A 60,948-nucleotide genomic window follows, 5' to 3' on the forward strand; every position below is an offset into this window, starting at 1 on the left:
GAAGTGGTATCTGTGCCTTTAAAGTCCCCCACGATATGAACTGTACTGGAACAGTAACTGCAAAGGCCAGAAAAGCATCTAAAGAGCTACATGTGTTGGCAAAGACTGATCTCTTTTAAATCATTTGTCTACTTATTTTCATAGTGCAGAGCATGTTTATTTGCGTGTACAACAAAGAGGATTATGATACTAGGTAAAAAGGGAAGCAATCTTCAGGAAAATGGAAATTAAGACTTTGAAGTGTCTGATTCTGGAACCTACTACAGCCAGTGGGAAGACACGCTGTGCTGCCTTCAGGAGTGAAGTCACTTCACCTGATGCCTCAGCAGGCTTTTCAATAGGCCTCTTTCTGCTGCGGTAATCTAGATAGTCTATGTTTTGCATCTTTTATCCAGGAACTCCCAGGAAACCTGAGACCAGCTTCAGATCTCAGAAGCCAAGATCTCCGGGCCCTACCGAACGGCGCTTAACATGTTCTCCAACGGCAGAGCAGATTTTAGGACTCGCGTGCCCATTGCTTCGTTCTTCTCTATCCAGCCCCTTAATAAGTGGAAGGCAGACAGTACATTCGTGTTTTCTTTGATATCTAGTATTGTACACATTGCTCTGCATCTCACCTCTTCACAACGTAAAGGAGGTGCTTTACATTGTAGTAAAGGAGGTGCTTCTCTCTGTGCACTGTCAACAACACGCCATGGATAAATAAGCATCACTGCCATGCGGCTCATAAGGTCGACTTCTAGCAGCCTCCCGCTCTGCAGGGACAGGGTTCTGGACCAGGGATTCAGGTACTTGGTAATTGTACAAATACCTTAGCTCTTGCAATTACGTATGTTGGTCACATCTTTGATATCCTTACTAATATTTGTCTTTTTCCCTCTATTGATCTAATTCACAGAAATGCATTTGGTCATTGCATTTATCAACAAGTCCAAATGTTCTCTTCCTATAGATTCCAGGTTGGTTCAACTGTGTTTTAACATTTTATTACTAAATTTTTAGGCATATTGGAAAGTTGAAAGCATTTTACCTTGGATACTCATACATTCACCACCATGATTCCACAATTAACCCTCTAATCTACTGTATTTATGGAATACTTATCATATATAAACACTTCTAGCCACCCATCATCCATTTATTATTTGACACTTCTCAAAATAAATCGTGGATATCAGTATATTTCTTCCTAGATACTTCATTATGTAGAATTCAATATTTGCTTTGTTATTTTCTTTTTATTAAAAATTTAGATAAAATGGAATATGTAAAAATCCTTGAAGAGGGCACAGGTAGTAATCTTTCTGACATCAGCCATAGCAATGTTTTCCCAGAAATGTCTCCTGAGGCAAAGGAAATAAAGCAAAAAATAAACTATTGGGACTGTATCAAAATAATTTCTGCACAGCGAAGGAAACAATTAACAAAACCAAAAGGCAGCCCATAGAATGGGAGAAAATATTTGCAAATGAAATATCCAATAAAGGGTTAAGATCCCAAATACATGAAGAACTGATATAAATCAATACCCAAAAAACAAATAATCCCATTAAAAGATGGGAAGAAGGCATGAACAGACATTTCTCCAAAAAAGACATCCAGATGGCCAACAGACACATGAAAAGATGCTCAACATCATTCATCATCAGGGAAATGCAAATCAAAGCCACACAGAGATGCTACCTCACACCTATCAGAATGGCTAAAATCAAAAACATAAGAAACAACAAGTGTTGGTGAGGACGTGGAGAAAAAAGAACACTAGTGCTCTGTTAGTGACAATGCAAACTGGTGAAGCCACTGTGGAAAACAGTAGAGCTTCTTCAAAAAGTTAAAAATAGAACTATCCTATGATCCAGGGGTTGCCCTACCGAGTATTTACTTAAAAATACAAAAACATTAGTTAAAAGGGACGCATGCACCTCTGTGTTTATTGCAGCATTATTTGCAATAGCCAAATTATGGAAGCAGCCCAAGTGTCCATCAACTGATGAAAGGATAGAGAAGATGTATCCGGATATATATATATATATATAGGAATATATATATATATATTCCTATATATATATATATATATATATATATATATTCCTATATATATATATATATATATAGGAATATTATTCAGCCACAAAAATGAGTGAAATCTTGCCATTTACAATAACATGAATGGAGCTAGAGAATATAATGCTAAGCAAAATAAGTAAATCAGAGGAAGACAAATATGATATAATCTTACTCATATGTGGAATTTAAGAAACAAAACAAATGAGCAAAGGAAGAAAAAAAGGAGAGAAAAAAAATCAAGAAATAGACTCTTAGCCAAAGAGAACAAACTGATGGTTACTAGAGCAGATGGGGAGGGCATGGGGAAAATAGGGGATAGGGTTTAAAGAGTATACTTGACATGATGAAAAAAAATGAAAAGAAATATGTAAATGTTTAGTATTCATTTGCTGAGTTTCAACAAAGACAGTTATATCAAATTCTTACAAGGTATAGAACATCAATATCAGTCTGGAAAGTCAACTCTTAACCTCATCCTCCTGCAAACATCCACTGTTCTAATTTTTTCCATTATACTCATCTTCCCATTCTAGAATTTGATATAAAAGGAATCATAGAGTATGTATCCTTTGTATAAAGCTTCTTTCACTCAGAAAAGTTTTTAAATCCATCTATATCATACGTCTATCAATTGCCCATTTCTTTTAATTACTATGTAGTACTCTTTTCCTTTTTTACTATTTTGGTAACTTTTGCCTTTTTTTGTTTAGTTTATTAACATATAATGGAATTATTAATATTCATTGTCTAAGGCCTATCATTTTTGTATTTGTTTTCTGTTTATACTGTGTTTTCATCTTCTATTCCTTTTTTCCCCTTTTTTAAGAAAGTATTGTTATTGAAATATAATTCACATGTAACCTTCTGTAAGTTTAAGGTGTACAACATGTTTATTTGATATGTTTATATATTACAAAATGATTACCACCATAGCATTAGCTAACACTTCTATCATATCATATTATTAACATTTTTTAGTTGCTGTTGTTTCATTTTTTAAATATTTTTAATATTTATTTATTTTTGAGAGAGAGGGACAGAGCATGAGTGGGAAGGTGCAGAGAGAGAGAGAGACACAGAATCCGAAGCAGTCTCTAGGCTCCGAGCTGTCAACACAGAGCCGACATGGGGCTCGAACTCAGGAATTATGAGTTCATGACCTGAGCTAAAGTCGGACGCTTAACCAACTAAGCCACCCAGGTGTCCCGCTGTTGTTGTTTTAATTTAAGTATACTCTATGTACAATATTATATTAGTTTCAGGCATACAACACAATGAGTCAAAATTAATATGCCTTATGAAATGCTCGCCACAGTAAACATAGTAATCCTCTTTTCTGTTTTTTGTTTTTATCATTTGTCTTTTACAATTCTATTTTAACGTATATTTACTTGTTAGTTGTCTCTTATATGTCTCTTTTCGTTATATTTTTAGGGATCAGTCTAGGGATTAGATTAGAATAACTCCTGCTGGAGTTCTCTTTGTCTGTTTAGATTTTACACTGTAGCTCGTTTCATTTTGACAATTCGTGTTTGAATAAGATGATTTTTTCTGGCCTAATTATTTGGATGAGGTTTTCCTGACGGATGGGCCAGTGGTATACTTGAGGATGGTGAGAAATATTTTTATTCCCATCCCTGTGTTGATGTGTGTGAGAAGTTTATTAGCTCTTACTTATCCCCAAAATATTGAGGTTAGCAACTGGCAGGCAGCTCCCAATGGCATGAAGGACTTCTCTCCTCTCCTTGGACTGAACTACAGGTAGGTTGTCTGTGTAATTTTTCCTTCAAAACAGAGCCAGGCCCAAGGAAGCTCCCCCATCAGCCCAGACACCCTGTTGCCATTTTTGCAAACAAGAAACTTGCCTTTGAATCTCTAGACTGCAAAGAAGTGCTTATGGCCTTTGAATTGAGTTCTGCAGCCACAAAGATCCTCTCTCTATATCCCGTTGGTCTTCACTATTTGAACAGTCCTCTCTCTTATTTAATAATTCAGCGTTACTTACTATAACCTCCAGGATTTTATTCATTTATTTTTATTTATTATACAATGAACTTTATGTATCTGTTTTCTATCCTCTTTGTTGCCGCTGGATGATTGCCAAGAAAAAGGGCACCCTGATTATATTCAGCCACACACACACACACACACACACACACACACTTCACCCTCTGGGGGTGCCTGGGTAGTTCAGTCAATTAAGCGTCCAACTTTGGCTCAGGTCACAATCTCACAGTTTAGGAGTTCAAGCCTTGTGTCAGGCTCTGTGCTGACAGCTCAGAGCCTGGAGCCTGCTTCAGATTCCGTGTCTCCTTTCTCTCTGCCCATTCTCTGCTCACCCTCTGTCTCTGTCTGTCTCAAAAGTAAATAAACATCAAAAAAATAAATAAAACAAAAATAAATAAAAATAAGAATTCACCCTCTGAATAATTTTCTTTCCTCTTAACCTATTTTGTTGTCTTTGTAACATGTGTATTTATTTGTTTGTTTGTTTATTTATTCTTTTAGAGAGAGAGAAAGAGAGAGTGCATGAGAGGGGGAGAGAGAGAGAGAGATAGAGAGAGAGAGAGAGAGAGAATCTTAGGCAGGTTTTATGCTCAGCATGGAGCCCGACATGGGGCTTGATCCCACAGCCCTGGGATCATGACCTGAGCCAAAATCAAGAGCCAGAGGCTCGACCAACAGCCACACAGGAGTCCAAATACGTGTCATTATTTCAAATGTATCTTTTTCCTTTTTATTTGTCTGACACCCCCACTTGGAAGTAAATTCATTGAAAGCAGCAGTTTTGACAGCCTCAATTATTTCTGCATCTACAGTGCATAGAATAGCTCCTGACATTATAATTGATAAATATTTGTTGAAACAATAGGAGTTCAGGAAATATTTGTTGAAAACCTATATTTTCACCTGAATAAAACTAATTATTTTTGAAAGCATGATACACTTCCAAGTAAGTGGTTGTACGAGACACAGATTTCAGCAGTTTTACTTAGGTAATTTTAAATTTTATTTTTAATGTGATACACATGATAAAACAAAAACACTCATGATTTCTGTAAAATTTCTGTGACATTCTGAAGTTTCACAGAAATCATGAGATAATATGTTTAAACGAATCAAGTTGCATTTGATTTAATAAAAATATTAAGTAATGGAATGAGTTTATAAGGATATGACAAACCTCATCAAAGCAGCCTGGTAATAATGGAAGTTTGGAAAATACTGTATTGCTTCATATGTTTGAACAAGACAGTAATTACTAGGCTGTGCCAGCCTGGGGCTAGAAATCAGGTGACTTTTTCTTAACCATTCAAACTGCAATGACTTCAATCTCCTACCTGTCCAGACAGCCTCCTCCCAGGGCTTCTCTCTCCAAAGATCCCTGATAAGTGCCTGTCCTGCTTGTTGCTTACCCACTGCCCCCAGCATGGAGGATGGGAACTCACCTGGGCTCCTGAGGCATCTCCACACTGGTGACCTAAAAGGGATATGCCGGAGGAAGCTGGTCCCTATTGTGTTTGCTTGTATTGAGTTTAGTTTCTTCTTAAAGGAGTGGCAGATTTGAGAAAGGTCAGCAGAGTTGAGTTGGATTTTGCACGTTTCTAATTTTTTTCCACACTTTTCCTTCAGGCACAGATTCTTTCTCCTGATGAGACCCGCATTCAGATATCTCTGCTAAGGATGTGCATCTGACATTTTTCACACACTTTATTCCACACCTCCCTTTCCCCACAGGCGATCAGTTATCTAAATAGTCACATTTCAGGATGATGACTGAGATTACCTAAAAGGCTTACCAAAGAACTCTGCCTTAATACGTCAGGAAGAAGACTGGCTGAAAATAGAATTGGAGGTGCCTGGGTGGCTTAGTGGGTTAAGCATCAGACTTTGGCTCGGGTCATGATCTCACTGTTTGTGAGTTCAAGCCCCACATTGGGCTCTCTGCTGACAGCATGGAGCCTGCTTGGGATTTTCTCTCTTTTTCTCTCTCTCTGCGCCTCCCTGCTTGTGCGCAAGTGCTCTCTCTCTCTCTCTCTCTCTCTCAAAAACAAAATAAACATTATTTTTTTAAAGTGAAATTGTACTTAATTTTTTTTATGTCTTGAAATACTTTGTATGTGGAGGTCCCTTAAAAAATACTAGGAAGGGGCACCTGGGTGGCTCAGTCAGTTAAGAGTTTGACTTCAGCCAGGTCATGATCTCACAGTCTGTGAGTTCAAGCCCTGCATCTGGCTCTGTGCTGACAGCTCACTCACTCTCTGTCTGTCTGTCTCTCTCTCAAAAATAAATAAACATTAAAAAATAAAAAAAAAAGAAAATCTACTAGGAAGAGGAATAGTGGTCAAGGCAGAATGTCAGCATTCCTTGGTATCTAGCTAAGGAATCCAGAGAACAGCATTATTTCTAATAAAACCCATGGTGAATTATGAAATAATTACAATAGCTATCAAAGTAAACAAAAATTACTATATATGCCGAATGCTTCCTGTACATTGGAAATTTGCTATATGCATTTACATTCAATAGATCATTTAAATATACGATCCTCAAGTTAATCCTATAAGGGTTTTGCTTTTCTTGTTCTACAGAACAATAATCTGCAGTAAAGAAGGATTAAATGAGCTTTTCAAGGGTACATAGCCAGTAAACGCTGACTTTAGGAGCCATCTAACCCCAAAGCCAAGATTCTTCACACTGTGTGAGGAATGAAATGTTTTGAAACCTTCAAATGCATATCAGTTAAAAGGGGATGTGATAGTTCATTTTATGTGTCAACTTGATTAGGCTCTGGCACCCAGTTGTTTGGTCAAATACTAGTCTAGGTGTTGCTGTAAAGATATTTTGTAGATGTGATTAATATCTACAATTGGCTGACCTTAAGTAAAAGAGATTTACCATTGATAATGTGAGTGGGGCTCATCCAATCAGTTGAAGGTCTTTAGAGGAAAAACTGAGATTTCCAAGGGAGGAAGAAATTCAGTCTGAAGACTGAAATAGAGAAATCTAGCATGGGCTTTGTTTACCATCCTGCCCTACAACATTAACCACCACCTGAATTTCCAGCTTGATGGCTAGCCCTAGGAATGTTGTCCTTGCCACCACCCACCCCCCCAACAAACACACACGCAATGTGTGAGCTAAATTTCTATGGAATATGTGCACATAGTCTACTGGTTCTGTCTCTCTGGAGAACCCTAATACTCGGGTTACTGACACCAGCCCTAACTTACAGTGTGTGCACAGCTAACACTTCAGGTGAGGTGTGGGTCAACAACTTGCTTAAAATAGACTGCCATAGCAACACCTATACATGACATCTTATGTGATGACCATTGTAAACCAAAGAAAATTCTTCATGCATACTTTCAAAAATCCTAGCTCCACTTTGAAACTACATATGCCTTTAAGATTTCAGGGAGCTTCAAGATTATCACCTTAGATTTCAAAGGATAAATAAACCTACCCTGGTGCATTCACATTGGCCCAAGGCCCCACACACGCACTCCCAAGTTCTTCTTGAGTGAGGTAGATTCAGATGCCTTCAATGAAACCTCATCTGAATACCCCATGAGAGGTATTTAAGTATTGCACATTTTACTTTCCTTCATGACCTTTGAGTTACCTGCCATTCTACAGATTCTGAAGTTCGATGAGGAATCTTGGCAATGACTTGTAGGAATTTGAAGAGATCCATTCTTCCTTTTCACTGCTCAAATTCTAAACTAATTAGAGTTGACTATGAGATATGGAACACTCAGTTAATTCAAACCTTAGGCAAACAATGAGCAAGTTTTTAGTATAAAAACGTCCCAAGTATTACATGAGGCATACTTATATTTTAAAAATTGCCATTCATTTGAAATTCAAATTTCACTGTGTTGCTATATTTTTAGTTCCTAAATCTGACAACACTTGCTAGTAATCGAGAGATACAATTACAGAGTAAATCAAACAAAAGGGTAAAACATCACATTTGCTAATATAATGATAAATAATATTGATAAAATACTTCATAATTGCCAGCATTTTTACTTTAATGTTGATAAGAACACTCTAATAAATTATAATCATAAAAGCTGACTTAAAGGGCTTTGGTGTTTCCAGATAGCATAGTTCAAAAGACATTTTACTCAGGGATGGTGAGGATTGATGAGCGATAACACTTTTAACTTAAGAGATAATAATTCTGAAAAATAAAAAAAAAATTGTATACAAAATAAAGAAAAAAGATACAAACTTCCAGTTACAAAATAAATAAGTCACAAGGATGAAATGTACAGTATAGGGAATACAGTTAATAATAATGCACCAAACACCTTTGTATGGTGACAGATGATAGATTTATCAGGGTGATCATTTTGTAATGTATAGAATTGGAGAATCACTACATTGGATACCCGACACAAATATAATATTGTATGTCAACTACAATAAAAAATATGAACAAAAATAAAACAAACTTGCATACCTGAAAAAAAGAAAGAAAATATTGTATTATCTGTAATTTTAACACACAGAGATAAACATGAATAATATCTTGATGTATTTCCCTCCAGTCTTGGATGTGCATGTGCATGCACATGTATATGGTGTATAAATATGCACAAGCAGAGTGAGGAATTGGTATTCTCAAGAGGTCCATTCTGTCGACCTCTTCAGCTCTGAAGTTTGTCAGGTTTATTAATTTGTATTCCCTAATACTTACAGGTGACTGGCGTATCAGGACCGCATAAAGACTTCTTGAATGAAGGGAGAGCAGGCTTTTATAAAATGTGGAGTAAGAGGGAAGTCAGGAAAAATCAACAGCAATCACCCACTGAGTGGCTAGAACAGTATATCATACAACCAAGTGGTCACCAAGAGGCACCAGCTCAAAAGCTGACACAAGACATACTGAATAATGGCCAGTACCAACTACTGTTTCCACCAATAGACATTTTGACCTCATGAGGAAATAGTCTTCCAGATGGTCTTCTTGTATTTTACTTGGGTCTGACCTAGTTCTATACTAATTTGACTCAATGAAATCAAATGGCCACACGATACAAATTTTGAAGCTGTATTTTCTTTAGCCCTACATTTATTGGAGTCCTCCTTTGTTCCAGAGACAGAGCTAGACAGTGGATATCCAAAGACAGGAAAACAAAACGTGATTTTTGCCCCTATGGAAGCTTGCTTTGTGGGAATTAAAGAGGACAATAAATAAACACAAAATATTCAATAAGAAAAAATATGGAAAATGAAAGCAAGATTCTATAATAATAACAAGAATTTTGGTTTGGAGACATCATGAAGGCCTGTCTGAGACACAAATGATTGACAGGGGTGTTTTGAGAGAGGGAGGAAAGTACTTATGAGACAAAAGGAAATGATAGCGGTGAAGAAGTCGAAATAGAAAGAACTTGGTATTTTGGAGGCAGTGAAAGATTAATGTGACCGAATCTTTGGTGAGCAAGGAACATGACAGGATGAGGTTGGAAAGGTACCAAGCCTCTACAGAAAGCATATTTCAGCTACATCAATGATGTTTTATTTATTTCCAAGCACAAGAAAGTGTCATTGCTTTGTTGTAGATATAAACAATGTTGTCAGCGGATTTTTAAAAAGAACAACAGTATGAAAAGATGCATTATAGACAGTTTTAAAGAAACTGATTGTCTGTGTTTTCTCTTATAAAAGAGAAGCATTTCTGATTCCTAGAGGCATTTACTTAGTATTTTAAGTAATAATAAAAAGACTAGGAATACAAACCAAAACTGCAATGTGATATCACCTCACAACTGTCAAAACGGCTAAAAAAAAAAAAAAAAAACTCAAGAAACAACAGATGTTGGCGAGGATGTGGAGAAAAAGGAACACTTGTGCACTGTTGGTGGGAATGCAAACTGTGGAAACAATATGGACATTCCTCAAAAAGTTGAAAATAGAACTATCCTATGATCCAGCAATCACACTACTGAGTATTTACCCAAAATATACAAAAACACTAATGCAAAGGGATACACACACCCCCATTTTTATGGCAGCATTATTTACAATAGCCAAGATATGGAAGCATCCCAAGTGCCCATCAGCTGATGAATAGATAAAGAAGATGTGGTACATATATACAATGGACTATTATTCAGCCATAGAAAGAATGAAGTCTTGCCATTTGCAATGACATGGATAGAGCTAGAGAGTATAATGCTGAGCTAGGTAGACCAGTCTGAGAAAGACAAATACCGTATGATCTCACTCATATGTGGAACTTCAGAAACAAAGCAGAGGCACCTGGGTGGCTTAGTGGGTTGAACATCTGACTTGTGATTTCAGCTCAGGTTGTGACCCCGGGGTTGGGAACCCCTGCATTGGGATTCACGCTGAGCGTGGAGCCTGCCTAAGATTCTCTCTCTCTCTCTCTCTCTCTCTCTCTCTCTCTCTCTCTCTCTCCCTCTGCCCCTCTTCCTTGCTCACACTCTCTCTCTCTAAAATAAAAATTAAAAAAAAGAAAACAAACAAGCAAAGGGAAAAAGAGAGAGAGAAACTAAGAAACAGACTCTTAAGTATAGACAACAGACTGATGATTGTTAGAGGGGAAGTGTGTAGGAGGATATGTTAAATAGGAGATGGGGATTAAGAAGTACACTTGTGATGAGCCCTGGGCGATGCATGGAAGTGCTGAATCTCTATATTGTGCACCTGAAACTAATATCACACTGTATGTTAACTAACTGGAACTAAAATAAAATCTTTAAAAAATAATAAAAAAGACTAAATAGAATTAAATCTTTAGGTTTGGGATTCATATTACCAAATATACTGTATAGTTGCTTTTACAAATTGTTCACCAATTATTAATAAACTTATGAAAATTCCATTTTATCTTCTTTTTTAGATGTTTATTTACTTATCTTTGAGAGATAGAGAGAGCATCAGTGGGAGACAGGCAGAGACAGAGAGGGAGACACAGAATCCGAAGCAGGTCCCAGGTTCTGAGCTGTCAGCACAGAGCCTGATGTGGGGCTCACACTGACGAACCACAAGATCATGACCTGAGCTGAAGTCAAACACTCAACAGACTAAGCCACCCAGATGCCCCTAAAAATTCCATTTTAACTCTCTTTCTTAGGTATATATATTTCTCCTTTTATCATTTATCATTTTGTTAATGGCTTTGGCAATTATATATTAAAAAACTGAAGTCTAAAATATGATTATAACCGAAGGAAACTATAAGGAGAGAAAAATAGCAGCAACTTATAAAAGCTGTATCAAATGCTATCTCAAGCTGCAAACATCAGAGTGAAATTGTTTAAAGCACAGAAAGAGCAAAAGTTGCTTGATATTCTGGGATGAGAATCAAGTTTGGAGCAAAAAGCCATCTACACGAGCTGTGAAGGCCAAGACGAAAAACGTATCGTCGTGTAAACAAGTACATGAATTAACTTATTCATTTCGGAACGACTGATTTAACCAAGTTAGACAACATAAAGTCATTTCAGCCAAGCGAAGACTGGATGTTAACTGTAACAGAGCCAACAAACAGAAGAGTCAGAAAACTAGAGAGCAAAGTGTTAAGACTGCTGGCATTTATATCCGTGTGTAGACATAAACTTAGAAGCGAGGCTATATTCTGTAGTAAGAACACCATCAATGCACTGTGTGCAACAGTTCTCTGCTCTGAGAAAAGCCTCTTTTTATTTCAACGGTTTTCCTTTAGAGGAAAATATTTGCTAAAGGAGAAAAAATTTCTCATATATATGATATATGATATATATATACATACATATATATAATGTACACACTGTGTGGGTTATCCCTGCAGATTAATGCAGGAACCCATCCATAACCAGAGGTAGTAACGGTGGGAGTTGTAGTAGCACAGTAATAGTTACCACATTTTAAAATATGGTCTATCCTTAATCCAGTATAATACTGTATGTTTACTTTAGGTGCTCACTACATCAGGAGAATTCCATAAAGTTGTATGCCCAAGTACAGTACCTGGGTACACAGGCACACCTCATGTTCTTGCCCTTCACTTCATTGAACTTCGCAGCTATTGCATTTTCCTTTTCTTTCTTTCTTTCTTTCTTTCTTTCTTTCTTTCTTTCTTTACTGGGTAGTGTAAACATAATTTTGCATGCACTGGGAAGTAAAAAAAAAATCATTTAACTTGCCTTATTTGCAGTATACCTGCAAATACCTGCAGATACCTGCAGTATCTCTGAGGTATGTCTGTAGTAGGTACACCAAAAATAAGGCAAATTAGTGAGCCAATTAATATATTAATCGTGTGTGTGTGTGTGTGTGTGTGGTGAAATGAAAAGACTGAATTTTTTTTAAAGATTGAATTTTTGATTAATAGTTTTAGATTTGCAGGCAAATTGAGCAGCTGGTACAGAACTTCCCAGGTTCCCACCTCCCGTGCCCCATATACTATTCCTTTATAATTAATATCTTGCATTAGTATGGGACATTTCTTATAATTAATGAACCAATATTAATACACTGTTATTAACTAAAGTCCATAGTTGACATGAAGGGTTGCTACTTGTGTTGTACTGTTCTATGGGCTTTGACAGATGCATAATGTCATGTATCAATCATTACAGTATCATACAGAACAGTTTTCCTGCCCCCCAAATCCCCTGTGCTTCACCTGCTAACCCTTATCCACGCCCTCTAAATACTTGGCAAACACTGATCTTTTTACTGTTTCTATAGTTATGCCTTTTTCAGAATGCCACATGGTTGGAATCATACAATATGTTGACATTGAAGATTGGCTTCTTTCATTTAACAATATATATTCAATTTTAATCCAAGTCTTTTTATGGCTTGATAATTCATTTTTCAAAAATAATTTGAGGGGTGCCTGGGTGGCTCAGTCGGTTAAGTGGCCGACTTTGGCTCTGGTCATCATCTCGCGGTCCGTGAGTTCGAGCCCCGCATCGGGCTCTGTGCTGACAGCTCAGAGCCTGGAGCCTGTTTCAGATTCTGTGTCTTCCTCTCTCTGACCCTCCCCTGTTCATGCTCTGTCTCTCCCTGTCTCAAAAATAAATAAAACGTTAAAAAAAATTAAAAAAATAATTTGAATTATTTTCCATTGTATGGGTATACTGCAATTTCATTCACCTTTGAAGTATATCTTGAGTGCTTCCAGGTTTTATGAATAAAACTGCTATAAACAGAATGCTCTCAGTTCCTTCCTCCCATTCTTTATAGCGCTGCTGCCATTCATTTTACTTGTCCATTTACTACATTATCTGTTTGTCTTTGCACGTTGTCCACTTTTTCCAGTAGAGTCCTTCACATAGTAATCATATTTATTTTAGATTCTCTGTCTGGTCATTTCAAAATCTGTGTCATCTCTGGAAAACAGTGTGGAGGTTCCTCAAAAAGTTAAAAATAGATCTACCCTATGACCCAGCAATAGCACTGCTAGGAATTTACCCAAGGGATACAGGAGTACTGATGCATAGGGGCACTTGTACCCCAATGTTTATAGCAGCACTCTCAACAATAGCCAAATTATGGAAAGAGCCTAAATGGCCATCAACTGATGAATGGATAAAAAAATTGTGGTTTATATACACAATGGAATACTACTTGGCAATGAGAAAGAATGAAATATGGCCCTTTGTAGCAACATGGATGGAACTGGAGAGTGTGATGCTAAGTGAAATAAGCCATACAGAGAAAGACAGATACCATATGGTTTCACTGTTATGTGGATCCTGAGAAACGTAACAGAAACCCATGGGGGAGGGGAAGGAAAAAAAAAAAAGGTTAGAGTGGGAGAGAGCCAAAGCATAAGAGACTGTTAAAAACTGAGAACAAACTGAGGGTTGATGGGGGGTGGGAGGGAGGGGAGGGTGGGTGATGGGTATTGAGGAGGGCACCTTTTGGGATGAGAACTGGGTGTTGTATGGAAACCAATTTGACAATAAACTTCATAAAAAAAAAAACAAAAAACAAAATCTGTGTCATATATGAGTTGTGTTCTGATACCTGCTTTGTCTTGCCAGACTGTGTTTTTCTTGTCTTTTAGCATACCTTGTAATTTTTGGTTGAAAGCTGGGCATGATGCATTGGGTATTAGGCACTGGGGTAATTAGGCTTTTAGTGTGAGGTTTTATGTTAATCCGGCCAAGAGTTGGGTTGTGTTTAATGTTCACCATGGCTGTAGATGCTAGAAGCTTTAGTTTTCTCTAGTTTCCTTGTTGGACATTTACTCCCTCCCCTCATTGCCTATGGGTTTCCCCTAAGAACCCCTTCTTAAACAGATTCCACATCTTGAATATTTCTCAGTTCCAATCTGTTGTTTTTAAGTTGAAGCCCTGTTGATGTGCTGGTAAGATGTTGGGGAGGGTAAGCATTATATATTTTTATAGTTACAGCTCAGGTTTTGAGTAGAACTTAGTCCCTGGGAAGTATGCCTTAGTGCTTTTTTTTTCTCTCTCTCTCTCTCTTTATGTGGGACAAAGAGGCTAACAGGAGCTGGAGTTGGCTGGTTGCCCTTCCATCAAGTCAGAGAAGCCTCTGGTAAAGTAGCTTCCCATGGACAACAGGCCTTTGTTAATTTTCCTTTGGGCATAATTCAAAATATTTACTAAAGACAGTAAAAGAGTGGCCAGTTTAAGGACATATACAGGAAAAATAATAACTTTGACTAGAGTGAAAAGAGATGATGACAGAAAAAAACAAAATGTCTCAATATGATGTATTTGTTATTTGAGAAAAATGATTCCAATGAATTAAACAGAAATCAAAATTCAAAGGTAAGCTAGAAGAGATTTGTGCTAAAATTAAGAACAGTAACTAATCTGCAAGTAAAAAATGCACTTTCTTCTCTTGGAAAGATTACTACAGAACATAAATGTCAAGCCATCATTTGGTGATGTTACCAAGGCTCAAGGTGTAGAAAACATCTTATGAGCCTCCAGAGGAGAAAAGAAAATGACCTAAACAGTGGAAAATGATTAGGCTGGCTTCAGACTTTTCCACTGCAACCTTTAGAGCCAGAAGACAATGAAGCAATGTCTCAATGTCCCAAGAAAAATGTGACCTAAGAATATCCTACCAAACAATTTGTCCTCAGAGTAAAAAGTTCACAGACATTTTCAAACATGCAAGGCCTCAGGGAATTTGGCACATACGAGATGTTTTTTTGGGAAAAAAAATCTGGAAACAAATGTAGCTAAAAGCATTGTTATCTGTAGATACACAGAGATAACATTTTGGGCCCTGAGCATTTGGATGGTTATCTTCCCTTTTTCTCAAAATGTCCTTGAATTTTTATAATGACAAAAATATATAATTTATACCAAAATAATAAGCTTTTTATTTGCATTAAAAAAGCAAATAAAATGTAATACTTTAGAGTCCAAATTATGATAAAAAAGCCTCAACTGTGTCTATAATTGTTATTATAAGTATTACCGATTAGGCCTGAGCAATGTGAAAATGATACAGAAAACATGATCTACCATAAACTTTCCATGAAGCAGAGATTTAATGGTACTACTATCACATGTTGTTTGTCAATGATTTGTTGATACCTTACATCAATTTACTGGGAAGACATATAAAAATAATAAATTTAGCAGAAAACTCTCAGATCACACAAAATAGTTTTCAGAAAGTCCATGCATTAATGTTCAAAGACTGGCTCCACTCATGATTTATTCTCTCGTCTTTTACTAGTCCCTGCTGGGAACCCCTCCTTTCTCAGTTCATTGCAGGCTCAAGGGTAAAGCATTTGGCCAGAGGTCTAGGTTGGTTCATTAATTTATTCCACAAATATTTGTTGAACGCCTATTGTGTGATTATGGGCTAGAAATGCAGCGATAAAACGAATATATCGTGGTTTTGTGAAGATAACATTCTGGCAAAGAAAATAAAGAAAGTAATCATTTATGCAGTGATGTCAAATAGTTAGAAGCGTTCTGAAGAAGGTTGGCTCTCTTTTAGACAGAGTGGTCAGAAAAGGAGTGACCATAAAGGTAACATTTGAGCTGAGCCTCAAATGAGGCAAGGACTCAGCTGAATAGACACTAAATTCTCTCAACTCCATTTTTTTAAGTAATGTGCATTGATTTTATCAGAATTAATAGCGCAAAAAGTAATATTTTCTTAGGTTACTAGAGTAAAGAATCCCCCTTTCCCCCTGGATTTTCACCCGAAAAGATGTAAGATATGGAGCAGACGTAGTCGCCTCCTTTGCTAGGTGGCCCACTGAGAATGACGTCAACCAAAAGCAAATTCTCTGAAAAGAGAGAAATGTACTTTTCAGTTACTTGGGTCAATGAATTCCCTGTTTCCTAAGTCAGTTCGAGTTTTGGATTTCTATACCTCTATTCAGAAGGATTCCTAACCGGTATGGAAACTCTCTCAAATTCTCATCACAAGTCTGTACCATATGTCTTTGTATGTGACACAAGGAAGCATTAGCAGCAAATAAACATGAAACCTTGCTGCATGAGGCCCATGGGCAGTGGCTTGAAAAGTGTTAAGAGATAGCTAACAGTTAGCTAAGAGACAGTTAGCAGTTAGAAAGAGAGAGAGAGAGAGAGAGAAGAAAGGCCAAAACCCACTTATCATAAATGCGAGTAATCCTATGATATATATTTTAGAATAGCCCAAGCAAATCATAGTTTATTAAGTAATTATGTCTTACTTTGAATTACTGTGCATTTGATTCAGGCAGTCAATCATTAATTGGCTGATTCATTCAAATAACACTGAGCATGGATTTGGGCCAAGCAGTATTTTAGACACTAAGGATACAATTGTGAATGTGACCAATAAATTTTAGGCATCGTGGTGTTTATATTCACCCAGGGGAGATATATGTAAAAACAGAAAAATATAATAACAGATTGTGGCAAGTGCTATGAAAAAAATTGTAGTGAGGCATTAGAGTATGATGCAAAGGAAGAGGGTCTACTAGGATGGGGAGGAGGCCAGGCAGGAAAATAAAACCATAGTAAGATGAAAGTGTACTTTATTAAGTTAAGGCATAATTTCAGAAGTCAAAATCGAAAGATTTGTAGGGTGAATCAAGTCTGCAGATACAATTTTGGACTCTGCAGTGCTTTAAAATAAGTTGATTTTAAATTTCTTTAGCTTTACACATGTGTTCTCAAAGATGCTACTATACAGCCATCATTTTTTGACATTTATTCAGTTCGTTTGTGTTATAGGGAACCCCTGCCTAAACTTTGTTCAGAGCATGTGTGTCTGTATGCAGAACTGACCTAGTGGAAAGGGAGATACTGGGAGGGAGGAGAGAATTCAAGAAACACAGACCTTGAAAGGAGGAAAGGGTATAAGATTCTGGGCATCATTTGGGGGGTTTACTTTTTTTAGAAAAAAAAATTTTTTTAACGTTTATTTATTTTTGAGACAGAGAGACAAAGCATGAATGGGGGAGGGTCAGAGAGAGGGAGACACAGAATCTGAAACAGGCTCCAGGCTCTGAGCTGTCAGCACAGAGCCTGACACAGGGCTCGAACTCACAGACCGCGAGATGATGACCTGAGCTGAAGTCGGCCACCCAACCGACTGAGTCACCCAGGTGCCCCATGGGGGGTTTACTTTTAATGCCTTGGTCTGTCACAGAAGGGAAAACAGAGGGTGCCTATACGCACAAGAGGATTTGATGGCCGAAGTTAATTGAGCATTATTCTGATGACTTTTAAAACATCACTCTGTTTTAAAAAGAATATGGGATGTTTGACAACAGAGGAAATGTTATAAAGTAGTCATCTTAGAATGTCAGAAAGGGCATCATCATCATCATCATCAGAAACATAGTATGTTTGAAGATTAGTTTAAAGAATTTAAAGTGATGCCCATCATTGTGTGTGATATTCATTGGTAATAGACAGCTGCTCCAATACAAGAGAGAAGAAAGCTGGGAGTTGTGTTCAACTAAAGTTGAGGTTTTCCCAGGTGAGTATGATGGAAAGAAGAAGAAAAAAAAAAGATAGCAGAAAGTACTTGAAAAGGTATGCATATGATAATGGTGCATCCAACCTAAAGGTAAGGAGAGAAGTAAAACAGGAGATTTAATGAATTGTGGGAAAGTGATGGAAGCTATGGAAGAAGGCCTCATTAGGCAAAAAGAAAAATAATAATAGGGCCCCATTAGTAGGGTTAAGTAAAACCTGGTGATGATGAGCTAAAAGGCATGACAGTGGTGGCAAGTGGCTGGGTAGGAATGTGGTAACTTTCCTGTATCTGAGGAGATAAAGCAGCTGTCACACCACCATGATAGATGGATCGTGTACATGGAGGTTGGCATCACTGGAGATGATGACCGGGTATGAATAGAGGGTATGAGCGAGCCAGGAGCTGAAGTCATCAACAGCAAGGGGTTTGGCTAGGAGATCAAGCAGTTGATGACAAGGGAGACGTTACAGATAGTTAAACCAAATGCCATGAATTCCAGAATGGGCAAAATTTTTGCAAGAGTAAAGAGGACAAGTCATTTGAAAGAGAAAATCTAAAACAAGTAAAATCCCCCCATCTTTGAGTTATGTGAGTGAAGAATTAAAAAAATGAAAACATCAGTTTAAAGGACAGCAGCAGAAAACTTTGCCAGGAGGCAGCCAGATTCTATTATTATTATTATTATTATTATTATTATTATTTAATTTACTTATTTAAATTCAAGTTAGTTAACATACAGTATAGTATTGGTTTCAGGAGTAGAACTCGGTGATTCTTCACTTAAGTATAACACCCATTGCTCATCCCAACAAGTGCCCTCCTTAATGCCCATCACTATTTATCCCATCCTCCCATGTTCCTCCCCTCCAGCAACCCTCAGTTTATTCTTATAGTTAAGAATCTTTTACAGTTTGCCTTCTTCTCTGTTTTTGTCTGATTTTTCCTTCCCTTCCCTTCCCCTATGTTTATCTGTTTTATTTCTTAAATTCCACATATGAGTGGAATCACATGATATTTGTCTTTCTCTGACTGACTTCTTTTGCTTAGTTTAATACACTCTGGTTTAATCCATGTTGTAGCAAATGGCAAGATTTCATTCTTTTTGATCTTTGAGTATTGTTCCATTGTATATGTAGACCATTTCTTCTTTATCTATTCGTCAGTTGATGGACATTTGACTTCTTTCTGTTATTTGGCTATGGTTGATAGTGCTGCTATAAACTTTGGGATGCAGGTGCCCCTTAGAATCAGCATTTTTGTATCCTTTGGATAAATACCCAGCAGTGTAATTGCTGGATCATAAGGTAGAGGGTAGTTCTATTTTTAATTTTTTGAGGAACTTCCATACTATTTTCCAGAGTGGTTGCCACAGATTGCATTCCCACCAACAGTGCAAAAGAGATCCTCTTTCTCCGCATCCTCACAAACATCTGCTGCTTCCTGAGTTGTTCATTTTAGCTATTCTGACAGGTGTGAGGAGGTATCTCATTGTGATTTTGGTTTTTATTTCTCTGATGATGAGTAATGTTGAACATCTTTTCATGTGTCTATTAGCCACCTGGATGTCTTCTTTGGAAAAGTGTCTATTCATGTCTTCTGCCCATTTCTGTACTGGGTTATTTGTTTTTTGAGGTTGAGTTTATTAAGTTCTTCATAGATTTTGGATAATAACGCTTTATCCAATATGTCATTTGCAAATATCTTCCTTTCTGTTGATTGCCTTTTAATTTTGTTGATTGTTTCCTTCGCTGTGCAGAAGATTTTTATCTTGATGAGGTCCAAAAGTTCATTTTTGCTTTTGTTTCCCTTGCCTCTGGAGATATTTCTAATAAGAAGTTGTTGTGGCTGAGGTCAAAAAGGTTGCTTTTTATTTTCTCCTGTAGGATTTTGTTAGTTTCCTGCCTTACATTTAGGTCTTTCATCTATTTTGAATTTATTTTTGTGTATGGTGTAAGAAAGTGGTCCAGGTTCATTCCTGTGCATATCACTGTCCAATTTTCCCAGCACTATTTGCTGAAGATACTGTGTTTTTTTTCCATTGGATACTCTTTTCCTGCTTTGTCAAAGATTAGTTAGCGATACCTTTGTGGATCTCTGTCTGGGCTCTCTGTTCTGTTCCATTGACATCTGTGTCTGTTTTTGTGCCAGTACCACATCGTCTTGATGAGTACAGCTTTGTAACACCGCTTGAAGTCCAGCATTGTGATGCCTCCAGCTTTGGTTTTCTTTTTCGACATTACTTTGGCTATTCGAGGTCTTTTGTGATTCCATATAAATTTTAGGATTATTTGTTTCAGCTTTGTGAAGAATGTTGGTGTTATTTTGATAGGGATTGCATTGAACGTATAGATTGCTTTGAGTAGTATAGATATTTTAACAATGTTTGTTCTTCCAACCTGTGAGCATGGAATGTTTTTCCATTTCTTTGTGTCTTCCTCCATTTCTTTCATAAACTTTCCATGGTTTTCAGCGTACAGATCTTCTAACTCTTTGATTAGGTTTATTCCTAGGTATCTTATATTTTTGGTACAGTTGTGAATGGGATCCATTCCTTGATTTCTCTTTCTGCTGCTTCATTATTGGTGTATAGAAATGCCAATGGCTTTTGTACATTGATTTTATAACCTGCAACTGCTGAATCCATGTATCAGTTCTTGCAGTTTTTTGGTGGAGTCTTTCAGGGGGTGGATCCAACATGTTGGTGGAATCTTTTTTTTTTTCCTCATACAGTGTCTTGTATGTCATCTGTGAAGAGTGAAAGTTTGACTTCCTCTTTGCCAATTGGTTTGCCTTTTATTTCTTTGTGTTGTCTGATTGCTGAGGCCAGGACTTCCACCACTATATTAAACAATAGTGGTTAGAGTGGACATCTCTGTCGTGTTCCAGACTTTAGGGTGAAGGGGAATGCTCTCAGTTTTTCCCCATATTGGCTGTAGGCTTTTCATATATGGCTTTTACGATGTTTAGATTTCTTTAAGATAAAATAAGCAAAGGGAAAGTTTCCAAAAGAAACAGAAGGCAAAGGAGAGTTTTCAGATTTCAGGTCAGCCTTGACAGATTCTGGAGGAGGTGATCAGATCAGATTAGGGGATACATCAGCACAGTGTATGTGGGTTCATGGTCTAAAACTCCAGGACCTCTATTACTGAGTTCAAAGTCTTTATGGCAACATGCAGATTCTTAGGAAGGTAGCTAATCACTTCAGGTATTGTTTTTATTCTTGATAATCGGTGGAGCGGGATATCTACACCCTCACATAGCTCTTACTGATGTGGTCCTCTGGCACTGAGGACAAGGACAGGCAGCACTATGCTGTCCTCAGAGTGCTCTTTTCTGTTCGTTACTGCTGCAGAACAAAGAGAATTATTAAGAGAAGACCATTCTGTTTAAAATTAATTCCATTTAAGCAAGCAGGATGATGTTTAATTAATTTTGTAAAGAGTTGTAACCAAAAGGATTTGCAAAATGTTTGGGGGCTTAAAGAGATAAAGCCAGAAAGCCTTAGTTACTAGATAATGCAACTAGTCTTAATAACTGACCCCCTGAGGGTTTCTGATAACCAAGCTCAGGCTCTATTAAGAAAATCATCATGAAACTAAAAGATATTTACCAAGGATAAGAAAGACTGGAACTGGTAATTAATCCTTCTCACTATTAAACAGAGATTAGGTCCTCATGGGATTGTTACAAATTTGAGCTCCCATAGTTCAAAATAGATTTTAAAATATTGGAGACAGCCCAAATAAGACCAAGATGAATAACTTAAAAACTGCCCATTTTTTACAAGGAAAAATGAAACACTTACTTATTTGGAAAAAGAGAAGACTCAGGAATGATCATTTGTGTTTTCAATCCTATATTAGGACAAGTAATTTAGTTATTGCCTTCTCACAAAACAACTGCATTAGTAGACAGTGTTATGAAGCCCAAAGACAGCATCACTTAAACCAACGGGTGACCAAAGGACAGTGTGAAAATATTAGTTCTGAAAATAGAGTCTTATAGGTTCGGTCAGAGTCTTCCAGAAAACAAGGGACTCCATAGATGCCACCTTTGTTACCTGACAATGCGTGCAGAGTATTAGACTAAATAATGCAGGAAGAAGAAAAAAAATTAGGTATTTTCATGGATAGTCTATTCATCTGTTTTTATCCCAAAGCACCTAGAAGAGGCTAAAAACTGGTGACAGGTAAACAGCCTAGAATCTAAGAAATTGAGAGATGCCACTGTCTTTTTACCTTCACTCATATCCCTCAGATGAGCTCAGTAACATCAGGGAACTTGACCCAATTTGGTTTTCTCTTTGTGTCACATGCGACCTTAGAGAATTTAATGATTGAGTGCCACCCACCTGGGAATGGAGAACTACTCTGATCGAGAACGTGTTGGGAGAGTTAACAATAGGTAAACTCATCTAGCACGCACTGTGGGACAGCGCTGTAACACAGCCAGTGTAGGAACCCAGCTTCATGCCTTTTTGTAGAAATGCTTCTGAAAGTAGCCTCCACATGATGTGAAACTGCAGGATGCAGGGAAGGAGTCCCTACCCCCCAGGATGGCCTCTCTGCTATTGGAGAGGTCTTGATAGATTCCGCACTTTATCCAGTATCACTGCTTCCATTACAAATAAAACTGGTCCCAAGAAAAATAACTCACACTGAGACCAGATCATGTGGAAGCAGGTGTGCGTGATGAGGATGACTGACTGTGCCCTGAATGCCCAAAAATTGGGGGTAGGAGGGAGAACAGGAGGGAAGGCAGAAAGAGGAAAGTCTTGAAGACAGACTTTCCTCCCTCAGTTTGCCCTCACCTGCTTTCAAAATTCAATACAGCTATTCACTTCTGGTCAATGAAAAAGAATTCCTGATGCACAGGTTAGAACCAGACACCTGGATTTATGAAAGCATGCCAGAGTACAGGACATAAGTTTCATCTTCCTCTAGAACTTTTGCAGTGTGAATGGAAGTGGAGAAAGGAGATTTGACACAAATGTACTTTGTCTCCATACCTGTAGTAAGGCTCAGTTTCACAAACCATGTCAGGTACCAGGAGCCTACAACAAACCTTGTATTCTGTGGGAAAAATGTTTTTATGTAATTTGATTTGTTTGGTTCTGATAGATAAGAGAGGAAAAGGAGACTTTTTTTTCCAAAACACTCAGATCATATTTATGCATTGTTTCAGGGCATATTTTTCTTTGTAAATGGGAATGCAAAGGGTTTATTGTTTCTTTGCTCTCAGAATGTTCCAAGCAATAAAAAAATGGATTTTTTTTTTTTACTTTCCCGGCATTAAACAGGTAAGGCTTTTGCCACATTTACTGAATTTCATTTAACATTAATGAAAAGTGAAGAAAGCAACGCTAGACACTCAAGGAAAATTATTTCTTATTAGAACATTTCTAAAATATCCATTTCTAGTATCACTGTATACATTAACTTTTTTCTTAATTGGTGAGCTTGTTATAGATTAAATATATTAAAACCAACTTTTTGCATTTAAAATGTTTAAGGCGACATGTTGGCAATTAGAACTCTTTTAACATATTTCAAGAACTCTATACACTATGGCATTTGGACTCGACTGCTTATTTTGAGTGACTATAAAGTAATTTGGGGTTTTTAAAGACTGAGAAGCATTTCTCAAGGTTAGCTTTTCCAAACAGAAAATTGAGTGTTATAAATTCCACCTCCCACAGACCAGAATTCACAACCATTGGTCAGGGGCACATACTACTGGCTCGGCGTCCTCAGTCACTTCGTGCCATTTCACCAAGTAGGAGCCAAAGGTAAGTTTTTACAATTGCTTTCTTCTTTGGTGAGATACTTTTTTTTTCTCTTCTAACAACTTTTTGAAAAATAATTCAACTTGCTTTCATATTTCATGGTGAACTTTGATTCAATGGTTTAGGTTTAAGTTCGTTATTTTACGTTTATATTACTCTTGGAAAATTCAAATTTTTAATTAGCTCAGGAATTAATAACACACAGTAAAATGGTTGATCTTAATAGCCAGGATAGATGCCAGTAAAATTGTAGTAGTTTCCAATATATTCCTTAAATCAAGTGCCCTGACATTGACCTTGTTTCTTGCCATTATAGGCATGCACTATTGATTAGCATTGATTGAAATATTATGCAAAAGAAGAAAAAGGGAGATTTCAGGTGTTTAAAAATATATTGATGATTATATGGCAATTATGCATTTAAATGTCTTTATAAGCTATATATTTTAAAGTTTTATTATAAGCATAATTTTCAAAATATCATGAAATGGTATAAAGTGGGCAACAAGTTCAAAGATACAACATTAAATGCTGGTATAGTTACTTGGAGGAAGAAATGTACTTTTTAAACTAAGCATAGATAGGTGTTCTTCATATTTCTGGGGTTTGCACAGACTGTCTCATTGTTGATAACTTTGAGGGATATGCCCAAAGCAAATAAACTCTAAGAGTGTAGACACATACTCACATTTATAGTTTGAAGTGAGAAAAAAATCATCAGCAAGTACATAATTACTTTGAACAATGAAAGTGGCCAGAAATGTAGAAGGAAATGTAAAAAGAAAAGATTTTCTCTAGGTTAGTGGGGTCCACAGTTAATGTTTTCCACTCGACTATGGAAGAATGGTTTGTGGAAGATTTGTAAATCACACTGTTTGATTAAGTAGGACTTTGTTGGTGATTGTGTACAACAGTTCGAAGTCTGCAATCCTGCAAAGACCCATGCAAAGGCAAGTGACATAGAGGCTTGGCTTATCCAGGATGGATAAAAAAATTACTTGAAGAAATCATAGGAGGGAATAAAAAGGAGCTCCTTGTACTGCTTCTTATTCTCAGAGGAATTTCATATGCCTCTGCCTAAACCTGCTTCATAAAGACTTTCTTTCAAGTAACTGAAGGTCAGTTTGTCTGCCAGTGCATTCAAGTTTAAAAGTAATATTTATCATGAATTCCCTTTTATACGTGTGTATAGGTACAAAACACCATAGGTACTGTTCTTCAAGTAAACCTGAGAAGTGTATCCAAAATACAACACCTCTAAAATTAGACATGCTTGATAAGAAAAGTTTTCCATATTCTTTGCCTCCTCGAAAAATGATTACCAGGTAACATTTTTGATAGGCCCAATTTAGATGTTTAAAATTAAACGTGAGAGGTTTTTTTTTTTCCCCTAAAACTAGAACGTATTCAAAGGAGTACATACAGAACTAAAATAATTAAAATGGTAAGATCTTGATCGAATCCCCCCGCCACGATGTTACCATGGAAAATAAGAATTGTGCTTAACAAAGAATTACGAAACAAAAACTTTTTAATCTTATGTGTGTGGAAATCCTCCTCCAAGAAAATCTTGCCTTATAGTGTCTTTTAGGCATATATTCTGACTGATTCTGAGTTTAAAGCTTAGATAGCTATGAAGAACTGAAATAAAACACGAAGGACTAAAGAAAAAATCATTTTCTGCCTTACTCGGTTAAGAATAAGTTTTGAAAAATATTGCATGAAATAGTAAATTATACACATATTAAATTATGCATACATCAATGATACCCAGAGGCAACAAGGAAGTAAACAAGAAAAAAAGAAAAAGAAAACCTTCATTATTTTGTCTGGAAAAAGCCATAGGCTTAAATGTGCAAGAAACACTTATGAATCCTAGTTAGATCGCTAGTCAACTCTGCCTCGGTTTCCTCATCTGTAAAATGGAGTTACGGTTATAGTCCTCCGCCACCTCCTTCTCCTTCCTACATCCCAGAGTTGATGAAAGAAACTTAATGTTTAGTAAAAGGTAAAACTCTAAGGCAAAGGCTTTCATGAACAAGTGTATCACAATATTTCTGTGTCCCCTTTTTCCCTGTGTTTCTCTATGAAAGAAACTTAATTTCACTGTAATGCCTATAGCTACTGTAAAATGTGGACAGGTTTGTGAATTAATTTGAATATCTGCTATGAATAGCCTTCAAAATCTGTATAATTTCATGTGTTATGTTTATAAATGATCCATATAAAGAAAGCTACCAGCTTGAGTTTCACAGTGTCGAACTGTGAATTTATCATTCCTAGTTAGTGGAAACTATTCCTAAGTTATTATCAATTAGATATTTATACATTTAAGTATTTTTTGTTAGGAAAGCTTGAAAAATGAAAATGTTAGCAAGACTCATTCTGGGACTTGTCATCTTTGATGCTGCTGTGACTGCTCCCACTCTGGACCCCATCAACTATGACTCAGAAACTTACGATGCCACTTTGGACGACCTGGATAATTTATACAACTATGAAAACATACCTATTGGTCAAGCTGAGGTAATTGATTCCTGCCTCTCTTGAGACTTTTAAAAGCATGAGTATGGGGAGTTACTGAGATTTGCTCTCTTCAAATAGATTTTTGTTTATTTATAAATAGAGATGTTCTATCTTAATGGTTTCGTATGAACCCTTTCTCCACAATCTGTTCAATCTGTTGAAAGTTAACATTGGGACACTTTTTTGCTTTCGCCTGGTTCACTTCATTTTCTTTATATCTTCTCACAAATTAAAACAACAATAACAAAAAAGAGTTTCTTTCAAGTTAGAACAGAGAGCATTAGAGGAGAAGAGTGGAAATAGTACACGTGTGATAAGGAAGTTGGGGAAGTTTGGGGCAAAGGACAAAGAGGAAAATAAATTTGAATAAAATAAGAATGCAAAGAAAGGGCAGTGATTTGGAACTCCACTGTGTTCCAAGAGTGAGTGTGCTTTTCTAAATGACGGATTATCTCTCACCTAATGTAGGCATTGGCAAGGTTACAGCCCATTACATAAATCTGATATGACATGTTTCCAATTAAATGTTAGACTTTTTACATAACTAAAGGATACAGACTAATTTTTTAAATCAAAACACAAATAGACCTTGAAATGTTGGAGGGTAATTAATGTACAACATTGACAAAAACTAATTAAGCATAAATCATCCAAAAGGGAAGTTACATCACCTTTACAGGATCATAACATATTTTGGGCAGTCACTCAAGTGTAAGTCTTGTTAGAATAATTACTTTTGGCAACTAGGGAAATAAAATATTTTGACAAAAGCATTTATTTAAATTGTATGGAACGTAGCTATATCTTTATTAAGAGGATATGCATTCTCGTTATTGTTTATGTTGCCTTATGAAATTTAAGAATCAAATTTTTGCAATGCGATGACTCTCACATCTTCTTCCCCACCCCATTTTCCTTTGCATCTTCCTCTCTTCTGTTTTTAAGCTCTTCCCACCCCATTCCTTCTCTGTCTCCCTCTTTCCTTATTTTTAGTAAAGTTTTAGGCTTGACAGAAGACCACTTTTCTTCTGCACATTTGGTTGTGATTGTTTTCCAAGTCTTTATACATTGTTTGATTCATTTTGCTGTATGACTTCTACTATGTTAAGGGAATTTTCTGTAGAGTTTATAGTCATTAACACTAGTCTTGCTATACATGTTCTCTAGATCTCCAATCTAATGCATCAGTTTAGAATATAAGGAGAAACTTTGTCAGTGCTTAACTCCTCTGCTCTGCTCCTTTTCCCATTTTGCATAAATATTAAAAAAAAAAAGACTCAGTATGTATCTGCAGTTATCTACCAAGCTAAATATTTTAGTTTTAAATGTACTGTCATTCCTCCAAAAGATATTTCATAGGATCAAAGAGGTTTGATGAGTATCATCAGTGAATCCTCTGTTTTGATTAGCCTGTGGAGTTGGTTCTAGAGACTGCTCAAGGCTGCCCTAGATAAAATTTTGAAGGAGATGAGCTTTATCTGTAGACTTCTTTAAAGCCATTCCTTGATGTCAGAATCCCCTTTTGCTGCACAGACATTCTCAAGAGATTCTGAAGTTCTTTGTGCCATCAGGAAGCTTAAGGTGATAAATGTATCTCTATAAAGATGGTTTCGTATCCAACCCTTCCTCAGTATTTGCTTATTCTGGAAGAGCAACCTTCTTGCAAGGTACCAAATATGTGGCATTGTATCCTGTTACCTCATTCAAATATGCTTAATTTTCACACTGACGTAGCCAAACTCAGCATCCTTAACAACTCTCTCCAGAGAGCCACAAAATAATCTCTTGTTGATGACTGAAATACATAAGTCATCCTGATTTAATAATCTTTTGTGATGAAGAAAACCAGTTTATAGATAGATGATATACATATACACATATACCTGTGCTATAATGAAAATGTAACACATTTGAAAACAAACTATGCATAATTTTTTAATTTTACCAAGTTGGTCCAGTAGCAAAAATCAATTCACCAATTCACCTACCCACCACCTATGAAAAAACAAAATACAAAAACAATGTAATATAATAAATAAAATGACCTGAGGAATAAAATTCAGAACTTAAGCTCAGATCTTAACAAGTTGTTAATGTAAATTGCTTTACAAACAAAGAACTAATATTCAATTCTTTATGAGAAGATGTAAAATGAAGCCAATAGATCCAGCCATGCTGCATGGATTCTAGAATATAGTTACTCATTATATGAATTTCTTGACTTTAGTCATGGAAATTCAGATTCTGACAACTCCTGATAAGCTTATTTATCTCATATTTATCAACTAAGAACAGTTGTTCTACATTTTCTTATTCCTGTATGACACTTTTTGAGTGAACACACTGGTAACTTACCCATATAAGGAACAGTTGATAAAAAAAATTCATGGTAAATGAAGCACATGGAGAATGGTAAGATAAGGTTCTTTTCTTTTATGTATTCAATCTCAAGAGTGTGGTTCTGACTATGTTAGTCTAGAATTTATTTAATTTCCAGAAAAAGCAAGTTTATATTTTAAAATTATAAATTTATAGAATAACCAAGCAATGTTTCTAAAATATATGCCAGTTTCTTTCTTATAAATTTTAAGACTTGCATCTTGGGCCAATATAATAGACCCTCTAGACTTTGAATGATTTATCCTTAAGGCCTTAGACATATGAGGTAGGCAGAAATCTAAGATGTCCTCTAAGTGACTCCTTCCCTCGTGTGTCCATGCCCTCTATAATTCTCAACATCATAACTATATTGGGACTATATTGGGATATCAGGCTTATAATTAGGTTATTTTATATGGCACAACTGAAATTTAAAAAGGGAGATTCTACTGGTTGGCTTGATCTATACTAATGAGTCCTTTAAAACAGTGTCTTGAGGTCAGGGACAAATTTTAAAGCATGAAATGAATTCAAGGAAATGGAAAACTATTTGTTGCTGGCTTTAAAGATGGATGGGTCCACATAGCAAGGAATGCAGGAAGTCTCTAAATTTTGAGAGTGGCTGACAGCCAGAGAGCATATGGAAACCACAGTCCTATAGATATAAGGAACCCAGAGGTATACCTGAGATCACAGCCCTGGCCAATAGCTTGATTTTAGCCTTGTGAGACCCTGGGCAGATGTTTGGCCATTCCTGGACTTCTGACCATTCCTGGCCATTCCTGGACTTCCGACCCACAGAAACTGTTAGTTAAAAATGGGTAAAGATTTAAGCTGCTAAATGTATAGCAATTTGCTTTGCAGCCATAGAAAACTAATACAATATGTAATAATGTAAGTTTTTTTCTGAAAACCAAATTTGAATTGTACTGCTGCAAGGCTTGCATTTGTGAATCCAGTGATTTATCTAGCAATGAGCCAAATCATCCCTCCAACCCCAGAGTTAGAATCTCAATAGAGCTTTGTCGATTTCTACTGGTGGTAGTATATTCATTACCTCCCTAGTGAGTCAAAGGGTCATGAAAGAATTTCTAGTTTTGAAAATGACATGCAGGAATAGTATTCCAGACTGCTGACTTAAGTGATTTCTGATGATTTAGAATATTCAGAATCTGCTGGATTCTATGTTAGAAGCAGATCTTAGGCTCAGCAATTCCATCATAATGCTCTATGTTACCCAGTGGATAATGGATAAACTTGCTGGTATAACATAAATTATTTGCAGTCTTTTATTTAGCCTTTCTTTTAATTTAATGGTACAAGTGAGAATTGGTTACAAGCCATAAGACAAAAATATGAACTTTTTGCTTTCTGATGAATATTAGCTAACCTTGATTGAGCACTTCTTATGTGCTGAGTACTATTCTAGGCCTGTCACATGCATGATCTCATTACTCACAACAAAACTAGGAAGTGATATTGTTCTTTTCATTGAATACATGAGACTATTGACATAAAGAGCGGTTAAGTAACTTGATTAAGATCATAGTTGTTAATGACATATAATTATAATGATATTATCTTCTCGTATCAGAAAATAATTTCCAGCAGGTTAATAAAAAAATATATTATCCTCCCTCCATTTTCTACCATTTTCCAAATTGTCCTTTTAACTTGATACTTGTTTTAGTAGAACTGAACGCTGGTGCTCCAACACTGCTAAAAGCAGTGTTTTATGGGTGAATAATGTAATCTAGAAGTAAATTTTAGAGACAGTTGACTTACCCAACTTGTAAGAAAGAATGGCTTAAGACTAACTACTTCAGGAGCTCCTGTGTGGCTCAGTAGGTTGAGCGTCCGACTTCGGCTCAAGTCATGATCTCGTGGTTTGTGAGTTCGAGCCCCACGTCGGATGCTAGCTCGGACTCTGGAGCCTGCTTCGGATTCTGTGTCTCCCTCTCTCTCTCTGTCCCTCCTCCACTTGTGCTCTGTCTCTCTCTGTCTCTCAAAAATGAATAAATGTAAAAAAAAATTAAATTAAAATAAAAAAGACTGCTTCAAAGATTAATTGTAGATAGTCATCCTCCAACATAGTATATCTATGCTATGGGGAATAGCCTATAGCTATCTCTCTATGTCTCTATTTCTATCCATCTATCTATCCATCTATCTATCTAACATCTATCCATCCATCCAATGTAGGTATAGATATAGATACAGATATAAATATAGATAGATATATAAAATCATAAATATTTGGTGGTTTAGACTCCACGGAAACATTTTGTTATTTGCCTTAAAGTTTTCATCAGAACACAGTTAAAAATTTGATATTCTTTGAGTGATTTAAACTGAGACCGTATTTTTGATTAAGTTAGGTATTTGATGCTTCTGTTTCCATGGTATAGTTTTGGGGTTATTGATTACTCATTTCTCTTAGGTCTCAGAAAAACATTGGCCTGCCCATGAGTTATTTCCTTTGCCCAGAAAAGTACTCAGTGGCAGTATTAGTATTTATGGAGCATATGAACTTCCATTCCTGCAGTAACCTTTCCTTGGCTCCATCCAATCAGATTTACCCTCCCCTATCCTGCCTCACTCTAGTCTTATATAATTACTTGTACTTAATAGCATCTGCAGTGTCTCTGCATCTTTAATAAACACCATAAATGTTGTATCACAGAGCCCTGTGGAGCACTTGGTTGTACTTAATGTGGGACAGCATGAGGGGCACTTACAGTGATGCCATACAATGCTCTTCAGGAGGACATGGGGTAGACATTTCTCTCAGGCCTCAGTACCCAAATGGGTTGCAAATTTTCAGGAATGTGCTTATTTTCTGGGCTCTACATCTTGTAAATAATTGTGTTTGTCATTTTGCTCAGAAATTTGGGCCCTGAATTTTTGCTGCATTCTTTCCTCATTTTATATTACTTCCCCCACCTTTACTTTCCCATCATCCTAATCTCCTCATGTAGATTGTTTGAAGAATTACCATACGTGCTTTTAAAACTGCCTCATATACTTTCTGGAATAGGATGGAGTAAGCATTCATAGCTAAATGGCAATAACTAATAAAGGGATATCAGTAATAATTGACCCATAGGGATTTTTTTGAATGAGAGGTGCCTTCCTTGCTATTACTCTCCATTGATCTTAAAATTAGGCCATTGTTTTCTTTTTCATAAGGAGAATAAGTAGTGAACTTATTTAAAATCATCCCAAAGAAAATCACCATTGAAAGAAATGAATTAAGCTTAAAAAATAGCTTTCAGGGATGAAGAAGCGATAAGATTCATCAAAGGAATGAAAGTTAAATTTAGTGGAGTTGTAGAAATGGGCAAGTATTCAGTGAAGGCAGTTGTATCCAGGAACAGTTGAACAATGGTTTCTTTTCAGTTGCCATAATGGTAATACGATGCCATTCAGAATAATTTTAGAACAAATGTTGGTGCCCTGTAACACTAGAAATTGCTTAAGAAAATGACATTAACTTTGAGCTACTCATAGAATCAATGTCCACTTCAGATAATGATATATAAAATGTATTTTAATTAGGTTATCTAAATATGATAAATTGGTATACAGCTTTGGTAATGCTAACAGATAACATCTTTGTATTTTCTGAACAGAAAGCAATTAATTAGTAATATTTCTACTATTTATTTCCTCTGGTAATAAAGATATGGAATACTTTTATCTTTTTTTTTACCTTTATATTTGGAATGATGTCTCACTTTGGCCAGTTTATGAAATATATTTAAAAGTTTCAAAGGTGGTTTGCATATAAAATACTTTTTATTGGAAGAAATAACTTACACTCAGCCTGAATTAAATGTTCTTTTCAGAATTTGGCAAAAAATAAAAGCTAATATTTCTCCTCACCCTCCCTCCTCACCAAAGATACTCTAGAGAAAGTGGGGGGGGGGGGGTAGAATTTTGCTGATGAGCTTTTAACATGGTTGTCTGATTGACTTTCCATATGCTTCTTTTAAAAAACAGTGTTAAACTATTTGAATCTCATTTTAAAACTATTTGAAAACTTTAAGAAAATGCAACAAACATACAATCATATAGGCTCATCAGGAAACAAAAGAACACTGATAGTCTTTGCCAGTGACTTATTTGTGTTTGTATTATACATTATTTATGAGACCACAAGCCTAGGTTAATTCTCATAAGTATCCTTTGAAATGATAAATTATTCTATTATTATTATTATTATTATTAACAATTGAAGATCAGAATTTTGCCCAAGGTTATTCAGCTAGTACGTTTCAGAGTAAAATTTAAACCAGACTGTTTTAATGCCAAACCAGAGAGACTTTGGCATTAAAAGCTTCCATTATTTTCCTTCTTCTTCTCTTTAATCTTTACTTCTTTTAGCTGTGTCCAATATTGAGGTTTCTTTCCTCTGAGATTAAGTAATTTGATTATTAGGAATCAGAAAAGCAAGAATTTTCAAGTGATTATAATTAACACAATATCTAAGCATCTGTCTTAGCTGTCAAAGTATTTAAGGGAGCAAGAGGTAAGACAATCCCTCTGAACTGAAAGCTGCTTTGTGAGAAATGTGAGGATTGAGCAATCTTCGCCAAACACATTTCTTCCTCATCCATTTTCAAGATAAAATAGAAAATAAGATACAGCTTTCATTGCCAGTGTCCATGGTCACATTCTTTTAGATAATTAATATGGATCAGTTAAATCAATTTGTACACCAGGCTGATGTTTAGAGAAGAATTCCACCACACTTACGATATCTACATGCCAGTCTATGAAATCCTTACGAATGCTTCGTTAGTAACCCAGGCTGAATATACGAGAACGTTTTAACACCTTTGGAAGCCAATTGTTGACATAATGGTAACAACAAGGAATAGCTTCAAGATTTCTTATCAACTCTGTGGGACAATTTTGAGAAAAGAGAAATTTAAAATTCCATTCTGTTTAACAAAAACCTTATTCTGTGCAAATATGAAAATCTAAATAACATTCTGAATTTCTATTTTTTTTAATGAGAAGCAGATCTGTAATTTAAATATTATCTGCTGAAGGCCTGGACTTACTGGTTAGGAATTGACTGGCAGAGTGGGGATCTTAATCAAAATGAATACATAGGTGAGGACATTTGTTTCCCATTCTGACTTTGGTTGGCCACTTAAGGTATTAAACCGCACACTACAAAGAATAATGTAACAAACCACTAACTTTGGGTATTAACCCAAAACTGTGGTTAACCACAGTCGTCAGATTAGTGCCTGATTCAGTAAATCGTAGTGCATGGAGGGACAAAGCAATGTATGTTCTTGACAGGCAGACAATTCTCCCCAAAAGGGAGGGTGAACCACTCAGTCCTAGTATCTTCTGCCATCCACCAATTAGCCTAGTCATTCTTCTTCAGGAAGAGCGAATTTAAGAGCCAACAGAAGATGCACTCACCTCCCAGGATGGTGGCCTTCAAGCCATTAGGCTTAACTATTAAGTTCAAGGTAGCTCTTCCCATTTTTAGGACAATCACGCTCCCATCTTTATGAGACCTACCACCATGACAGTCAGCACTCTTAGGCATGTATGGCAGAATGGCAGAATGTAGATTTTGATCCCAAAAGCTCTGAAATGGATCCAAGAGCATCAGTGAATTTATCTCAAAGGCCTTCCTGCACCTGAGATTGATATCTCACTCTCACTTGTATGTTCTACCTAAAATTATATCAAGCCACATTAATAATAGAGCTTAGGAAAGACTCTGAAATGAAATGAAATTCTGAGTAAATATACTCCAATAAAACAATTCCAAGGGCGCCTGGGTGGCTCAGTCAGTTAAGCCTCAGACTTTGGCTCAGGTCATGATCTCACAGTTCCTGAGTTCAAGCCCCATGTTGGGCTCTGTGCTGACAGCTCAGAGCATAAAGCCTGCTTTGGATTATGTGTCTCCCTCTCTCTACCCCTCCCCCCGACTCACTCTCTCTCTCTCAAAATAAGTAAACATTAAAAAAAAATTCCAGAAACATAAAGATAACACAAATCTGTGTATATTTCCCCTACTTCTATGAAGCTTGTGTGAAAAAATAAAGGACCAAAGATTAACATCCATCTACTGCAAATTAAAGTCTGAATTTGTTTAAATCCAAAGAGATTACAGTACAAAATCAGCATTGTTTGACTTTGATTGAAAAAGCCAAAGAACTTCCTTTTCCTAATTCTTTTTGCTTCTCTTCATCTTGCCTGGGCCAAGCTGGACTCTTTCGGTAACACCATGACTGAATTCTTCCAGATACAGGTGTAGTTCCTTCAGAAACACATACTTTGCTAGTAGTTCACTACAGTCTCCCATGACTTTGATATTTTAAGAGAATGAAGCATTAAGTGTGCATGCAGTATTGTCACAAAAATGGCCCTAACCCCCATCAGATTTAAAGAACAAATTAATCCCGAGTCTCCAAAATTAATTATTCCAAGCAAAAGGGTATTTCCCCCAGACCAGTACATAGTGTTGGCAGACACTCAAGAAGAGACCTGGAGCTACATAAGAAAAATCAGAAGATGGAAAAACAAAACAAAACAAAAAACCTTGGTTTAGCCTCATCCAGATGTTGGTCAGCTGATGTTTATTGTCCCGAGTTTGCAAATTTTGAGCTCAAACACTGGGAGAAATCTTCCATCAGGAGTTCAATTATGGCACAGTTTTACCATTCTCAGAGTAGCTTTTCTCAAAATGTAGTTTCTGAACTAGCAGTATCAACATCACCTGGGAGCTAGTCAGGAATGCAAATTCTCAGGTCCCAACCCAGACCTACTGAGTCAGAAACTCTAGAGAGAGCCAGGAATCAGCGATTTTAACTCCTTTGTCATTCTGATGCACCTGTGGTTTGAGCAGCACTGAACTAGGAAACACTGCCTAAAATAATGGCTCTTTTCTCAGAGTAGCATTTGAGATATTTTTGTTTTCCAGCATCTTTTTAAAACATACAGTGGTGGCCGGCCCAGTTACCAGGTCAATCAAAGTTTCTTCCTCTTTTTGCATACTCAAAGCCTCTGAGTGTCTAATTTCCTGCTAAATTCTGGGTTTCTGGCACCTGATTCTGCATTGTGTATTCTGTCAGGTGACAGATTATTTTGTGAACAAGAATTTTCAGCCAGTAGGGTTCTCCAGCTTGAAAGCTATGCCAGTGGCTTATCCATGGCTTCCTGCTATGGAATTCAAGAAATTTACTTCCCAGAGACCTTTCCCTTCTTCCCCAATTTTTTTTTTTTTTTTTTTTTTTTTTTTCCAGCTGGAGAATCAACCTCAGCAGATTCTTGAACTGGAACTGTCATGGATGTTTGTGAAGCTTCTGGCCCCGGGAGCCTAGTGAAAAACAATCCTTCTACCACATTCTCATCAAGAATTTACTAAACTTTCAAAGTTCCAGGACTTAATTAGTATTTATGTCTCCTACATGCTATTCAGTGAAGTACATTTCCCCTTTAGTGTGGGGGTTCTCAACTTTGGCCACATATTTTAATCACTGCTAGAGCTTTTAGAAATCCTAACGCCTAGGCCACACCCCGGACTATTGAAATCAGAATCTCTTGGGATAGGCCCAGATCCAGTGTTTGACTTCCCTCAGCTGGGAAGTGTGAGTCAGTTGCTGGTTTGTTGTTGTTGTTTTTTTTTTCTAAATTATTTTAATAGTTCTAAATTATTTTCTAAATTATTTTTTTTCTAAATTATTTTTTCTAAATTATTTTACATTCTTGGTGCCCATACAATGTATGCCTTCTCATTTTTTTTCCAGTCCAAATTTTGCTTTTCTAACATACTCCTGTAGATTTTGCCTTGTGGCATCTAACATAATGACATATTTAAAAAAAAAAAAGCAAATTATAAATATGCCGGAAATAACATCTTTCAAAAAAAAGTTTGGAAATCTTATATTTTAGAGTTGGGTAATCCTACCCTGACCATGTTCTCCCATCATACTAATTTTTAACCTGAGATTGAACGTGACCTATTATTGTCTTGATTAGATCTCTTTCACTATGCCTAATTTTCACTAGATCTTCCCCAATTTCCTATATTCATATGTTCTAATACTCTTAGGACAAGTCCTGCTTAAACTGGTCTTGAGTTTGCTAGGAATAAAGAGGCTTACCTTATGTTTGTTAAGGTACACACTCACAGGCATGAAAATAGTTCAAGAATTATCGCTTGGTAATGTTGTCCCTCATTAGGTTGTACAATTACTAGCTTTTGACGTCAACTCAGCCAATATGAGATGCAAATAAGTGAGATCTAAAGGGTAATCACAGTGAATCATGCCAGTCTCTCTGCTCACATTCAGTGTGGGCTTTAAAGAGGTAAATGGTATGGATGCAAATATATATTATATACTCCATTTCTTAACATATGAGAAGAATAACAAAGAAAATAAATATATAAGATATTCAGGCTGGATCAAATTTTCTCATAAGTTATGAGATTAAGTTATCTTTGGAGTTATGATATCAAAACTCTGATTAAAGTATTAAATGTGAAAGAAATCAAATCCAGGATATTTAAAATTTAAAAAAAAATCCTCCTACTAAAACTATACTGAATCTGTAATATAGAGAGAGATAAAGGAGATTGAAAAGGATCAGTGCATTCTGATACTGAGAGAAGAAAGGAAGATCATCAAATCAAATATTTTCAAGGCCAATCAACTACTACTTAACAGCCTTCAATTGGCAGGATGATTCAATCCTGAAACTAATAGTAAAAACTTATGGCCATCAACAAACTTAAAGATTCTGATCCCTAGAAAAACAGCACCTCCTTCGCCTTATACTATTACAAAGCTGACTTACCTATAGTCTTTTGTTCTGGTGCTATGGTCAACAACAATCTTTTGATCATGATTAGGTTCCCAGGTGAGACTACAGAGGCTACAGGGGATATATTGGTAGCAGTAAGTGCCTTCAGGTTAGCATTCTGGTCTAGTTCAGTTTTTGCATTTGTTTAAACAAATTCTGCCTCTAAAAGATAAAGTCAGGTTTCTAAATTTGTAAAAATTTTTTAAGATTTTACCACTGGAACTAAACAGTAGAAATAAATAACATAATAATTGTCTATTTCAAAGGCAATTGGCTATTAGCTATCTGGTCCTCCCTGCTGCACATGTTTTCCTATTCAAAATGTCTATTATTACCCTCTGATAATATATACATCATCATCATCATCATCATCATCATCATCACCATGAATGAATAGCAATTTTATGCAGATAAGTTCTATGTATTAAAAGGCATGGCTTATTATACTTTGTGAATCAATAAAGTCTGTGCTAGAAGGAATAATTTGCTTTGTGTAAAGATAGGAAAGATCAAAACTTAAAATATTACTAAATTGCTCTGTCAAAAAAAAAAAGTTAGAGTTTATAAGGTTCCAAATCTCTTGGTTTTCAGTCCAACTTCTTTGTTTTCAATTACTGTGGTTGACTCTCTGTCTCTCTCTGTCTCTCTCTCTCTCACCTCTCTCTCTGTCTCCCCCTATCCTCATGAGATTACTGATTTCAGCCTACACTAAATTGTCCTTCTGGCATCCCTACTTGGGGAATAAGGGAGGTAAGGGGAAAGGGAATGTGAACTGACTTTATTATTAGATAATGTTTCTAAAGCCTTTGCCAAAGTTCTCTTCCAATATTATTTGGAGACATTCAATTAGAACTAGATGATACATTTTGTGAGAACTAAGATATTGAAAATCTATTAAGTTTTTCTGGAGCCTAATGGAATGGTGGTGAATGGAGTCCTTAATAAACCGGGATAAAACTAAAGTTGAAAACGTTTTCTGGCAACTAAAAATGGAATATTGCCACTTTCTGACAATAAGGAAAGGAAATGAGTAAATAAACATGGGAACAACAAAATGCTGTGGTCCCAGAAGAGATACAGACTAGAGAGGATATTATTAAATGAAACCCTCAAATCATCAACTCTCATCTCTCTTGCATTACAATTTTCACCTAAACATCGCATTAAGTACAAAGAAACATTACCATTCAGAGTTATGAATTTATGATGAATCACCATCTATTAGGATAGATTTTTTAAAAGCATGAAATAATTTACATGTTTTCATAAATACATCCTAGCAAGTCAATATCAAATATGATTTTATGCTTTTTTGAAGTAAATAGAAAGCCATTAACTAATTTTGATATTGGACTTGTAGAGATTTATTCATAATATATATTTATAAACTCTGATTTAATCTAGTTAATAAAATACTGAGCTTTAAAAATAAGTGAATTGAAATAATTGTGAATTCACTCAAATGTGGTAGTATACCATTTCAGTAAGTATTCCACCAAATAAGCAAAATCAAAGAACAGTTGTTTGTAAGAAAGAAATCAGAGAGGATTGAGTGGCACACACACACAAAATGCATTTATGTTTTTGAATTTCAGTGATCTGTGCCAGGTAAATCAACCCATAACAATATTAAAAATTGTTCCCTCAGTATGATTAAGATATGGATAAGAAAACAAAAATTTAAAAGATCTATGTTAAGGCAAGTTACATTAGCAGCTGTAACAAACAACTCCAAAATCCCAGTGGCTTTACACAATAAAAATTTATATCTTGCTGACATGACTGTCCAATGCAGGTCAATAGGTTTCCTGTCCTCCAAGTAGTTATTTAAGGATTCAAACTTCCTTCATGCTAGAACTTCACCATCTTCACCTTGGGACTTCAAGGTCACACTAGTATCTTCTGTTGACAGATGGAGAAAGTATACTTGCGCTTCACTAATTTGGACCAGATGTGGTGCATTACTTCTTTTCCCATTCGATTGGCTAGAACGAACCACATGACCCGATCTAGATTCAAGGAAAGTAGAGAATGAACTTTAGCTGAATGCCCAGGAGGAAAATGAAACTGTGGTGAATGCATGGAATTGTCTTAGCCATCAAGTTTAACCAGACTAAAGCTTCATTCTGACATAATACCCATTTCTCAAAAAAGTTAGAATTACAATAAATGCTGCTTGAATTTTACAATCCACCTATATTGATATTATATGATGCTTCTCACACTTGTCAATTTCAGGGGAGGATTGAATGACTGTCAAGAGCTCCCACAGGGCAATGTGGCCTTGGTATTGTCTTTCGCCTTCAGGATCAGCAACTGACTAACATAATCAATGATGATCAAATCAGATTGTAGGTTGATGAATGATGCCCAGCAAAAACTATATGAGGCTAGAAATTTTGACAAGATAGTCCATTTATGAATGTATAAGGTGAAGCCATTTCCCAGTGGTAAGGCTCATTTCCCTGATCCAGATCCCCTCTTTCTCAGAATGAAGTTTCCTAAGAAACAAGATTATTCAGCAGAAACTTATTTGGCTGAATACAGATTCAAAATTAAGTAAATCAAGCAGTCTTGTGGCAGGACTAATTAGATTGAAATCCTGGTCTTACTATTTGTGTGACCTCAGACAATTTATTTTAGTCCTCCCATCTCCCATTCTCAGTTTACAAATCTATTAGATGTGCACAATTATTGCACCTTCTACAAAGAGCTGTTCTGATAATTACATGTGAATCAATGGGAAGAACATAACAGTTTCTCACATATAGTGAATGTTCAGTCCATACCAGTTATTTTTATCTAGCAGATTATGAGATCCAGTAAAACTTCTCTTCTCCATACCAGAGATGATCTCTTTAGTGACTGCTGCTTATGGCCAACAAATTTAATATTTCTCTCCTCCAAACAATGCTGGACACAACAACAAATCATTCTTTCCTGAACTTGATTTTTTTAGGCTGTGACTCTCTTCATTTTACTTTTTCTTTAGCTATACCATTATCACTAAAAAGTCAGGAGTCAGGAAGCTGTTCTCAAAGCCTTAGTGAAACAGTCTTTTCTTCTTGTGCGTTTTTAAGGTCAGTTTTACATCATGAGAACAATTTAAAATAACTTCTTGGAATGGAGACCTCACTGCGACCCTCTCCCTGACCCTATCAGTATTTACACTAAAATATGCATTATTTTTTTGTATTGCAATAGGAACAATTATATCTTCATTCTTAAGTGAATATCGATGAGTCACCAGGGATCTCAGTGTGCACATGCTTTTGCTTTCTTTGTCTTTCAGGATTTACTGTAGTGTCAATAAAGCTGTTAAAAGATAAAATAAAATAATATTGGGGGGGGAAGCTAAGGGATGGAGGGAATACCAAGCAGAACAACTAGCACATGCAAACGTCTTCTAGAAAAAGGAGCATAAGAAATTAAAGATGGGCAATGTCAAAAAAGATCAGAGTTTGTATGAAATGGAAGAAGGCAACACTAGAAGGGCAAAGCCATGCAGGACCTTGTAAGGCAGAGAGTCTTGAATTTATTTTATTAATAATAACAAACATAAGGGGCGCCTGGGTGGCTCAGTCGGTTAAGCGTCCGACTTCAGCTCAGGTCATGATCTCACAGTCCGTGAGTTTGAGCCCCGAGTCGGGCTCTGTGCTGACAGCTCAGAGCCTGGAGCTGGCTTCGGATTCTGTGTCTCCCTCTCTCTCTCTGTCCCTCCCCTGCTCATGCTCTGTCTCTCTCTGTCTCAAAAATAAAAACATTTTAAAAATTAAAAAAATAATAACAAACATAAAATAAAAACAGCAAAAATAAAAATAGCAAATACAATTAATTATAAATTTCCATGGCACTTACTCTATTAACATTTTCATCCTAACACAGCTGTACTATATACTATATATACCAGGATTTTACAGGTAGAGAAACTGAGGTTTAGGAGGCAAAGTCCCTCACCCAAGATCTCACAGATAGGCCAGAGTCAAATTCATCCAGTCAAACCAGTATGTTACCTTGCTTCTGCAAGGCCACTGTTCTTGTGGCTATTAAGAACAATAAAATGCCATTTAAAGATTTTAAGCAGAGGTTGGCAGTGATCAGTTCTGTCTTTTAAAGAGCTTATTCTCATTAGAGAGTGAACATATAATGGAGGAGATGCCAACTTCTTGTAAGTAGACTATTGCTGTATTCCTGGCAAGACAGGTAGCGACTTAGATCCTGGCCATAATGGTAGACATAGAAAAAAAAAATAATGGTATTGATAGATGTTTAGAAAATAATACTGACAAGGAAAATGGATATAATGATCATTACTTAAATGTAATGTTTGGCATAGACATTCATTCTGGTTGATTAGGTAACCGTAAAGACTGGCAAAACTTCCATCATTTATAATTCACTCTTTCATTCAGTGACCTTTTCATCCATTCATGAAGGTAGGAATCAATTGAGTATCCTGAATTCTTTCATAGCATTCTTTCCATCACACATCAGTGACATTTTCATTAAGTTCTTCTTTGGAAACTTAAGTTCAGTTTAAGTGCTGAGATCAAAAGATATCAAAATATTAAAACACACACATACACACACATACATTATGTTTTTTTAGTTGAAACACATGCTTAGCAGCAGCAAATGACTCTCCATCATCCTAAACAAGTATAAGCAGCATGTTCAGCAAGAGTCTGTAGTGACGGGGTTCCTGGCAAAGGAGGCAATTAGGAAGAGAAGTACGGCTATTGTTTCCGAACACACTTCTTTTTTCATATTTTTACCATGAACTTGAGACAAATACATTAAGTAGACTCAATGGTAACAATGTTCCTCCAGGTCATTTAGATGTGCTTTTGGATGAGACAAGTGGATTTGATTAAATTTGTTTAAAACCAAATGTTATCACTTAAAATGGTGCTGAATGCTTTTAGAAGATTTTTCTGTGGGCACCTCTTCTGATTATTGGAGAATGAAAGTCTGAAATCTTTTGCAGTATTATTGATAATGAGATAAATATTGCTGGTAAAAGTCTCAGTACACATAACCTGGTACAAGAAATGTAACTGAATCATTCTTCACTGTGAGTCCTTATGTCTCCAGGGGGCAGGGACCTCCTCTAAGACCCTTGCGAGTTATTTCAGACCCCTTTTCCCAGGGATTGTATTGGGCTTACATGGAGTCAAGGCTGTGAAAGGTGCAGAGGCCAAGGTAGGCCTGATGACTCTTTTTGGCACTGTTATCGCTCTAACCTGACATCTGCTGACACTTCACTCTACCCAGGTCACTGCCTGTGGGCTATGCATTTGTCATCTCTGGTACAGATGTACTCTTTTATGTAGATAGTTTATGTCCACCACGACTATCTACAGTTCTAAAGCCAGGTAAACAAGAGGATAGCTTAGGGGCGCCCTGGTGGCTCAGTTAGTTGAGCATCTGACTGTTGATTTCAGCTCAGTTCATAGTTCCAGGGTCGTGGGATGAAGCCTTGTGTCTGGCTCTGTGAGGAGCATGGAGCCTGCTTAAGATTCCCTCTCTCTCTTCTCTCTGTCTCTGTCTCTCTCTCTCCCTCTTCCCTTCTCTCTAGTTTGTGTGTGCTCTCTCTCTTTCAAAAAGAAAAAAAGAAAAAGAAAGAAAAAGAAAAAGCTTACTGCGCCCCAGTCAACTCAGAGACGTGCCTTGCTGGTGTTATGTCAAGAAGATATAGGGGCACCTGAGTGGCTCAGTCGGTTAAGTGTCCACCTCTTGATTTCAGCGAAAAGCATGCTCTCACAGGTCGTGGGTTCAAGCCCCACATCAGGCTCTCTGTGCTGACAGTGTGGAGCCTGGTTGGGAATTCTCTCTCTCTCCCTCTCTCTCTCTCTCAAAATAAATAAATAAACCTAAAAAAAAAAGATATGCAAGCACAGTGGTCGCTAAGTTCAAGGCCATGTGCAGGAGTGACCCTTTGTATTTATTGTGTTTGTAAAATCCAGGTAAACATAATAAACAGATCAAAAGAATTCAGTTAAAAAAAAAAAACCAGAAAAACAAACAAACAAAAACAACAGGTCAGAGTAAAACAAGGAGGTAAAAGGAAAAACAACGGAGGAACATTCGGGAAGAAGGAAGATTTATATCACAGGCTCAGTTATATTTGCATTTGAGTGTTGCCAGTTGTAGCCTAAGAAAAAGGGGCAGGGATGTTTTCTGGCTATTTGTGTTGATTCCCAAATTTAGGTTTCTGCAGGATAAGCATAAAAGTCAGCCACATGGAGAGCCAGGTGGCTGTGCTTCCCTGGCCACATTTCTTTGCACGCATTGCCTCACAACTTCGTATCGCAGTATGAAAATTGTTAAAAGAAAGGGGGAAAAAAGACAGAAGCTTAAATCATTTCTATTCAATAGTGAGAATAAATGGGTCTGCAATGCGAAAAGCTTACCAGGAACAGCACTTTGAGTTTATAGTTCTGTAATTTTGCTGAACTGAAAAGGCATTCCTTTCCCTTGGTCTTCAAAATGGTTCAACGTTCACATTTTATTAGCAAGTAAGCATGAACAAAACGGGTTTTGATAAGCACAAAAGCTGTTTTTTGCCTCATTATACTGGATGGCAAGTGAGATCTTACGGCTTCGCATCAAAACAGTGGAAAAACAATTATCTGTAGAAAGTATGTGCAAACATTTTTCCTACAAAGCTAAAGATTCAAGGCGACGTGTCTGGAATGTGTTTCTCCCTTTAGGCTGCCTCCATTCCATGAAACATCTGTCTCAATTTCCGCTCTTCCTGGAGCCTCCTTTTGGTCTCTGCAGATCTATTCCTTCTAAATCTGTTTCATTCTGATCCTGCAGATGGAAACCGTATGTCTCCCTGCTTAAGGAAGTGTGCCCAATCTTCTCAAGTGGAGATTTCTGGCCAAGAGTTACAATATCTTCATGTACGGCTTCCTAATGCACAAAATACAGTATGAGACGCTTTTGGTTTGATTTCATGCTTTAAAATGCATTAAAGTGGGCATTAACACATTCATGATTCTTATCAGTAAAATCTCTGAAGTTAAATATAAAGCTGTGAATTAGATATAGTTTGGACAAGCAAGTTTATATTTAATAAGTACTTGTTGATCATCTATTACGCTACAGCCTTGAGTTACAAAGGTAAAATATGTAACTCAGAGTGTACCATGTAGTGGGCTTGGATAGGCAGGAAACTGGCAGAGTCCCTACAATACAGGGAGGAAGGGCTGAAAGGGACAGACTCTCCAGAAACAGAAAAAGACACAATCCAGAAGTGTGAACTGACAAAAAAGTTTAGTGTTCCTTTAAAAGAGTAATTTTAATTTTCATCTGTGAAGCCACGCATTCAAATTTATTAAAAATAACATTAAATAATAAATGTATCTAATTTTAAATATATTACGATTACCTGAAACAGCTATCTAAAATACCAAAATATCTGGTCTAATTACATACTTATTTTATACATGAAAGTAATATTGTGCATACCATTTGACATTAAATACATTAAAAGGTAATTTGTGGTTTTTTTTTTTTTTTTGCTTATTTAATAAATGTGAATAAAGAAGAAAGGTGGGAAGAATCAAGCAGCCAGATAAGGGTAGTAAAAGGAGAATCTGAGATTTCTGGATGCCATCAGGAAAGTAGACTCCCAAAGTGTGCCCTTCATGTTGCCAATGAACTATCTTGAGCAGATTTCCTGCCTAAGGTTATAAGATTGTCAGGAAGGTAGATATTTATTAAGTAATGCAAAGGAATAGACGTTGAGACACGGGGAGGGATTTGAGAGTAAGCAGTTATTCTAAATGCAAATAGTGTTCTTAAAAGCAGTAGTAACTCATTACCTAAAATATGCAAGAAAAGAACACCATGTATAATCTAAAATATAATCTCTGAAAAAATATTTGAGTATTTTTTTTTTCAATTTTAACAGATGCCTTCTATTGTCAAAACTCTCACAAAGGCTAATTTTAACAAACCCAAATATTGTTGGTAATACTTGTTACTCAAATTAAAATTGAAAGTATATGAGAAATTGCACATGATAAAATCATATCGTTTTCATATATCCATACATATTTTTTTCATTTTAGTAGAAAGGGTACTTCTTAGTAAAACTATTGGAAGTGTAAATTGTAAAGAAACAGAATATTTGAATCTAGGAAACTAAGGATGAAAAGGACCGGAGCATACACATTAATTTCTTAATAGTGATTATCTTCAAGCAGAGTGGAATCAGGGTTTCAGGGTGAAGGGGACTTTGGGATTTTATTCTGCACACTCCTGGATTAATTTAAATCTTCCACAACAATAATGCATTCTTGCAATGCTATGTATTTATAAAACAATAAATGAGGTTTTTAAAAAATAAATAATCATATAAGAATGTTTTAAAGAGCAAGATAATCACCCCCCCCCAAAAAAACATGGGCATTGGAAATTATTACTAAGATTTGAGAAACAAAATTAATTAAACCCAACAATAACAATAACTAGAACCACATGTGCCCTCCCTGGCAAGCTGTCCTGTAGTGTTGAACTTCAGAACACTAGTGCCCTCTTGTGGCAAAAAAAAAAATGGATACATTTAAAATTTGTGTCCCTACCACACAGCGGGGTTGAGGCTTCCTGGTGAAATTTTGTTTCTTTTCCAGATTGAAATAGCCACAGTGATGCCTTCTGGGAACAGAGAGCTTCTCACCCCACCCCCACAGCCAGAGGAGGCTGAAGAAGAGGAGGAGGAGTCCACCCCTAGACTTATCGATGGCTCTTCCCCACAGGAGCCTGAGTTCACTGGGGTTCTGGGCCCACACACCAATGAAGGTCAGGTCCATCAAAGCTGATGTGAATGAAGTCCACTTGGTCATACCGCAACACCGTCAAGCTCTAAGGCCAGAGGCAGTCCACATGACTCACAGAGAAAGTTTTGCTACAGGCTAGGTTTGAAGCAGGAGATATGTATTTTGCATTCAAATATAAAGGAGTTTTAATAATTCATAAAAAGCAGTTTTGATAATTAATTTAATAATTAAATAAGCTTTGTCAGGATAGAAATGATCAAATAACCAAATCTGGGGATGAAAACATTCGCTTAGCATCGTTACTCAAAATCTTTGTGGTGGAATTCGTTTCTAGAACAAAGAGTATACTGTTAGCAAGATGAGAATCGATGTCTGACAGATGAGGCCACAGCAGTTCAGGGTGATAAGGTAATGACAGCTGATTGGGTTGACGGCAATAATACAAATATTTTACATTGACTGGGCACATACTACCTGTGGGCCATAAGGCTCAGCACTTCATATTCTCTCACTTGACTACCACCACCTGCGTGTAAAGGTGTGAGGATTAATCTTTTCATTGTTAATAGCTCAAAAATGGTAGGAACTTGTCGGAGATCACGCAGCTGTTAGTGTCACACACTGAGTTTAAAGCAAGCCTGTTCCGATTCTTGTCTGTGTACTTATTGGAACAGTCTTCTTCTCTCACTCAGTCCTAGGGAGCAGCAGAGAGGAAGGCATTCCATAGCCCTGAACTCCATCTTGTACAGCCTGAAGGTGACTTAAGCCACGGCCGTTAGGAGTTCCTGAGGCTAGATGTGATTCTATGATCTATGTTTCTTGTTAGAATTCGTCCGTGTCACCCCTGGAGGCACTCAAGTGGACTCACACCAGAATAGTTTCACACACAGAGAATGGCATAGTGAGGGGGTGTACAAAAATGAGCAGAGTTCCCATTGCAAAGGTTTATTTAGTACAGAGAGTGTCTCTGGACTGAAACTTCTGGAGCTATGAAACTTATCTTAAAATGGACTGCTGTCTTCGTGGATATTTTTGTCTAGTACAGGGAGACAGACGTGTAAACAAATGGAGAGGCAATAATGTGTAATAGGTAATATGACAAAAGGCTGTACAGAACATACTGAGAGAGAAAGCAGGGGAGCGCATTCAAATCCCAGCTTTGGGACTTGCTGGGTACACAATCTTGAGCAAGACATTCACTATATTTTGCCTTAGTTTCCTCATCCAAAATGTGGGATAACAAATAGTACAACTTTCTTCATAGAGTTGTTGTAAGAATTGAATGAATAAATTTAGTGCCTGACCCACAGTAACATAATGTTATTCTCGTTACTCCACTATTGATAAAAGAGCTTATTTTTTAAAATTCTCAACAAATATTTCAGTGTACAATACAGGTTTGCTAACTATGGGCACTATGTTGTACAGCAGACCTCAACAGCTGACTTATTTTGCATAAGCGAAAATTTACATGTGTTGAGCAGCAACTCCCCAGCCCCTGGTAGGCACCAACCTGCTCTGCCTCTGCCGGGTTTTAACTGTTCACCAGTAAGTGATGTAAAAGATTGTCTTTTGTAAAATGCTGCCTATACGCCAACCGCTAAAACATTTTATGTATATTAACCCTTTGAGGAGTCAGAATGATACTCTGTACTAAGTATTATTATTTCCGCTTTACAAATAGGACAACTAAAACTCCAACATAGGATAAAGTTGTGCAAGATCATGGCCATGGTACTTAGCTGTGCTGAAATGCAAATAGCGACCCCTATATCCTAAGCCAATACTTCAAATGAATACATTATATTCTTACCACATAGCTAACATTCTAAGGAGTAGTAGAGCACTCTACAAATAAAAACATGCAGATACGCACACGATAGAGGGAAACGTAAGTATCCAGCAGAAAGTGTTCAGCTGGGAAATTAAACATATATAGAACATTACTCACTTTTAAGTTATTTCAGATCCGTCAGAAGTTGACTGATCTGGCACTGTTACCTATACTCAGGTCTTTCAGCCAAGCCAGGAACAACAGAAAAACATAACACCCAATCTTTTAAAGCTTTGGATTTTGAAAATTGTGTTTAGTTTTTGAAATTATGGCTCAATAGTGTCAGGTTTGAACCCATAAAAAAAAAAATCTATGGCTTTAGGAAAAAAAAAGTTATCTGCAAAGTAGTCTGAGGGTGAGTAATGAAGTTAAAATTTTACACTTGACCTTAGCCAAAAGGCTGAGAAGCGATGAAGTTAAAATTTTAATTCACATTTTAATTTCCACAGAAAAATCAGCACCAGAAATTCTAAACTTTAAAATTAAATTTAAATCTTATACATGCATCATAGCTAAATAGCTTGGAAGGAACTATTTAGAGCATTAATAATCAAAATATCATTTTTTTTACTATGAATACAAATTTCTAAAAATAATTTTCTGAAGCCATATAAAATAGGCTTGGGTTATGAGTGGAAAAGTTAGAATTAAAATGTAACTGGTGTGAATATATATAAATTACCTTAAGCAATTACTGCTAAATTAGCAAGGCAATGAAAATATAGAAGAATCAAATACTTATTTTAAAAAGATATATATGTGGTAAATATTAATTTATAATGAATTGAAAATTAGCAAGTGTTCAATATTTTATAGTTCCCCTTAAATTTTCTTTCCTAGATTTCCATTCCTAAAATAGTTTTCATTCCCAGAGCTGTTATTGTAAATAATTTCCCTACTTAATAATAACAATAAGACCTTAGTAGGTGCACTAATAATTCTTGATCACAAACCACAAGTAGATCCCTCCGCGAAGGCAACCAAATGTCCGGGTCTGCCTGGGAGTGAGGCGTCCCATAGTGGGGGGGTTTCAAGGCTAACACCAGGAAAGTCCCAGCTAAACTGGGATGAACTGATCACTGAGCGATTGCAAGGAAGCTCTTCCCATCACTTTCGTCTAGTTTCGCTCATGGCTATTTCACATTCTCCATTCATCTCACATCTTAACCACCCTTCTTCTCCTCCTCCCTTTTTTCTTCAAGCTCATCAGAGAGCCAAGCCTCTTGCTCAACAGAGAAAATGCAATCTTCTGGTGAGCAGCTCTTGGTCTTTCTGTTTTGAGATGTAATCTTTACCTACATGGACATGCACGCACCTTATCTCCCTGTCCTCCTTTCACAACAGATAGACTGTCTGTCCTCTCAAATACAGGATGCGATCTTGCCCACTGTGGCTTTGAGTCCATGTCTTACCGCCCTCTCAGGATCCTTTTGATCTTCAAATTCTACTTTGGATCTCTTTCTACAAATTTCTCCTGCTTCAGTCCATTTACACACTGCATATATATTTGCTTATACTTATCACCATCTCTCTTTCTTCCTTCACAGTTAAACATCTCACTAGCATTGTCTATATCTGCTGTAACTACTTCCTCACCCTCAACTCCCTCCTCAATTGGTTGTTAATCTGGCTTCTAGCTCCATCACTCTGTAGCTCTTACTGAAGTTGTATATAACCACCGCAGTAACTAACCCAAAAGACATTTTCAGTCCTTAAATTACCTGACATCTCAGCAGCTTTAGAATGTTTTCTATTCCCTTTTCCTTTAAACTCTCTCTCTCCATTTGGCCTCCATAATATCTCCCCATCTTATCTTGCTCCTTTCCTTCTGGTCATTGCATTTCTATCTTCCTTTGAAGCTCACTGTCCTCTACATGACCACTAAACAGAGAGTGAAGGAGGGGTGTGTGTATGTGTGTGTGTGTGTGTGTGTGTGCACATGTGATAGAGAAATATAGATCAATATGTTGAGACATAACGCAGCTTCACAAATACCTTTTGGATATGTTGCCTTTTCAACATGTCACCATGACCCCAACCAAGCAACTATCATCTTTTATCTAGACAGCAAGTCATCTCCACTCTGTCCACTTGCCCTCCCTCAGTCTTCTACGACAACTTCAAGCAGAGTGTTTTCTTAATCTGTGCCAATCTGATCATGTAATAACTTGCCCATCCTTAGGATAAAGAACAAAACCTGTAATAGCACAGCCTATAAAGCTTCTGCATGGTCTGCCCCATACATTTCAATGCTCTCTGTGCTATAGACACATGGACCATCTTTTAGTCCCTCCAAAGTGAAGGTCCTTTGCAAATGCTGCTTCCTCTGCCTGGGTACTCTTTCCTCCCACTTGCATGGTTAACTCCTTCTGTTCTTGCAGATCTCAACTCAGTTATCACCTCCTCAGAGAACCATGACTGTCAGACTGAGTCAGATTCCCCTATTTTATGCTCATATATTTCATGACATTTTTCACAGTTACCATTTTATTTATTTGTGTGATTAACATCCTAAGCCAATACTTCAAATGACTACATTATATTCTTACCACATAGCTAACATTCTAAAGAGTAGTAGAGCACTCTACAAATAAAAACATGCAGATACGCACACAATAGAGGGAAACGTAAGTATCCAGCAGAAAGTTTTCAGCAGGGAAATTAAACATATATGATCTTACATAGAAGATCATAAAATAGAACTGTGTCTCCTCGTGTTCCTCACTATTTCACCAGCTAGCATAGTGTCATTGACATAGAAAGAATTCAATAAATATATTGAATGAATTAATATTAATGATCATTACTCTGTCATTTTTCTTGAAGCAGATTTTGTTTCAGTGAGGTGTTTAATTATTAAACCAAAGACTTAATAAAAATATTATGTGTGATGTTTTAACTTTATGAAAACCAGTCTTACTATTTACATTCGAAAAGAGAATTTCTAATAAGCATAAAAGCAACAACCACACTTTATCCACTCAGTAATTTGAAATAAAATTTACAACATTACAAAGAATATACTAATTGTCATGGCAGCTTTCCTTGGTACGTTTGACTTTAATTTCTATTTACAGAAAACTATGTGATAAAATATGAAATATCCCAGGGTAGTCTATATGAGACCCTACTATTATTTAACAAACATCTAATCACATTATTTCTTGGAAATTGCTTTTGTTACTGACACATAATTATTTGCCTCTACCTTGTAGACTTTCCAACCTGCCTTCTGTGTACATGTATAAGTACCACCGTATACTGTGATGACCATGAACTTGATGCTATTCCACCGCTGCCTAAGAACACCGCTTATTTCTATTCCCGCTTCAACAGAATTAAAAAGATCAACAAAAACGATTTTGCAAGCCTAAGTATGGATGACAGCATTAATACCATTTCTTCTTTACAGACTTTTCCAAAATTTTTGCACTATAAAATGTTGGTACTAAAAATGAACCTTGGATATGAAAATTGGCCCATAAACAACTCTTTTCTTATTTAAAACATTGAAGGTATTTTTAATTATATTAAAAATGATGAAGAATTAAAGGTTATTATGAAACTATATAGTTGATATTTTCAAATGAGCTATTTTCAAGAAATAGAATCATAAGTGTGTATATTTTATAGGCTAAAATTCATTATCATGTTATGACATTGAGTAAAATGTCATGGTCATATATTTACTAGGATTTGGGTTGTTTGAATAGATTCCCATTAAAGCACAGTTGCTTTATGATTGATGCATAAAAGCTTACATTCTGACTTGATAATTTTGGCAACTTAGGAAAGTTTTTACAAAACTTTATAAAGTGTTTTATAAAGTGTCTTTATAAAGTGGTTTGATCATTTGAGAATTTCTTTTTAATGCCTTTGTATTTTAATGCTAATGTATTTATGACTATTAGAAAATACAGCAATCTGGCATCAGTGAGGAAAACCTTTTAAATAGTAAAATCTAGACAAAGCTTATGAATAATATAGGGAAAGCACAAGTTATCTTAAATATAATGTGTCAATACTTTTGTTAAAGTTATGCTTTCTTTTTTTTTAAATTTTTTTAATGTTTATTTAGTTTTGAAAGAGAGAGAGAGAGAGGACAGAGTGCAAGTCAGGGAGGGGCAGAAAGAGAGAGTGAGACACAGAATCCAAAGCAGGATCCAGGCTCTGAGCTGTCAGTACAGAGCCTGACGCGGGACTGGAACTCACAAACCACAAGATCATGACCTGAGCCAAAGCCGCAGCTTAACCGACTGAGCCACCCAGGCACCCCTAAAGTTATGCTTACTTATAAGTGCATAAAAAATATGTATAGAACTGAGTGGAAGCAATTAAATTTGTATGTAAAGTAGTTAGAAATAATTATTTTATTAATTGTCCACTGATAATTAAATTCATTGTTAATTTATACTCATATTTTTATGTGAGCACAACATATTCAACACTATTTAACTACTTCTTTCATTTTTCCTTCTAGATGACTTAAAAAGAATTGATCTGACGTCAAATCTAATATCTGAGATTGATGAGGATGCATTCAGAAAGCTACCTCAACTCCGAGAGCTTGTCCTGCGTGACAACAAAATAAGGCAGCTCCCAGAATTGCCAAACACTTTGACATTTATTGATATTAGCAACAATAGGCTGGGGAGGAAAGGAATAAAGCAAGAAGCATTTAAAGTGAGTTTTAAGTTTGGATATGGAAGACTTTAATCTTTCCACCTCATTTGCTGTCATTGACTAGCTTTTTTATTTCCATAAGGAAAGTCTCAATTTTATGAGACTTTTAACTACCAAAAACAAAACAAAAAACAAACAAACAAAACCTCTAAATACTACTTATCAAGTTTTGGGGAAATATTGTGTTCTGGTAAGTTCTGAGGCTAGTCAAACAACAAGAACAGAAAGCAGAGTGAGAATAAGGAGTTGGTGGCTCTCTGGAACACCAGTCTACAAGGCGCACCTAGAAATGGTGTAAGCCAGACAATTTGTATTTCCCAGGAACTCCGCTCAAGGTGAATATTTTACATGGCTTAAAGGATAACTACTTGTGCAGGGTGAGGGAGGTGCGTTTAATAGAGAAGTCTTCTAAATCACCTTGTAAAAAGGATGGATTCAGTTAATCTTAGAAATTTTATTTTCTAAATGAAAGAAGCAAGTCTGAGGCTAGAATAACAGCATAGAGTATGAGAACACTCACCATCCAGCTTTCTTACCCTTTCTTTGTTCAAGCTGCTCTTCTAAATCTATGCCAAACAAATTTAAAATACTATTTGAAGAGACACCATGTTATTCCCAGGGAGAGTACAGAGAGCTGTGTGGACCCATTAGCACTAAGCAATGGCGAAAGTTCCATTTCTCCACTAGCTCTCCCATAACATTACCCTGGTAGGCATTGGAGTTAGGACACCTTATTGTATGTAGTCTGCCAAGGGTCAAAGTTCAGTCTCCCCATTCAGCTTTTGTTGGCATGGGTGATGGTGAGTCACGGTTTATTCTGTAGTATTTGGCTAGAGTAGACCTCTTATTGTCTAAATGTTTTTTGTTTTTTGTTTTTTATCTTGTTACGCTGCCCTTTTCCTGTTATTTGAACTAGAAAGAATAGGATATTGTTGGAGAGAAACTCTTTTCTCTATCCATAAAAAATAAAGGACCTTCTTCCTATGCCTTACCCAAACCTTCAAAACCCTATTGCAGAAGATCTTCCATGGGAAGACACTGCCTTGCTTAAACTGAAGAAGTTAGAGTGCACAAAGCAAGGTTCTTCCTACAGATCCAGAAACACGTTACGCTTTCATCAAGAAAGATTTGCTTACAGTTAATTCTTACAAAACTCACTTGAATTGTCTAGCAACTAGAGAACTGATCTGCTTCACCCTTGCAAAACAAGACCTGGACGGGCATTTTACAAGTAGTTGAAAGAACAGGGAATGGAAAATACAACTGTGGCACCGCTAATTTCCACTAAGTCCCTACATTTGGAATGTTTACAGGATATGTATGATCTCCATCATCTCTACCTCACCGATAACAATTTGGACCACATCCCTCTGCCACTCCCAGAAAACCTACGGGCCCTTCACCTCCAGGTAAGCTTCTACTAGTAAGGCATGCTCAATAGCTCCATGGAAAACAAAAGCAAAGAGGAGGAAGCTGGGATGCAAAAACTGTTTATAATGTCCTGTTGACACACAGTCACCATTTTTCTTCTTCTTCTCCCTTTATTCACTCTCTCACTCTCTATCTGAGTGCAAGGTCTTTGTATATTCATGCTTCTGTCTATACTGATTTATTTCTGATAACCATAGTCTCTAAAGATTTTCAGTCTTTATTAAATCCTAATACACCTTTCTGGCACATGAAATTACTTTTGAAAAAAAAAAAATCAAAACCTTTATCTCCTGAAGAAATGTGTGAGAACTGGAAATGGAAGAGAAAAAGGCGGAAAGAAATTTTTAATTTAATTTCTGGCTTTCAGGAGGAAAAAAAAATGTCAATTTTAGCTTTTGATTTTAGGTTTTATGCATTGAATTAAATTCAATCCTAGGACATTCCTATCTGCTGAGGGATGACAGACTTCCATCTCTCTGGATTAAGAGATTATTACTGTTGTCTGTGATAATACTGACCCTACAAAGTAAATGGGTCTCTGATGTTGCAAACACAATGGATTTGTATATACAATATGACATTAAAAAATAAAAAGTAATTGGCTTCACATACCCTACTCTAAGGTTTAAAAGGGCATCATTAAGTGCACCCTTTAAAACATTTCTCTTCTCATGACCACCGTATCAACATGCAGTATATAGCTGTTTTTCTTTGTTTTTTTTTTTTTTTTTTTTTTGAGAGACAGAGGATGCAAGCGGGGAAGAGACAGAGAGACAGGGAGAGAGAGAATCCAAAGCAGGTTTCACACTACCAGGGTAGAGCCCAATGCGAGGCTCAAACCCACGAACCACAAGATCTTGACCTGAGCTGAAGTCAGACGCTTGAAGAGAGCCACCTATGCACGCCTAGCTGTTTTAATTTACATTGTTTTCAATTTGTATTTATTTTTAATGCTTATATAAAAATCTCCAATTTTGATTCATTTCAAATGTTTGCCAAATATATATATATATATATATATATATATATATATATATAGGTAGATATAGATATAGTAATTAAGAATGAAGGCTCTGGCAAAAGCAGATTCCCCAGGATGAAATTCTACTCCCAACACTAAAGATTGGATAAAATCGCTGAACCTCCCTGCACCACAGTTATAGGAACACGGTAAGTTCTTACATGTGAGGCACAATTATTATTAACAGCAGGTACCTATTACCTATCAAAGAAAATAGTATAGCACATAGGCACTAAATCTGTTATTCCTGATGGACACTTTGTAATGAGAAGAGGGTCAATTCAACAGAATGATAAAATGATTATCAACATATATGCACCTAACAATGTATAATTATATATTCCTATATATTATTATTAATCATTATTATGTTATTATAATAACGATTATAAACAGTATGCCTCAAATTGTGTGAAGCATGAATAGAAGTGAAAGTAGAAATAGACAATTCAACAAGAGGTTGGATCTTCAATACTTCACTTTTAATAATGGGTAGAATGCTAGTCATAAGATCAACTAGGAAACAGTTCAAGAAGATCTTAGCAGCATCTGGTTGATCTATAAATCAACCAGACTTAACAGTCACCTACAGAACATTCTACCCAACAACAGCAAAATACACACGGTTCTCAAGTGTTCAACGAACATTTCCCAGGATAGATCATATGGTAGGCCACAAAACTGGCCACAACAAATTGAAAAGAATTGAAATGATGCAAAGTACATCTGAGTATAATGGAATTAAAATAGAAATCAATAGGGGCGCCTGGGTGGCGCAGTCGGTTAAGCGTCCGACTTCAGCCAGGTCACGATCTCGCGGTCCGTGAGTTCGAGCCCCGCGTCAGGCTCTGGGCTGATGGCTCGGAGCCTGGAGCCTGTTTCCGATTCTGTGTCTCCCTCTCTCTCTGCCCCTCCCCCGTTCATGCTCTGTCTCTCTCTGTCCCAAAAATAAATAAAAAAAAAAAAAAATAAAATAAAAAAAAAAAAAATAAATAAAATAGAAATCAATAACCAAGGAAATCGGGAAAATTTACAAATATGTGGACATTTAACAACATTTTCCTTAATTAACAATGAGTTAAAAAAGAAATTCAATAAATGATTTAAGCAAGGTAGTAGGTAACAAAATCAATATACAAATATTGATTGTATATGTATACACTATAAATGAACAATTTGAAAATGAAGTTAAGAAAACAATTCCATTTTATATTAGTCACAAAATAATAAAGCACCTAAGAATAATTTTCACAAAAAAAGTACAAGATATATAGATGGAATACATATTGTTGAAAGACTTCTGCACAGCAAAGGAAATAATCAACAGAGAGAGGAGATGATCTACAGAATGAAAGAAGATATCTACAAACTATACACCTGATAAGGGGTTAGTATCCAAAATATACGCACAACTCAAATAACTCAATAAAATATCGACTATATTGGCCAAGTACCTAAATAGGCATTTCTTAAAAGGAAACATACAAATAGCCAACAGGTATATGCAAAGATGCTCAACATCACTAATCATAAGGGAAATGCAAATCAAAGCCACAGTGAAATGTCACCTCGTTGAATGGCTATTATCAAAAAGACCAAAGATAACAAGTGTTGACAAGGATGTGGAAAAAAGGGAACCCTTGTCTGCTATTGGTGCAAATGTAGGGGTACAGGCATTCTAGAAAATGGTAGGGAGGTTCTTCAAAAAGTTAAACAGAACTACCATATGATCCAGCAATCCCATTTCCAGATATATATTCAAGGGAAACTAAATCAGTATCTCGAAGAGGTATCTGCACTTTCAAGGTCACTGCAGCATTATTAACAATTGTCAAGATATGGAAGCAATCTAGGTGTCTCTCAATGGACGAATGGATAAAGAAATTTTGGTATATGTATACAATGGGTAACTATTAATTCTTTAAAAAAGAAAAAAAATTCACCAGGCACCTGGGTGGCTCAGTCGGTGAAGCCTCCAACTTGATTTTGGCTCAGGTCATGATCTCACGGTTCATGAGTTTGAGCCCTGCATCGGACTCTGTGCTGACAGTGCTCAGCCTGCTTGGGATTCTCTCTCTTTCTCTCTCTCTCTCTGTCCCTCCAGCTTGCTCTCTCTTTCTCTCAAAATAAATAAATAAATACACTTAAAAAAAAAAAAGAAAAAATTCAAAAAAGAAAAAAAAATCTGCCATTTACAACAACATGGGTGAGAACATTATGCTGAGGGAAATAAGTCAGACACAGAAAGACACATATTATAAGACGTCACATGTAGAATCTAAAAAAGTCTAACTTCAAAGAAGAGAGTAGAATGGTGGTTGCCAGGGCTTGGGGGCTGGGGGATATGGGAACATGTTAGTCAAAGAATAAAAAGTTTTAGTTATTCAGAATGTATTAAGTTCTGGAGATATAATGTAATTCAGCATGGTGACTATAGTTAAGAATACTATACTGTGTACTTGAAACTTGTTGACAGTAGTGGATCTTAAGTGTTCTTACCAGAAACACACATAAAGGTAACCATATGAGGTGATGGAAACATTAATTAGCTTGCTTGTGGTAATCATTTCACCATGTATACATGTATCAAAACATTATGCTGTACACCTTCAATGTATGTAATTTTATCTGAGGAAAAATAGATCTAAATGAAGGAAAGATAGCCCATATTCATTGTTTGGAAGACTTAATATTAAGATGGAAATAATCCCCAAATTGATCCATAGATCTTTTATACAGAAAGTCAAAGTAATCCACTAAACCATTTGAACTTAAATGAGTTCAGCAACGTGGCAGGTGATGAAATCAATATAAAATATCAATTGCTCAATACACTAGCAATGAACTCAACCACAATGAGGTACTACTTCACATCCACTTGGTCAGCTAAAATAAAAAAGACAGATAATTACAAGTGTTGGTTAGGATGCAGAGAAAATTGGAACACTCATACATTGTTGGTGGGAATCTAAAATGGTGCAGCTACTTTGGAAAACAGTTCAATACCTCCTTGAAATGTTAAACATAGAGTTACTGTATGACCCACAATTCAACTCCCAGGCATATATCCAGGAGAACTGAAAACATCTGTGAGCACAAAACTTGTATGCAAATGTTCATAGAAGCATTATTCATAAAAGCCAAAAGTATAAACAATCCAAATTTCTGTAGCTGATGAATTGGTAAAAATGTGGTTATGTCCACATAATGGAATATTATCAGGCAATAAACAAGTGCCGATACACGGTACAAAATACATAAACCTTAAAAATACAATTAGAAATGAGAGAACCCAGTCACAGAAGATGCTACGTGATTTAATTTACATAAAATATCAAAGTAGGAACATCCATAAAAACAAAAAGTAGATTAGAAGTCATCAGGGGCTAGAGATAGAGAAAAATGGTGGGGGGTGGGGGTGGGGGAAGTAATTGCTAACATCTGTGGGATTTGGGGGGATGTTTAAAGTGTTCTAAATTAAATTATGGTGATGGTTGTATAACTCCGTGACTATCTTAAAAACCACTGAACTGGGGCGCCTGGGTGGCTCAGTCGGTTAAACAGCTGACTTCGGCTCAGGTCATGATCTCGCGGTCCGTGAGTTCGAGCCCCGCGTCAGGCTCTGTGCCGACAGCTCAGAGCCTGGAGCCTGTTTCAGATTCTGTGTCTCCCTCTCTCTGACCCTCCCCCATTCATGTTCTGTCTCTCTCTGTCTCAAAAATAAATAAACGTTAAAAAAATTAAAACAAAACAAAAAAAAACAACAACACTGAACCACACACTTAAAGTGAATGAATTTTATGTTATGTAAAATATATCCAATAAAGCTATTTTTAAATACATATTTCTGGGCCCTGCTTATGTCCCTAAGATTTGCTCACTCTCTTCCTCACTTTATTGACTTCAGCCATTTTGACTTTTTTCCCATTCTTGAACATTCCATGGTAATTACTCAGATTGAACATGGTGTTCTCTCTCCCTGCAATATTCCTACCTTGGCTCTTTCCATTCTCAGCTCCATTGCTACCTCTTAAGATAACTTTCCACAGTGACCACCCTTCCTTTTCCCTACTCATCATTTTTAGAAATAACATTTTCTTTAAATTTGTTTTCTCACTTTCTTATTTTACATTTCTATTACTGAAATGTAAGCTCCATTAGGGCAAGCACGTCTACTTTGTGCTTCAATGATTTAATCCCCACTGCCTAGAAAGTGTTCAATGCATAATGATCCCTAACATGCATTTTTGGATAAGAGAAAGAACAAAAGAATAAAAATGGGGGTGAGGCAAAATGCACTATGTTATTAATCAATACTAGGCATATGTTATATTTTGTCCTATAATTTATTATCATCTCTTTTAGAATAACAACATTTTGGAGATGCATGAAGATACTTTCTGCAACGTTAAAAATTTGACTTATATCCGTAAGGCGCTAGAGGATATTCGATTGGATGGAAACCCTATCAATCTCAGCAAAACTCCTCAAGCGTACATGTGCCTACCTCGTTTGCCCATTGGGAGTCTTGTCTAATTGCGGATAATGGTTAGCATTATGATGCCCGCTATAAGGAAACAATTCTTACTGCTCTCTTCGGAAACAAAAGCTCAGCATGATACTTTCAAATAGTGTTCTGAAAAATGATATAATTTCACAAAATACAACTAAAAGTTTTAAGATATGATGACAGTTTATCAATTTAAGCAAACACCAGATAAGTCAAGGATAAAAACAAATGATGTACAGAAAGAGTGAAACCAAATGATAAAAAAAAATATGTATCTATTTTGCAGATATTCTTGAAAATCACATGTAACTTGCAGGCTTTAAGGATTTCTGTCCCATATAGTTTCAAGTTAAGTACATAATAAAGAAAAAATTTTAAATGAGCACTTTAGGTGTATTGTCAAGATTTAGATTTTTTAATTAAACTTTCCTTTTCCTTTTTTTTTTTCCACTAAAGCGTGTTTCTGTTTCCAAATTTATTAAAGAAAATCAAAGAGAGAATAAAAGTATTTGAAATCTACAATGGCCTTGTGGGCAAATATTCATTATAATGCAACATACAAATAATCATATCCAACAACAACAACAACAAAAAAAACCACATGGCTTTGGTTGTTGAATAATAATGTTTTATCACCTTAAAGATCTATCAACTCATTTTAGAACCTTGCTTAAATGGAAATTTGTTGGCATATCTCATAAGATGGTGGTGTAGTAGGAAGACTTTAGGCTTGTCTCATCCCTTGAACACAACTAGATAACTATCGAATCATTCTGTTGGTATATCTTTATGCCTGTGAACAAAAGAAAGTTTATAAACTAGAAGACAGACAATGGATGATATGAGAGCTACATTAGGGAAGAAGCTAAGGAATGCTTTCTAAGGTAAGTTGATCTTTCTGAAATGTATGATCATAATACAGGCACATGGTTAAAAAGTGAAAGATGACAAAAGAATATACAATGAAAGGTGATTTTCCTTCCAGCTGCAAACCTCAAGTTCCACTCCCAAGAACAAACTAGGCAATCGTTTCTTGTCACTTTTGTGAAAGTTTCCGTAAGAAACAAAAACTTGTACATAAGCAGTTACTCCTCTTTATTACAAATATACATGTTCAGGTGCCACACACACATATATATC

The 60,948-nt window shown here is 36.3% G+C and overlaps 1 protein-coding gene across 1 annotated transcript; it reads left to right on the plus strand.

Moving 5' to 3' along the window:
- Positions 1–23,709: 23,709 nt before the first annotated feature.
- On the plus strand, positions 23,710–60,191 carry EPYC (epiphycan). The gene is made up of 7 exons (XM_058741822.1): positions 23,710–23,800; positions 26,146–26,323; positions 46,183–46,351; positions 51,379–51,537; positions 52,644–52,846; positions 54,160–54,255; positions 59,664–60,191. The coding sequence occupies exons 2-7, from the start codon at positions 26,159–26,161 to the stop codon at positions 59,832–59,834; spliced, it is 963 nt and encodes a 320-aa protein (XP_058597805.1). The 5' UTR covers positions 23,710–23,800; positions 26,146–26,158; the 3' UTR covers positions 59,835–60,191.
- Positions 60,192–60,948: the final 757 nt, after the last annotated feature.

Source organism: Neofelis nebulosa, chromosome 8, assembly GCF_028018385.1.
Source record: "Neofelis nebulosa isolate mNeoNeb1 chromosome 8, mNeoNeb1.pri, whole genome shotgun sequence".
Classification (NCBI taxonomy): domain Eukaryota; kingdom Metazoa; phylum Chordata; class Mammalia; order Carnivora; family Felidae; genus Neofelis; species Neofelis nebulosa.

Excerpts from the sequence above, each read along its gene's own strand:
- EPYC (XM_058741822.1), top strand. The coding sequence starts at position 26,159 with ATGAAAATGTTAGCAAGACTCATTCTGGGACTTGTCATCTTTGATGCT. Across the intron at positions 46,352-51,378 it reads GGGCCCACACACCAATGAAG|ACTTTCCAACCTGCCTTCTG; the intron begins GTCAGGTCCATC and ends TCTACCTTGTAG. Across the intron at positions 51,538-52,643 it reads AAACGATTTTGCAAGCCTAA|ATGACTTAAAAAGAATTGAT; the intron begins GTATGGATGACA and ends TTTTCCTTCTAG.